The sequence below is a fragment of the Ceratosolen solmsi genome, unplaced genomic scaffold, assembly GCF_000503995.2.
Source record: "Ceratosolen solmsi marchali unplaced genomic scaffold, CerSol_1.0 scaffold29, whole genome shotgun sequence".
NCBI classification, from domain to species: domain Eukaryota; kingdom Metazoa; phylum Arthropoda; class Insecta; order Hymenoptera; family Agaonidae; genus Ceratosolen; species Ceratosolen solmsi.
In genome coordinates this window covers 2,033,899-2,101,536 of record NW_011948417.1, presented here as the reverse complement: position 1 = coordinate 2,101,536, position 67,638 = coordinate 2,033,899, and the positions used below count along the sequence as shown (strand labels likewise).

General features: G+C 22.6%; 5 protein-coding genes across 5 annotated transcripts; 3 read left to right on the top strand and 2 right to left on the bottom strand.

Moving 5' to 3' along the window:
- The first annotated feature begins 2,437 nt into the window (after positions 1 to 2,437).
- On the top strand, positions 2,438 to 3,930 carry LOC105359616 (uncharacterized). Its single transcript, XM_011496243.1, has 2 exons — positions 2,438 to 2,711; positions 3,361 to 3,930. The coding sequence occupies exons 1-2, from the start codon at positions 2,505 to 2,507 to the stop codon at positions 3,892 to 3,894; spliced, it is 741 nt and encodes a 246-aa protein (XP_011494545.1). The 5' UTR covers positions 2,438 to 2,504; the 3' UTR covers positions 3,895 to 3,930.
- A 3,535-nt stretch (positions 3,931 to 7,465) lies between these two features.
- On the bottom strand, positions 7,466 to 35,939 carry LOC105359615 (1-phosphatidylinositol 4,5-bisphosphate phosphodiesterase). Its single transcript, XM_011496242.1, has 19 exons — positions 35,885 to 35,939; positions 21,052 to 21,277; positions 18,638 to 18,697; positions 17,692 to 17,829; positions 17,015 to 17,094; positions 15,900 to 16,035; positions 14,975 to 15,075; positions 14,707 to 14,873; positions 12,973 to 13,183; positions 12,396 to 12,654; positions 11,907 to 12,107; positions 11,438 to 11,627; positions 10,946 to 11,103; positions 10,653 to 10,859; positions 10,155 to 10,527; positions 9,561 to 9,713; positions 9,242 to 9,419; positions 8,255 to 8,705; positions 7,466 to 7,749 (listed from the first exon to the last, which is right to left on the bottom strand). Exons 2-19 carry the CDS (start codon positions 21,220 to 21,222, stop codon positions 7,681 to 7,683), a joined length of 3,303 nt encoding a protein of 1,100 aa, XP_011494544.1. The 5' UTR covers positions 21,223 to 21,277; positions 35,885 to 35,939; the 3' UTR covers positions 7,466 to 7,680.
- Positions 35,940 to 40,033: 4,094 nt separating this feature from the next.
- Positions 40,034 to 54,219, bottom strand: LOC105359956 (chymotrypsin-2-like). The gene is made up of 4 exons (XM_011496727.1): positions 54,180 to 54,219; positions 43,035 to 43,390; positions 40,389 to 40,640; positions 40,034 to 40,177 (listed from the first exon to the last, which is right to left on the bottom strand). The coding sequence occupies exons 1-4, from the start codon at positions 54,217 to 54,219 to the stop codon at positions 40,034 to 40,036; spliced, it is 792 nt and encodes a 263-aa protein (XP_011495029.1).
- Positions 54,220 to 54,284: 65 nt separating this feature from the next.
- Positions 54,285 to 62,356, top strand: LOC105359955 (uncharacterized). The gene is made up of 8 exons (XM_011496726.1): positions 54,285 to 54,375; positions 55,097 to 55,451; positions 57,084 to 57,269; positions 58,277 to 58,578; positions 59,616 to 59,770; positions 60,828 to 61,132; positions 61,987 to 62,070; positions 62,265 to 62,356. The coding sequence occupies exons 1-8, from the start codon at positions 54,364 to 54,366 to the stop codon at positions 62,354 to 62,356; spliced, it is 1,491 nt and encodes a 496-aa protein (XP_011495028.1). The 5' UTR covers positions 54,285 to 54,363.
- A 283-nt stretch (positions 62,357 to 62,639) lies between these two features.
- On the top strand, positions 62,640 to 63,829 carry LOC105359614 (uncharacterized). Its single transcript, XM_011496240.1, has 4 exons — positions 62,640 to 62,722; positions 62,806 to 62,877; positions 63,297 to 63,430; positions 63,643 to 63,829. Exons 1-4 carry the CDS (start codon positions 62,647 to 62,649, stop codon positions 63,667 to 63,669), a joined length of 309 nt encoding a protein of 102 aa, XP_011494542.1. The 5' UTR covers positions 62,640 to 62,646; the 3' UTR covers positions 63,670 to 63,829.
- Positions 63,830 to 67,638: the final 3,809 nt, after the last annotated feature.

Below are 67,638 nucleotides of genomic sequence, written 5' to 3'. Positions count from 1 at the left end.
TATAGGTTATGTTAAATTTCGTTAAATCGAATATTATTAATATAATTAATTAAGGTATATTAATTAATTCAATAAAAATAAAACAGGACTGAAATATTGTAAAAATTAATATATTATTTACTTAATTATAATTATAATAATTATTTAATTTCTGAAAATTAAAATAATAATATTTCATAGTCTGAATTTCGTTATCGCAATAAGGTAAATTTGGTTTATAATTTTTATACTAATAGCATATTAAAAATTATAATTTTCAGTAACACTTGAAGAATACTTCAAGTTTTGAGTAAGTTACAAAGTATAATTTTCAATAAATCTTGAAGAATATTACAAGTTTTTAGTATAGAGTTAGGTCAAACAAAATAATAATTGTAAGAAAGTTTTCGTAAATAAATCAGATAGAAGATTATTTTAGAACATTTTTTGCTATGCCATTCTCCATGAGAATGAAGAGAATTCAATCAATTTCATTGAATTATATTTACATATTTTAACAATATTTTAAAATAACGATATGAACTTTTACATGTGTTAAAATAAGTTTTCGTTTCTATTAGAAATTGAGATATAAATTATCTCTTAGCTCATATATTACACGATATGTAATTAGTATAAATTCTCTGGATTACTACATTTTGCTATATTGCAAAGAGCGACATTTTTTAGCATATAAGAGTGATTTTTAGAAATAAAAGTTCGTTTTAGTTTTATAAACAAAATGTATTTATACATAAAACATAGAAAAACACAGTTGTAATGATGTTTATTCGAAGTTAAGATTTTAGTCTTTTAGTCTTTTTTTGTAATGAAATGAATACATTAGTAAAATAATTATTTTCAATAAATTATTGATAAAAAACTTTATATGATATAATTTTCACGAATTTTTTTCTGTAGGAATTTTAGATAGCTATGTTCATAAAAACTTCATATTTTATGTTATCTATTAGACTTTTTTAGACTTTCTATTTACATCTAAAGCTTTTATATGACTATTTTACTGTAATTTTTTCAATTAATTTTTGTAACATTTTATCATATTAATATTTATTGATAACAATTATGAACTGGAGATAATCAATTATTAAGCTGTAATGATATTTCTTAATTTTTTTTTTTTTTTTAGAGAAAGTTAAACTTTTGTATAGATAAACGATAAACATAGTTTTTGAAAATACTGTTTATTATTTAAAATTATCAAAATTATTATATATTATTAGACTTTTAATTAGAAAAAATATTTGCTATATTATAAAATAAGTCATTATATATGCTAAAAATCATTATCAATATAGAATTTATGAATTAATAAATTATAATGTTTTAATAATTGCGAAACCATAGCAAAGTACTTGTATTTGCAAGTAAACGTAGTAACGCCTCTAAGCAGTTGCAAGTAGAATAATCATGATATTCATGTCCCTTTTTTACTAAAACTCATGCTATGCCAACTACTTCTACTGACATGCATTTATTTAAGATATATCGGGGCAAAACTGAGAAATTGCATCAATACTCGCGCTACCTCGCAATACTAACAGTTGCCGATTAAGGGAATCTCATGCGTTCGTATATTTGTAGAATTTTCTTTTATCTCTTTTCAGTACCGCAGGCTGCTTAATTAAGAAAAAACTTGCTCTCGTAGTCTGTAACTGGGGCAAAAGTTTATAAAACCGACTAACGTAATCGAATCATTCTTAGTTTTCGTCTGTTTTGTCAACTTAACTAAACCTATCGTCTGGCCGATGTATTTTTCCTCCACTTCACATCTCAAATATAAGTAGTTCCTTTAAAGTTAATCTATATAATACGAAAGGAAATATAAAATCATGGCGAAGTTATTCGTAAGTGTATTATAATATTTGCTATATTTTTAAATTATGAATGTTATTTTAGTGGAATAAATTTATATTAATAATAATCGATATGAGTATCGATATCAATAACACATCGATCGTATATTTTTAAATTGTAATAAAAATTATGTTGTATTAAGCTATCTAATATAAAATAATAGATTTATTTAATTTTTTAATAATCAATTATGCATTTCCTGTAAAATATTTGTATACTTTGGAAGTACATGTCCTATAATATAATCGAAGAACTATACAATTTTATGTTACAAGATTAACAAAATTTTGTAAAATTTTTATATAAAATGTAGATGTTTACAATAAAATAAATACATTTATCACCATTTAATACTAATTTATACCAATGAATGCAATCAAACTATCCTATAATTGATAGAATTTATGGATTCCAAAAGAGTACCTATTAAAATGAACGATAATGTATTAAAACGAAATAAAGAAAAATTTCAAAATGCTTATTACGTAATTATTATAAATAATAATATAAAATTATATTTCCCTTTAACTCGTGAAAATATTAATAGTATAATGCTGTAGTATTGTTATTCTATAATAACATGCTTCCAGGTATTATTATTTCTGTATTTCGGAAGCGTTTACGCAGAATCGCAAATAGAAACAAACATGTCAAAAGACATGATACCGAAAAATATGGACAGTATTTCGATGATAGAATCGCCATTGTCAAAAATCAAGAGACATTCCTGGCCCACACAAACGACTCCGTGTCCACCGTATTGGCCTCAAAATAAAATTTGGCAAATAACGCAAAAACCCAAAGTCCAGTTTATTCAACAACCGACTTACCCTGTCAAGCCTGTTTATCAATCGGTAAGACTTGTAAATAAATAAATTGTGAATATTAGTAACATATATTAAATAAAAAATACTATCAAATAAAATTTTCAAATGTAACATGTAAATTTTAAATATTATAAAATATATCGTATGTGAAAATTCAAAATGCTCATGTTATAAATATAAAATATGAATAAATTTATTTTATATAGCTTCGTTATTTTATGCAAGTGCGTGTATTTTCAATATAAACACGCAATAAAATATCTTGTATTATTATTATTTGATTTTATTATTCACCGAATAAATACGAATTTTAATTAAATACATTATATTATTAAATGATGAATAATTATTTGACTTTAGTATTTAATTAATTTACTTCCAAATAAAGAATATTGAATTCTTTTATAACAATCTCAGAGCTTACAATCATAAATAGGCATAGTCAAATATAAATATAACTTTTAATAAAATTAATAATTAAGTTGTTCTTATCGTACGACATTATTTAATTTGATTCTATTTAATTCGTATACAAAATTATTAGGAAAATAATAATTGAATACGTACTTATATAAAGTATACGTTACAAAAAAGTATCGATTTATTTAATCATTAGTCATAAATGATTATGTTGCTTATTAATAGGTATTATTATAAAAAAAAATTGGCTTTTTAGAGTTGGCAGTCATCGAATCCCTGGCAACAAAGTTCTGCTTCAAAGAATAACGACTGGCCTATGTTGTCTAACCCTTGGGCCATATCATCTACTGGATGGTCGAAGCCTGTTACTAATCAATGGCCCGCAGCATCTATTGGATGGTCCAAGTCAGCACATGGATGGCAGGCCTCGAATTGGCAACTTTCCGACTGGCAACCAAAAGTCACTCTTCAAAAACCAGCACAAACTTACTTACCTCAATACCAAAAGACCACTTACAATCACGTGCCTAAATATCAAAATAATCTCATCAAACCCGTGTCAGCACCAATTGACTGTCCACCATATCAACACGAGCATTCACCAAAAATAGGAGTGGTTTATGCTCCTGAGCATAAATATCCAATCCAATCGTTTAATAAATATTATCACAACGAGCCACAATATGTGAAGCTCTCAAAGCCGATTTATCATGCACCACCATCAACTTATCTCCCACCACCCTCATACAATCGACCAAAAATTCCACAAATTGATGTATGTGATAAATAATAAATAGAAAAAGAGATATAAATTTATTATGTACAATATACACTAAAATGAAATTGACATATTTAATTTAAGGCTTGATTTTATTAAATCAGTATTTATATTTTTACGGAATCTTTTTTTTATTTATATTATGTAAATAAAGTTTTAATAATTTTTAATTGTTATCATTTCCACATGCTTATCTATAATATTAACCTATATTAATTTTAAAGATAACATATAATGTTTGTAAAATAAATCTAAAATAAAGTCTTAACAAAATTATATATATATATATATATATATATATATATATATATATATATATACACATTATATAAATTTTACAATAGTTTTTTATTTAATAGAAAAATTTTTATTTTTATTTAATAAAAACAAATATTATATTTAAAAATTATTTTAATTACATGATGAAACTATAAGGAACTATTAATTATATGAAAATATCAAAATAATGAAAGATAAGCCCAACCTATTTGACAATTGAAAGGTTTTTATATGTTTTGGCTGGAGAGCTAATTAATACTCAATAGTGACTTAAATTATGGAATTAGTTCATTTTGATTGAGAGAGACAGTCACAGGATTAATATTTTAGAGAAGTAGATAATTAATTAATGCTGAGTACCAACTTCGATTATTTAATTAATTCCTTCCGCAATTAATTATTACTTGCTTGAATTATACATAATGTAATAAAATGGATTGATGTATGTTTTTGATACTGTAAGAATTATAAAAATAAAATATCTTGCTATATTTTTCATTTCTACTTTCCAATTCTTATCTGAACAGGAGTACGAGAATTTATAAAATATAGTTATTTATAAAAACATAATTTTACCTTTCTTTCGCATTATATGAGTGCACTGTGTATTTACGTTTTATAATACTAATATTTAATTTACGAACCAACAAATTAGTATATTCAGAAACTATTAAGTAATATATGTATTATTTATATCTATTCTAACCAAACATTTTATTTAATACTTTAAATGTTTTTAGTAGAATTAATTACTTAATTACGTTATTAGATGAGACCGACACATGAACGAGTCCCACATGAACTTGGCACTGTTCAACGCATTTAGTGATCTATTTCTAGAAATTTATTTCGAGTAATGAGTACCAGAGTACTGAATATTACATATTTCATATGCAAAATTTCCATTACATTTGCAGATAGAAACCAATAGTGTTGATAGGGTACTATTTTCGTTCGACGTTAATTACTTTTATATTGAATAAGAAAAGCAAACATTTTTACTAATAAGATTATTTTAAGTAATCAAAATTTTAAACAAGATAGTACAATTAAATCAATTTTTTGTAACGTATAAACTCGTTACTAATTGTATTTACTAAATATTCAACTGTTGTTTTTTTTAAATTTAGAATGCTTTTTTCTTGAACATTTCCTCTCCTTTATACTTATCTTATTATATTAATACACAATATTTATTTTCTTCTCGAAAACTTGTTACTGTTATTCAGTATTTTATAAAAATCACTTAATTGAATAAAAATTTTAATGACAATTATGAAAATAGCAACAAATATATGGAACATTTCTTTCTTTTATACGGAATATACTATTAATTAACAATACATGATAACTATTACTTTTTATTGAATTATTTTTGCATTTATTTAATATTAATAGGAGACACAATAAGTACATTTATATAAAAATTTACATTACATGTATTATTTATAAGAATAACTTGTATATATATAGAAATAGGAATAGGATAAAAAATAATAACGGATTTAGAACTTTGATTTATTTATTTTTTAATAAAATTTGCTCAGCCCATTTTTATCCCATATAAATACACTCCATTAGTCGTAAAATATTTAATAATTTCTATGATTTTTCTTTATTCAGAATAAATATATGCTAATAATTTATGATTTATTATTTGGAAGTAATATACTTTCCAAATACGTATTATTTTTGTAATTGACTATTCAATAATATATTCTTTCTATATAAAAACTGCTTTTGTCCATTATAAATATTAAAGCATATCGCGAAAAGAATATTCATTAAAGAGCAGAAATTTATATAAATAGTTAATTTTTATATTATAGTAAAAAGAGTGTCAGATTAATATTTTTTTTTCAATCAAGAATAATTAAATTACATAGAAAATTCTTTGACACATTTCGAATTAGAAATCTTAAGTACCCAAAAATTGGTGACTAAAAGATAACAATTTTTGACAATCTTTGATCACTTTACCGTGATTATGTATATAAACTGATTACAATACCATAACTTAACATAAATACAATGTTTTTGCTAAAGCTGAAACGAATGAAATAAAATTCTACGTTACATTTCTTCAATAAATAATTATAATAGTATTGAAAATAAATAAAGACAGTATAATGTTTATAAATATACTCTACAACAGTAATTTTCTTAATGTGTATAGTACTATTTAATTAACAATATTTTAATGTCTGTATGTGATATCAACAACGTCAAAAAATCTACACGAATAACATTGTACAATATCACAAAAATTACGTTATCAAAGTATTATTTAAAAATATTTTTATAATTCAACTCTAATTTGCCATACAACCTTTTTACAGATTTGACTTATATAAATAATTTATAACTATATAAACATTTTGTCACATTATGAAAGAGTTTTTAAATAATAGAATATAAAATAGGGAATACATATTTATATGCTAATGTAATTCATAGAATATTTTGAATTTTATATTCTACTAATTTTTCTCAATATACCGAGGGATTTGATAACAAACACTACATCGCTACAATACAGTCAAACCTTTTCGCATATTAAATAAAATTAAATATTCTAGAAAATTATAAAATAACTTTTATTAATAATTTGTATGATTTAAATTGATTTTAACGCGATTTGTAAATAATAAATATATCTCCATGTTTATGGAATGAGAATGAAACTAATAATATCTAATTTTGTTATTATGAAATAACAATTAATATATGTTTTATTATTTTATAATTTTCATTATTTAATTTTATCTTAGCAATAAATACTATATCTGAGATCATTAAAAACTATATTAAAATATTTACAATACAAATATATAAAATGAAATTATCTGATAGTCTAAGAAATATTAATTCGAAATAAAATAAAATTAATCAATTTTTTAGATATATGAATAAATCAATCCATTTAAGATAATAGATTATTTTAGAAAATATTGGTTTTAAAGGATGCTAGTATGAGTTTGTATATAGAATACAACAATCGACAATATCATAAAATATTGAGGAAAATATGATTATCATCGATGTGATAACAAATTGCAAATATATATATACGTACGTAAATGCATATACATGTACATAATATATTTCCTTCTAAATTTAATTATCGTTTCATTAAATACTAAAATATGTAATTCGTTTCAGAAAATAACACTTGACTAGATCATCATCGCATGTTCGACTATTACTTGCGCCACCCATAATTTTTTCATAGAAACAACTACGTTTTATTTCTTTTTTTTTGTTTAATTTATTTTATTCCATTTTTTTTTTTTTTTCATTAAATTTCATGAGAGACTTTTTTTATAAAAAAATAGTACGAAATAAAAACATAATGCGTTTCTAGGTACTTTGATTTGTGCAACTTCTCATATTGCACATTCTTAAACTACAATCTATTTTATTTTATTATGTACCCATAAAACTTGATCCCATTATATTATGATCCAATGTTTGTTCTGCCAATATATAATCGATTTATTACTTTAGAAAGACAATGCGTTATGCATAAAACTCTTTCTTTGGTCCTAATTCATATTCCATTTCTTCATTTTTATACATGTCCATTATCTGGAAGAATAAATGATTAAAATTTATATTATTAAAATAGAGTCATTTTTATTTCTTTTCGTATCTACTACTTCCGATTTATATTCAATTAAAAAAAATATAATATATGAATCTTATTACATAGTTTATGAGAATTACATGTTTTACTATTTTTAAAATTTTAAAGAACAAGTTAAGAATGAATAATTGAAAAAACTGATTATTAATATTAGCCTTATCTTAATAGTGCGATTATTAAAGATTATTTAATAATTGCATCGATCAAATAATGTAATTATATAAAATATATGTGTGAAAAAATAATTATGTTAAGGCGAATAAGAAAAGTTTAATAAATGATATGATAGTTAATCACAATATAAAAGAAATATTTGTAAGAATAAATATAGTGTGCGCATAAACAGAAATATATATGAAAGTTGTTTGAAAAGTATATGATGAGAGTGCATATAATTGTTCTTAAGATGAGAAATTTGAAATAAAAATAACAATATTTTCGTCTTACTCCGTTCATTTCCTTCTGCACTTCTTCGAGTTGTTTCTCGTGTATGTGTTTCAATATATCTTTCTCCCTGTTCTGCACCATTTGTGCGACCTTTCTTTCTTCCATAAATTTCTTCGTGTTATTTTGTTGCTTCTCTCTAAGCCTGCCTTCCTTGATTCCTCTTGTCTTCAAAGTCTTATCATTCATAACTTCACGCATGCTCTCTACCGACAGTCTTGCCTGTCTTGCATTCATCTCTTTAATTTCCTTTTCATGTCTTGAAACTAACTGCTTCTGTTGCGTTAATTGAGCCATACTACAGAGCTTTCGTAACTGCGCTTTACGTTCCTCTAAGTGAACTTGAATTAGATCGCGTTCCTCGCGACGTTGACGCTCTGCTAAACGGGACCACTGAGATGTTTGTTCAGAAACAGCTTGGCGTACAATTGGATCGCGTGATAACTCTGTCTGACTGTAAAATTAAGAAGTTCATTTGTCAGTGACTTTCCAAATTACAAATAAAATTATTTACTGCCAAGTGGATACTCAGTCTACGTCTCATTTTAAGAAATACTTTATTAAAGATGCATAACTTATTATTTGCTATCAAATAATATATATATATATATATATATATATATATATATATATATATATTCATTTTACATGACTTTACGAATTTATTTTATATTTAAATTTAAATTTATTTTTTATTCTGTTCATATAACTATTAAATAGATAAAAAAGAACAATTAAGTTAAAAATTTCATTAAGAAAAATTTAGGCATTTAAAAAAAAAAAAAAAAAAAAAAAAAATATAATGAAATCTATGGCATATTATTATGAATTATATTGAAAACCATTTTGTTAACGAATAGAACATAATTTGGAATGATGTTCATTCATGATATCCTAAGTGATCGTTAAATCGTACATTAATTATGAATAATTTATCAATATATAAATAGAACACGAAAAGTACATTACAATGATTTTTAATAGACTTACTTTTTTCCTTTAATTAGTTTTTCTATTGCACTACATTGTTGCTTTTGTATAGAAAATCTTTCTTTTTGTTGTCTTCTTTTTAAAGATTCTAAATCCTTATGTTGCTTTCTCGTTATTTTAATATAGCCTTTTTCATGACGTAGTATTTCAATTGTTATTGGCTCAAAATTTATCTCTTCTATATAATCATTATTAATTTAATATATATATATATATATATATATATATATATATATATATATATAGATATATATTAATATTTATAAAATATTATATAAATATTTATAAAATATTTAAGAAAACAAGAAGAGAAAAATACCTCTAGGCTTTGCCACTTCAGAGAAACGAGATGGAATTGATTCCATATTATTTTTGTTCTCATTTTCTTCTATTCCAAGTCCACGTATTTTTGTTTGCTGAGGTGCTTCTGCTTTTCTTAAAGTTCTTGGAGCTGATAATGCATCCATTAATTCTGTAATCAATTTTTAACACTTTTCTAATAAATATTATATAAATATTTCGACTTCAGATTTCAAATATCATTAACATAATTTAATTTAATTAACTTACTATGCATATATCTAGCTAAATAATCAAATAAATAAATAAATATAATTTATTGAAAGAATAAAAACAAAAGTCCAAAATTACATCATCATAATATGTTAGATAGCCTAAGAAATATAATGTTTGTCGATTTATTATAAAGAGGTGCTTGAAAAGAAACTATAAAAACAATTAACTGTATTTATATACAAAATTAAGTTAATATCAGAGTTATGAATTGACACTGCAATTGTTTTGACAATTTCAAAAGATTTTCACTATGCATATAATAATCAAATTTACCGGATCTATAATTATTTTTTTTTTTATTGTTAAAGCATATAATTTGTTAAAGAAATTAAATTACCTTCAAAGCCATCTGGAACATAAATCTTTATGTCAATATTACAAAAGAGCATAGGCAAAGACATTGGAAAATTTGCCTCCGTTCTGAGCGCTATGTGCCGATAACCTGACTGAAGTCCATCAAGAGGAACTATTCTTTGCCCAAGTAATCTACCATTCGATTCGTCATAAACAGCAAAACGCAATGCTGCAAGATCCGGTAATACAACCTTTCGGAACAAAAATGGCTCTTCATTATAAACAGGATTTAAACCATTGGCTGGTATTGTTCTAGTTCGAAATTCTTTTCGAATTGTGTCTGTAGGAAGACCGTACATCTCAACTTCAACGTATGTTCCAACTTTTTTATCGGATAAGAATTGTCCAGCTATTACCTATACAATGATGTTTGCATTGACTCGACATATTGTATGTAATAGACAATTTACTATATTACCTCTTATTAGTCACTATGATAATAATAAATCTATCTGATGTATTAATTTTAAAATCCACTCACTTGAACACTACATTGTGTAGCAATGACACCGTCAACGGGACTTTCAGCGAACGGGTCAAAGCTTCGATCGGATCGTCGCATAAAATCGGGCTTCAATAGATAACCCGATGAACCATTATATTCAAATTTTCCTTGATTTAGTTGCATCGGCAAGTCAGAAGTTTGAAAATTTAAGGAAACCATTTGACAGCCTGCATTCCAAAATACCTAAAAAGAACATATTCAGCAATATTTTATATTATTATATTCTTAAAAGTATTAATAAAATTATATAAACAAATATTCGTGCGAACCTGTGGCATATAATTTGACGAGTCAGCTCGAGTACCTTTCGGGTAAATCCGGCTCATTTGTCGTTTATTGTAATTCACGAATTCGATAGCCGACGTTTTTAAATGATTTAAACCAGTTGCCTCCGAGAAAGAAGACATATTATGATGGAAATTCTTTTCTAAAAATATTTTGATTGTCTTATTGCAGTATTTTTATAAATTTGTATTATGAATTAAATCAAAATATTTATAGCTCGACAATTTGTAAATAAAATCAATATGCATGCAATTCTTATAAACAGTATAAACAATTCTATTAATTAGCATGAATTTCATCACTAATAAATAAACTGAATGAAAATCTGAGCGATAATATTAAAACAAGTGGAAGAAAATTTCTTACAATTTATATGAAGAACCTGCGTTACCCTGATATTTATAAAAGCTACATCATCCATAATAACACTATAAAATAATGAATACATTATTGTAATTAAATTGACGTGGACATACGTTCTGCAACGTCGAAGCCTTGGAATTTTATGGGCTGCGCATAATTTACCATTGATGACAGCCAGGGATGTACGTTGGTTGTACTACCAGTGTATGGTTGTACAACTGCTAATTCTAAGCTTTCGCTTTGCTGTGATAGTTTCAGTTGTCCTGTCGCTACTGCCGCCACTGGATCATTAGTTAGTTCATCCTAAAAATTAAAATTACCATTTCTTAAAAGAAAGCTTTAAGATTAATCACAAAATTTTTTAATAGTTTTCACTTAAAGATGTGTCGATTATTTTGCTGTTTTTTGGTTTTTGTTTTGTTTTAGTATCATGAAGCTATATTCTTTAAGATAATTTCACGTACGTTGGTTTATGTATGTATACGTATGTGATTAATAGTTCATATTTATAAATATGTATGCAAATGCAAACTTATATTTATGAAAATAAATGCATCATGGTGGATGAGCTTCAGCAGTTACCTTTACCGATTGTTGTTCGACAATTGGTGCTACAGTTGGTGGCGCGCTTGCATCTTCTTTAAAGTCATCTTCTATTATAAATTGACCTTGTTTGAATAGTTCAAGTTCCTGCTTCTCGACTTCAGACTTTAATCTTTTGTTTTTTATTAAAATTTTTCGTTTTAATGCGCTTGGTGGTGGAAGTGCTGCCCCTGGTTCTAACTAAAATTATATTGCAAATTTATATATTAATTGATTTAATTTAGAGAAAGAAATTAATTTGATTATCAAATGATGAAAAATCACCAAGTAAAGAGTGTTATAATTTAGCGTAAAATATACTTAAAAAAAATTATACATAAATTATTTGTACGTCTAACTAAATTATAATTCATATATGTAAAATGTATTAAATTTATAATTTATTAATATTTTTATATAATGAACTAATCTAGATATTTGCAAGCAAGGGAAATACTATATTTTGTTACAAAAATAATATTAAGTTACCGGGTAATCTTTCAAGGATTCCTTCAAAAGCAAATCGCCAAGTATTTCGTCACAATATTTAGCCAATTTATATTGCTGTGCCTTACTACAATGATTTTCAAAACTAAGAATCAATGGGAAATCCGTAGTTACAAAAGCGGTATCTCTTATAGCATATATGACGTCTTTGAAAAGAATGACGGTGCACATTGCCTTGCCGTGAGTTATTATAGGCTCTTCGTCTTCCCCTTTGCCATCCCAACAATCTAATTCAATGCACCTAAAATCAAATCTATCCTTACAAATATGACATAAGCCATTAATATATTTCATGTATTTTTATATGACAATTGAATTATTTTTCGTTATTTCTATGAAATATCCGACATATATACAGTGCTCGTGAAAAATACCTTAACTCTTTTTATAACGACACGAATGAATGTATAGTAATTAATTAATGCAAAACTACGTAGGCAAATTTATTGATTGCAATTTTTTTTAAATATATGTATATTTTTAAAAACATTTCTATGCAATCATGTGGATTAAATTTTAAACTGAATTGATATTCATTTATATACTTTTCGTAGTATACCTGCAACCTGCTAATAAAACTTGTCGATACATTTCTACGCTGCTTTTACCACCAAACTGTCGTCCACTTAAATACGTATTGTGACTGGAATTAATGTAGTAATGTGACAAAGGTTGGTCCATATCCATATAAACATCCAAACGATCCAGAAAAACTGGTGCATTTTCGTCAGACATTAGGTAGCGAATGAAGCCATCTTTACTCATACATTCTGTAAGCATTTTGTTCTTGTTTCAAAATGAAAAGTTTTGATATACTGACGGTAAATTGATATACATAGATTTGAGAATTAAATTTAAATTATTTCAATGAACTGAATAAATTGTATATTTTTATATATTCTTACAATAAAAATCAGAATAAATGTCAAATAATTTAGACCTATTCACAATTATAAATATAGAGTTTGTAGTTGCTGAGCTATGAGTATCATAATTAATACATTAATATTTAAATAACAATAATTAAGTACAAAATTTTTACATTGTAATAGTATTATAATAATATTAAATTGTATATGCTATTTTATATAAAACTAAACTATTAATATTATCATATTGAAATAAAGTCTGTAATGTTAGCAAATATTTTTTTTTGTATAAGATTATTATTTTTAGAGCACTTATTTTGAAATTGAGTTTAATTTTCGGCTAATAATCACATAAATAGAATATTTTTTGTTTATTTACTTTATCTTTATAACTTATCAACGTATGTTATCCGATATGTATATCATATTGGATAATTTTTATTTATATCATAAAGTTTAAAAAAATGTTTTATGGCGAATTATAATAATTATAATTTTCACTTATCAAGTATTTTAAGAGAGACTGAAATACTGAAAAAGAGTTATCCAAACACTGTGTAAAATACAAGATTGTAATGCGAAAATTTCGATCAATTGATGTTAAAAAAATATCGCGTACTATTATAATATTATAAACTATCTTGAATACATACAAAAGGAAACCATTATTTTAAATTAAGAATGTTAATAGAAAGTAAATGTGTACTAATAAAAATTAATTAACACACTTCATTAATACAACTGAAACATAATAACTGTGTTAAATACACACACAGTTAATATTAATTATAAAATTTCTACAGAACTATTAACGGTCTAATCATATCTGATAAGTTCTGATTTAATCTAACATATTCCGTATAATTGATAGAACATATTTATAACTTAAAATATAAGAATACAAAATTATCCTTTTTAATATAGGCAAATTCAATTAATCCACTATGTACTCAATACTTTTACATATTTTAGTATATAGTTAGTAAAGTTAGTAAATTCATTAATTATAAAATATTAAAATAAAAAAATACTTTATATTTATGTATTTATAATTTTCATTATTTATTTATCATTTCTATTATTAATTTAACAAGGTCATAACAGCTCAGTACCACAAGATAATATCAACTATTTATTTGATTTTCTCTGCATATAACTTCACTAACGAGCATATTCTAATTAACAAAAGATGAAATTATACAATCAAATTTTTTTATAATTGATATTTATTTTATTTTAAATGATCCTTTTCATAATGTATCATTAAAATATAACTTAAATGACGCTTTTGTATTTTTCTTTGTTATTTTATCTTGATTAAATTTCTTTAATCAAACGTTTTATGAATAAAATAATTTCAAGAAGTGAATTTTATAATTACTAAATACGTTAAATGAATATTAATTAGAACAAGCATTACTTACTTTGTGTTCGAGTAATTTCATTTTGTTCGTAATCGTTAATTATTTCTGTAGCGCGCTTTTCATCATACAAAGGATATAGAATTTCATTTAATGTTGGATCACGTTGTTTTTCATTTAGAAACATTATTAATTGCTCCAAATTAATGGTATCACCTTTTCCTTGTATTCTGTACAGTAGCATTTATGTAAAATTTATTAAAATAAATATCGTCACTTGTATATCTTTATTAAAAATTATCTTAATTTATTTTATTTTAATATTACATACATCGATTGAAAAAGTTCTTCGATATCGTTTCTTGGACATATCTTATGATAAAGTGCATAAAATGCGTCAAAAGTAAAATCATCCGGTTCTATTACGTCATTCTAAAAATATATTGAAAATTTAGTTGCTTCATTATAATGAAATATACTTTTTTATGGAATAGTAGTTTTTAATAAAAGATAGAACAAATTTTAGCAATGATATAATTGTAATTTGTAATTCTACATAATTATACAATGTAGATAAAATAAATTTTTTTCAATTATTTAAAATTTTTCAATTTAAAAATAATAAAGTAAATATATATATATATATATATATATATATATATATATATATATATATATAATTGTAGTCAAATTAATACAACTTGGTTTAAAATATATTTATAGTTATAACTATTAAGATAGGAAAATACAGTATTTCAAGTACCGACTATTTGAATAGCTTAAATATAATAATAAATGCATCGGAACAAATTCCAAATTTTAAACGAAATTGTCATAGAGATGATATTGCATAATTCGTTACTATTTGTGAGTTAACTACTATTAATTGGACTATTAATTAGAACATTATAAAATAATATCTAATATAAATTGCTTAAATTTTTTATTTGCAGTTTTCACACTAATGTTAACTACTTTTATTAATTTTCTTTATACTAATTTTAATTCTTTAATATATTCCATACTCAGATCAATATAATTAATTCATAATATTACTACAAATATAATAATAATATATTGCCTTATGCGGTACTAAAATTATTTTTCATTACTTTGTTTTGCTTTAGTATAACATGAAGATATTTAATATTAGTTTTTCTCGGAATTGATTCTATTACGAATTTCTATCTTAACTTACTATAAATTTTCATTACATTTTTTTCATTTAATATGTTTATATGCTGGACAAAATTTACCTTGCCACTTGGTAAACCTAAATCAGAAAGGCACTGATAAACCAATTTTTCTGTTTTACCAGAAGCAAATGTTCTGGCCACCACCTTCACAGGGACTTTTCCATTTGGATCCACAAGCATTCGAAGTCTCATCCAACTATAGAAATTATTTATATTATAACTACTTCGTACCTTTTCAATAATATTAGTTTATTAGTAAGCATTAAATATTATTTTTATAGTCACTTATTGCAAATAATCTATATATGCAAAAATATTTATATATATTATCCATACATAATCAAAAATAATTTTGGGTTCTATTTTTAAATAATACCATTAAAATATTGATTTATTTCTATGATTATATAAAATCAAATTGATATGCAAGTTTCTCGTATTTTAAATATTTTTTTATGATATTGTTTATCGAATGAGAATAAGCTTAATTTTTATCATGATATAATGAAAAAAATTTTCAAAGATAATAAGGTTTACATTGAAAATAGTTCATCTATAATGATTATTTTTATAATTATAATAAAATATATAATTGCTGCAATAACAGTATGTACAAGTTAAAACATTTGGAAAATATAATTGGTTTGTATGTTATAAACAACTAAGATTTTAAAAGGAATTTTTGATATATTGAATAATCTGAAAGTGGCGATAATATTTTTATCAGAAATTTATCAAATATAAGTATTAAGTCATAATTAATATTATATTAGTTTAATTTATTTTCAACATTTTTTAATATAACAAAAATAATATAAATGGATAAATCGAATTTTATGTACCTTGTGGTTTAATTCTAAAATAATATTAGTGTAAAAGTATATAAATATTAATTATAAGATACATTATAATTTAAATATTGTATGTACATTTTGTAGCTACACATACTTATAAAATTGTATTTGTATTTTTCTTCGCCCTACGAAAATGGAAGATAGAACAAGTAATTAAAAGTACAAAATGATGAATAGGTGAAGTACATATAGTTGTTTACATAAATGAAGTCATAGTATATGAGTCAGAAGGGACAAAAGAGAAAAGACTAAAGTTAAAAAGAAATATGATAATAGTTTTGCCCATGTAGGCAGTTAAACGCATATCAAATATCAACTTACTGTTTTTTTAGGCACGTCAATGGACAAACATTGTTGGCTTTAACGTTATGGGTAATAGATCGTATTCCATCCAACCAGATCTATAATAACATAATTATATAACTAAAAATTTTAGGTAAAAAACTATATGTCTAAGATATTTTTCATATATTGTTATAAATTCATTATTAAACAAAATAATTTACAAAATTGACAAAAGAATAGCAATAATATTTATTTATGTTAGAATATATAAAATTAATTGATATTATATCAAATTTATATAGTATGTTTTATATTTATATTTATATTATATTCAAATGTATTGCACGCTTGATTATTGATAGCTTTTGATAACAATTTACTAATGTTTATCATCAAATGTTGTGCTTACTTTACCTATTGCATTTTTATTATGGATGTGTGTAATATAAAAACGAGATACATAATATTATGATAAATATTAATGTAAAGAATACATGAATTTTGAATTGCTATTTTATCATATAATACAGATATACCATATAAGGAAATATAAATAATTGGGACTATTCATTCAAATACAAAAACAAACTGATTAAAATTAATGCAGCCCCTGATTAGATTCGATTGAAAATAAAATCTCTAAAAAATATTAAAATAATATCAAGTAAAATGTAAAACTGAATTTTTTAATTATATCAATTTATTACACATACTTTGGTCGTATGTGTATCGGGACAAACGACGTGTTGATAATTGATATTGGTATAGTCAACTCCAGAGCAGATGGTTAGGCTTCTATCTTCCAGTTGCTCTCCATGTTTTCCATAAAGTTTATCGTATAATTTTAGGTCCTAGCAAATAGATAGAGAAATATAGTCATTATAGGTACTATACTGAGCTCACTCAAGTAATGATTTATGCTACATTTATTACATTTCTTAATATTTGCTATTTTTATGAATAATGACTTTTTTTAAAATTATATATATAAACTAAAATAATCAAATCCAAAGTTTTATTTTTATTTTATAGCATAAATAATTAATATCATTTAAATATTAATAATTATATATATATATATATATATTGTAAAATTTATCTGACAGTATAAATTATTGTTAATAATGCAATATATTACAAACAGTTATATTATTTTTTACAATTGTATTATAAATAAAATAAATTATTTGTTCGAATATTTTATTCCTTATTAATAGACGTTTTAAATATTTATTATACAAGTCTTAAATATTTATTCTATTTTGCTAATTTATACTTAATAAGTAAAGTATACTTAAATAATATAATTTTTACTTAAGTAAATTAATATATTTAACAAAATTTCAGAAATTATTAAACATATAGCGATGGCGACTATGCTGCATGCGTTTTTAATCATAAAATAAAAATGAGAAAACATTTTTTTGTCAAAAAGTTGATTTACCTTGGTAAATATTAAAACACTCATTATCTAATTAATTAACGCTAATTTGCTAATTTTATTCTTTAATTAATATTTATTAATAAGTCTTAAATAAATATCTTATAAACATTATTTATGATAATTTAAAATTGCTTTATTTCATATTATGCATTTATTTATATAAATTCGAAGTATTCATATTATGTCTTAAAAGAGGGTAGAAATAAATTATTTACCTTTGGTACTCCGCCAGCGCGTATGTCACTCACTTGACACAATTCGATGACGTCGCCGTCCTGCATAGGATAATCTCATCAATAAATATTTTATATATGAAATAGATTGATAAAAATGTTTTTATTTATATTTACGATCAAGTAATGAAATTTTTATGTAATTTTTTCGATAGTGTGTAATTTTTCAAATATTGTTAATATTAGAAATATCTAAATTATTTAACAATAAATGAATTTATAAAGAGCAAAAAATATAATTATAGATTTTTTATTTTTAAGTAAATTTAGAAATTTTCTTGTGATTTATCAGAATTTATTTAACATCAATATTTATCCCAAATTATATGGTCGACAGTTAATTTCGAAATCTACAAAGCCAAACAAATATAGATTAAAAATCAATAAAGTTTATGCGATTATAGTTTAACTTAAAATGAATACCATATCTACGCATCCATATTAAGAATGTTTTATTGTCAACAAATGCAATCTAAACAAATAAAAAAGACAAATTATATTAATAACTAATTTAAACTGAATTTCATGGATCTTATAAACTCGTTATTTATACAATATTAAATTAAAAATAGTATTAAAATTTAAATTACTTTTATCAAATAATACATAAAATTGAAAAACTTGCGTTCTAAACTACTCCGTGTTGGTCTATACAGTAAAAAAAGTTTGTTATTTATTATTAGTCAAAATACCTAAATAAATGTTACGATTTAAGAAACTGTAATATTAATAGGTGAATCGTAATAAAGTATAATGTAAATATTTCAATTTATTTGAATAGTATTATTGTATAAAAAAAAAAAAATTAAAAAAATCCATTCTTTATATTGATACATCTAAGGATGTAGAAAATATATGAGTTTATTCATCAAAATCTGTTTTCATTCTACACTTTAAAAATTAATAAATTAAAGGACAAATGAAAATACAAAATCGTTTTTATACTTTGTGTAGTAATTTAGTATTTTTAAATAATATACATATACAAACGTGTACATGTTGTATTTGAATTTTGCACATGTAATGAAAATAGATGAGGTAATGAACTTGCTACAATCATTAATGTCTTATGAATTCTTGTATCATAAACTATCGATCTTTATACATTTTTAATAATATTATTACTCATATTTTGAAACAGTTATTATTTACATAAATCGTATTCTACAGTTATATAGATGCTTTTAACTGTACTTGTATTTTTTGTTCAAACTCACATTATTTAATAATTAATCAAAAAATATGGTGCCTATACCTGTGACTCTAAGTAGATCAATAGTCCTCAGTAACATTAAATCTCGAGAGAATTTTTAGAATTCACCTAGGACTCTAAATCTCTCAAAATTTTGTACGAAATAAATTTTAATTAACGAGAGATACAAAAACATTAAATTAAAAGATAAGCAATCGTATGTATATAAAAATAAACCAAACAAGATTTTATTATTCACCGAATCACAAGATGAATTGTTATATATAATAGATGTAAATGAAAATCGAAATAAATTAGCTGGTCATGTTAACATTAATTTGCTGATATTTTAAAAATTTAACTCCATTGTGTAATTGAAATTAACCTGCAAAATTTTTTAAACTTTTCTTTTCAATAAAAATAATTACTATAATTGTAATGTATCGACTAAAAAATAATAAGGTTTACTTTATAAATATGTAGTGACATACAGATTTAGAATAAAAAGTATCATAAAAATAAATACTGAAAATTCCATTATAATTTTTTATACAATGATTCTTATTTTAATCATGATAATATAAAGGATAATCATTATATATAGATATATTATTTATTAATCATAAATTATATACGTAATGGATTTCAAACAAATAATCTAACAGATTTAATATTCTATGTAATATTTAGGTTTAAATACCGACGTTAAAAAAGTTTTTTACTAATATCGTGTTCCATGAATTGGTATCATGAATTTAAGTTTAATTTATTTCAATGTGCAAATATAAATATTTTTCATTTATGGACAATATTTTTCCATCGAATTCAAATAAATAAAAGTACATCGTAAAGTACAATTATCATAAATGTCTTATATTTGTTAATTTTATATTAAAAAATTAGTTATTATATATTAATAAAATCAATAATAATACTATATGCTTAGAAATATATTAAAATCTTTTTACAAATATTTTAGTCTATATATATATCATGGATATAAAATTAATTTCCTTTTTATAGAAAATGTCAAATGTTTAAAAAATAATAAAACTTTACTCTGTTAATTAAATCAAGATGAGTTGGCGTTTAGATAAAACCATTAATAATTTGGTTAAAAAAAATAAAATTATTAAATACACATTATTGGTTAATTTCAAATTTGTTCGATATGATTAATTAATAGAAAAAGTTTTCTTAATACCTTCCCCTCGCTCTGCCAGTAGATGAAGAAGCCATACTCATCGACCTTGAACATACAATTCAGTTCAATTTCCGTGTTATCTTTTTCCTCAGTCCATCGATCGAAAACACATCCATCTAGAAGTGCCTCTGGTACATCAATCTGCCAATTAAACTCAAACCTCTTCGTCATATTCTGCTGTTATCGTTGACGAAATTTAATTTTTTTTTAGTAGAATTACCGTTAGCTGCAAATAAAAATTATATAATCGAATAATATATATAATTTTTTTTTTTTTAATATTCATTATTTATTATTTATAATATATACAACATATAACATTTATAAATAAAGTATTAATGAAAATAAATATATTAGCTTCTTTAAGAAATAATATTGTCTTTATTATGTCTCTATATCGAATTATATATACTTCTTCAAGAAATACATGTTTTGTTGATATTAAAACACCGTAGAAACACCATACAAATATTCACGTTTGTCACACTCATGTTTTCAGAATTTTTGATTTGAGTAATTTTATATACAATAACAGATGTTATTATTCGAATCATCAAAGATATTTTTATTTCATCCTAATAATTTTTTTCCTTTCTATGTCACAAAGATGCTTAAAATAGACTTATGCTTAGTATGTTTATTAGTTTATTATATGTATATGATAATTTTATATGATAAAATTTATATGATAAAAATATTAATAATAATTAAATCTATATGAAGAAAAACTCTGTATATTATAAAGATGAATAGGAAAACAATATATAAAGGTAATGTAATGAGAATAGAGTAGAAATAGATAGATCAATGCACAGTTAATCTAGCAGAAATGTCGATGTTTAGAATAATATTGTCTGGTGGCATTTACAAATCATAACGAAAGACGTATGGATGTAAAAGATATTTTAATTTCTGTTACATTGCTTTCTCTCATTTTCTCCTAATGTTTATATAAATATATATTCTCTCTTTTTCTCCTTATGTATATATATATATATATATATATATATATATATATATATATATATATATATATATATAATTGTAATCGCCATTTAAGATAATAAAAAGTATATAAAATATTATGAGATTATTTGCATTTAATTACAGAAACTGATTTAAAAAATATTTTTCAAATAATGATAAAATATTTTGTATATTTAATGGAAGTTTAAATATACACTTTTATTTGTTGATTGTAGAAAAAATGGGTGTAAAATTTATTCTGTCCACTGTATACAAAAATATAGTTATATTTTTAATTATATATGAGAAGTATATTAGATGAAACAGGAGGAAATTTTTTGTTTTATTTAATCATTTGAATTGAAAGACTTTATTTGATACTAAATAATATAAATTTATATACTGTATATATTACATAATTTACTAAAAAACTAATGATATACTTAATTATAAATTATAGTTTCTATCAAAATTTACTACAATTTCATATTATAAAGAATTATAATTATAATTTTATAATTACTACACATTAAATTCAGACAAAAGGTCCATCGATTAATTAAATGAAAGAGCTTATAACTAGTATAAGTAGGTAAAAAGGGTAAATGAGAGATAAAGAATGTTATAATGGAATTGGAATAAGGACAACAAGCAGAAAAAGAGGATTGACAATAATTAAATAGGTAGATAGATAACTAGAGGCAGTGTTTGTGGGAGGGTAAACACGTAGAAGGGGAAGAGACAGCAGCACAGAGGCATAAAGCCGAGATATAAGTAAGAAAGTCGTTGTCCCCAATATATGGTCACTAACATAACAATATTGTAGTTTCCAATAAATTTGAAATACTATATATTTATAAGCATTATATTTGAGTTTGTTGCATAAAGTTATACATAAGAGTTTTTATGTATATTAGTATCGTATTAACGCAAATGTATTTATTATGCCTCCAAGTTTCAAATAAGAGTTTTGTTTTCAGAATTATTATATAGGCACATAATAATCAATATTTAATTCTCTATAAACAAAAATAAATGTTGATCTTAATTCTATTAACAATAGATAAATATTATTGCGATAACACAAAAAATTTGTAAGTGATAAAATATAGCTCAACATATAGATAAAGCATAAATTAAAATATAGAAAATATATTACATTATTATTTTAAATGAACGTATTTTGGATTATATGTTATTAATTTTCGTATACATTTGTTACGATTAAGTTAATATTTTACACTATACTTACTACAACGATTCAAATAACCAATACGTTTTATGATTATATAATTATACAGTTTGCAATAAAATATTTTAAATAATCAAAATTGTACTGCAAATTATATTAATAGTAAAATGGAATATAAATTTGAAATACCATTATTATGTCAGAACCTTTTTATTTATTTTTATGAAAAATAATATAAATAAAGTTGGCAGTTAATATTCATAGGGGAATATAAATTATAATTATTTGTTAACAATAACTATTAATTGTAATAACTCGTAAGCAATAATTAAATTAGTACATGAATCATTAGGAAAGACCAGAAAAAGCAAAAAAAAGAAATAAATAGTATTTGTAATATATAATATACATATATATATATATATATATATATATATATTGATAACAATTTAAGATAATTATATGAAGAGTGTTTCGACTTCTAAATTAATCAATAATCGAATAGACATTATAGTTATACAAAAATGCATATATTTCTACGGAAGCTTATATATAAAAGATAATAAGATATACGCTCATTTTCTTTTTTATTATTACACAATTATTGATTACTTAATTATTATTAAGAAAAAATTACTACAAAAACTTATAAATATTGGCAAATTATAAATAAGTTTCTTATAAGTAATTTTCCATCTATATATTTCAAATAGAAAGCTTACTTTTTTCGTAAGCTAATGAAAATTTGAACTAAATTGTATTTATACTATAATCGGTTAAAAGATAAAATAACCCGTATATTCGCTTTTCATATAAAACGTAGAAACTGTTGTTCGAATTTTAATATATTGCATCATGGATATTAAAATCTTACTATGACTACTATATTTTCACAGTTTTTAAATGCTAATAAGTTATACGACTTTCTTCGGATTTTGGTATTTCGATTATTACATTAAATTAAACTTATACTTCTGTTCGTAACATTAATATAAGTTTAAAAAATGTTTTATAGTAATAAGATAAATATATGTGTTATTTGACAACTAATAATTCTAACACGTTATTGTTAAACTATTCAAATAATTACGATTTATTTATTAATAATTAATAATATTTATTAACTGGGGATTGATAAAATAATAATTATTATCATTTTCATTACTATAGATTATTATATACTCGATACTATAGATACTATAGATTCGATACCTTAGATTATTATATATTGATTAATAAAAAAAAAAAAACATACATAATCAATCAAGAAAAATTGCATAATAATGTGTACATATACAAGAATTTCTTTTTTCATTTTATATACTGGTTGATAAGTATAAAATTTTATATGAGCACATTTGTGACAATAAGAAGAACGAATTCAAAAGATATATGGATAAGAGTAATGCTACAATGTCATTAATAACGTGTTCTTTTTATTAAAAGTATCTCAATTTTACTACTATCAATATATGGCATATAAAAAAATAGGAAATAAATAATAATGCATGTATAAATTTAATTAATAAAACAACATTAAAACATGTAATATATATATATATATATATATATTATATAACCACGTGCAATTAAAATAATGTATAGAATACGTGTATAATATACATTATATATAAAATATAAATTATACCATATATAAATAAATATAGTAAAATCTTTTATTTTATGGAATGATATATTTTCTGATTATGTAAATGTTAGCTGATTACAAATATATAATTAAATATAAATACATGTCATCATTATTATATATACGTCCTATTAAAATAGTACGTTCAAAAATTTGCTGAAATTTGAAATTATACTAATTACTTTGCATATTCAATGATGACGTATAATGTGTGTCTTTATATATTTCCACTCTATTATTTCGTATTTATAAAAATTATACAAAAAATGTTTAACTCTGTATTATGAATGGTGCTAAAAAGAAATAATGGATACTTCAAATATTTGATACTCCAATAGCTAAATGTTGCACAGACATTACAAGAAATGTGAAATATTATTGGATTTTCTATAATGTTTATTAAATATTTTCAATTTAAGCGTATCATTAAAATATCAAAATAAATATAAAATATTGGTAAACGATTGAGAGTGATCAATGATGTATAAATTTTAAACCATGTGATTTATATTATTAATTTTCCAAAGTATTAAAAATTTCAGTAAAGTTCTTCAATAAAAACATTCAATAACGTTATATTATTCATTTATATATATTTTTTAAGTAATCAATCTATATTATTGATATGTACTAATCCTGATATGTAATTTTTTAAAAATTCAAAATTCATATTTAATTATCTACACGTGTAATAGAAGTATGTCTTTAAATAAAAAAAATCTAAATTATGATTATATATATATATTTTTATATCATATTAATAAAAATATTTTTTAATTATTTTCTTGTGCTGTTAAGCAAATTGTATACTTGATAAAATATATTTAATAAAATTAATAGGCAACTAGCATATATGTAATCATTGGATTACGTGTAGTTTAAATAATAATTTGTTTATTTTTATCTTAAACGATAGCATCTTTTAGAAATTTAAATTTATAACTCTTTTTATTATAAGTACAGTGAAAATTTATTTACTTTCCCATAAAATACCTATAACATATTTAAATATAAGTTTTTTCGCTTATAGAAACACGTATTTCCATACGAAAAATTAAGTACTATAGCTTAACCTATAAGAATATTCTGAAATATTTTTCTAATAAAATTGGTAAGGAATGTAACTACTTTCATCTAAAATACAACCATAAAATAAAACAAAACCAAATGAAAATAATATAATGTATCAGTAAAAATGATAGAAATAGCAATAATGCGGCACTTACGTTGATAGGCATTTTATAATATAACCTTTACATATTAATAAAATTCAGCTTGTAACTTATATGTGTGTAGTCATGAGGGTGAATATTATCCTATTTATAACTTTTATTATTTGTACACATAAAGAATTAAATTTTTATGAAGGTTACTTAATGCGTTAATTACTATATTAAAAAATTGCTATTACATTTATGTACACTCCAATACTGTCGAATTCTGTATTTCCTAGTATACATTAATATATATTATTGACAAAAGTACCTTTATAAATTTATGGAAGTATGGAAATTAATATTAAGAAGCAAAATCTACTTAAAGCAATTAAATTTGAAAACATTTATTAAGACAATCATCTTTATTTTTACATTCGTGTATTGACGCATTAATTTTACAGATCATTGAAAATTCCTATTTTATATTTTATTAAAAAATTTGATTTTGAAAATTATACATTAATTCTAGAATCTCTGATACTTTTAAAAATTATACTACCAACAATATTAATAATAATCATAATATAACTAATAAGTTTAATTAAAATTATTAAATTTTTTAAAATTATTTTCTACCTTATCAAATAGAATATGTTAGCCTTATTGTTATAATATCAATGGAGCATTGATTATTTATATAATTGATTAGAATGGAATGATTTTCAAATTTTATGATATATTTTATTTTTATATATTTATTCATATTTATAATTCATCATTTCACGCGTAAATTTATATACAAACATGTTAGATTGGATAATTTCATACTAAATACATTTAAATTGAAAAATATTTGTTTAATTTGAGCATTAACCTACATATAAAATTACCTGAACATTTTAATAAAATTAATTTGTTTTCTACATAAATATAGTATGTTATTATAGGCAATTATTTTAGCGTTGCTCTGTTCTCTTTAGTTAATGGTAATTTAAGTGCAGTTAGATATTCTTATTTCTAGAAAAATTACATTAAAGAAACTTTATCTTTATAGCTTTGACAAATCTGTTCATTTTTAAATATCTATTCTAGTATATTATTTACATTAGTAGGATTTTAAAAGAAAATAATGAAATACAATATTAATAATAATACTTTTAAAACTACTAACGCATTCCATTACATGTATCCAACATGGGTACTAAAATGTGTAATAGTAAATACTTTTTTTTTTTTTATTGGAACAACATTTAACACTCATATAAAACAAACGTGATCCTTTATAAATATTTTAAATGTTTGCTATAAAATAGTTTGTAATTTAATGAGACATTATTATGTATTAAGAATAGATTAGTTAGATATATATATAAATATTATAAATAGATTAATAATTGGTTCTATTGCTTTAAAATAAAAGTTTCAATTACATCTAAATAATCTAAATAATCTAAATATTAATAAATACCTTTAAATCAAATTTATACTAATATACAAGCATGTAAATACCATTTTACAAAAAACTAAAGAAATAAATTTAAAGCCATAAAAGTATGTATTGAAGATATCTGAGAGACCTTATTAGGAAATTTCCTTCAATATAAAATATATCCAATATATCCAATACATCATGGAAACACTATTGTTGATTTACAAGTTAAAAAAATAAATCTTCAATATAAATTAATATCATTTTTTCTGTATGAAGAATAAAAAATTTTGATATCATTTGAATTTAGATAATAAATAACGTTCTAAATACATCAGTTTTAAAAAATAATTCCTTGTAACAATTATTTTAAATGGCCGATAAATATAAAATTTAATATTTAGAAATTTTTAAAACATAATTTCCATACAGTTGATTGCAAAATTACTATTTGTACAATCAATTTAAAATTCTACGTTTAGATTGTGTGTGATAAACGAAAAGTAAATTTTTCTTTAAGCGCTGAATACATTTTGACCGTAGCAGTACGAGTAACTAGCTAGGTAAACTGATAAAATGAAACGAAAAAACCTTTAGTTTATTTGGTACATAATTGCAAACAACATATTGTAGTGGAATATATTATTTAAATGGAACAATGAACGTTTAGAGGAAGATATATTCTATTTAATATTTAAATTTTCATTTAGGCATAAACAAGGAGATTGAACATTGATATAATATATATAAAATACTGTATTATTGAATTTAACAACAGATTATTGAGAAGAACAACAGAATAATTGATCAAAGTTTATTAATTCAATAATTATGAAAGTTGTATACGATTTATAATTGATAACTGAGAACAATTAATCAATGTAATAGAAAATATTGAATATCAATTCATATATAATGGAACATTTGAAACGAATTGAAAGGGATTTTCAACAGGGAAGGGACTTAATTTTACATAATCATATATATCTCAATCCAGCCTTGAAGTATTAGAAGTTAAATGTTATCACTTAACAGAATAACGATGCTAATGATGGCGTAGATTTTCCATTGAGCTGTCAAAAGGCTGTCAAGAATATATTTATGTTTGCTAAAGAACTTATGGAGAAAAAATTCGATCGATATAATACTCGACTGAATGTTTACTATAGTTAATTATATGAAAGTTTATATTTGTTTGAAAAAATTAGTCATTTTTTAAATTTACAAGATGTCTATTATGTAAATATAAGAAAATATTAAGTAGCATTATGGTCATATTATTTGTTTACAATCTATATGTGTCGGTTTCTAATCTTTAAAATTACAGCAATAATTTTTAATAATTTGATCTACCGATATAAAAATAGTAGTACTTTCCTTTTCCAACGTAATTACGTGTAATGAAAAACTGATTATAAGATTCACATATTTTTTAAAAATTTAATTAATGCAAGCTTAAAATTTAACAAATTTAATTTCTTCAAAAAACAATATAAATAATTAAATATTAAAGATCGAAAAGCATGATATATATTCATGTTAGACTAAAGATAATGTTACTAATAATATCCGTGTACGTTTATTACATATATGAAAGTAGAATAGTATACTAGTAAAATTGAATAGTAAAATATAGTCGTTTACAAGATCGTGAAGTAAGTCAAGATGATTGATTTTTAGTGTTTGCAAAGGCCGTGAAACTTTCTACGTGTAGTGTCAGGTTTAATAGTTTTTTTTATTATCATAAGTCAGATAACTACTTAAGTGGATGCATCAACACATGGTAGTGTTAAATGACTAAACAATTCATAAAGTATTTTCTCCAGATAACAAAAGGTCTTTTAGAAAATGTAGCAATAAATATAGATCGCTAACATTTTATATCGGGATTAATTCGAAGAAGCTCATTTATTATAATTTCCGATTATACGATTAATTTTCAATTACTAGAAATATATAGTTTTATTTATATATTATATTGTTTTATTTTCTTTTATAATATAAAGAATTAGATCAATGATAATTTGCGTAATTCAATAAACATAAACATTGCTCTATTTCCATATATTATAATGTTACAACTGACATTTTGCTTATACTTAAGATACAACTGTTGCAGTGAATTTTATTTCCAGATGCATAATTCAAAAAAAAAAATTATAAGAAAAATCAAATATTTTTCATGAAATATGAATAGACGCACAACACTTTTTCATTAGCACGCATAACTTTTAAGTGTACAAAGATGAATGTTTGAAGAGTGAAAAACGAAGAATAAGATAAATTTATATTCAATTTTTTTACTATGTTTTGATGTTACTGTTGTTTTCCAAAGATTTACTTATAATAGAAGATATGAATATAAAAGATTTTCGTATATTACACAAATATTTAATTAAAGATTATGTTTATTACATTCTACAGCTAAATTATTAGAAGGAATTTTTAAAAATTTATAAATAATGTTTATTTTGATTATAATATGAAAGGTTAATATAATATAAATATTTATTTTTGTTTTTTATATAACTGTAATAATTTCAAATTAATTAAAAATATAATCAACGTTTAAATAATTGGAAATTAGATAATTTAAATTATATTCAAAAACGAATTATTTATCATTATTTTTACATAAAGGTTCTCACACTGTCATTTCTATAGTATGTATGTAATTGTTAAGAAATCAATTTATATTATTATTATTATAAACTACTTCAGAAAAAAATTTATAAATAAATTTCGTTATTTACAATAATAATTTAATTATTATAACAAAAAAATAAATATAGTTAGCAGAGTTCAATATTCTGGCCAAGTATTCACTATTTCAAAGTTTATAAACTATATTCATTACATTTCTAATGTAAGTTTTCCTTTATTATAAAATTTTGTATACTATACTTACGTACTATACTGTACTAAAATTACTATAGAAATATTTCAAAACTTTAATTATGAATATGAATTAAAAATTTGTAAAAGTACCTATTCTTATTATTTACTCGAAATTACTTTTGTTTTAAGGTGATACATTTTTTTTTTTAAGGAATCATAAAATACCTTGAGCTGAAATTTCTTTATTTTTATAAATTAATCATATGAACAAATAATTTTAAATATAATGTGTTATTATAATATTTATAATTGTTTTTTAAAAATTTCTTTCAACTAATCAACCTCTTCGTTGAAAATGATAATATACCAGAGATGCGAAAACTTGCTAAATCCATATCTAGGATACTTCCATAATAAATCAATAATCCTCTATTTGTTTCTACGCAATAAGATTATGCATCCATAAAAAGCCCTGCTTTATTCATGATCGTAAATAAGCAAGAAAAAGCTTCAATAACAGTCACAACTGGCATTGACTCGCAATTCCCGCCAGTTAAGTAACTACGTATGCTCGAGAACATTTTGATCCATTATTATCATTGTTCGTTCACATTCAATTTAGCCTTACATGTCTGTACTTTCAGTCTTTTATATTCTTACTATTCTGATAAAGAGAAATATTGTTGCTTGAGCGAGAAATTCTCACATACAGGTATCTTTTCCTCCCCCCCCCCCTCTTGCTACATATATATATATATATATATATATATAGAGAGAGAGAGAGAGAGAGAGAGAGAGCTTGTATATGTATAGATGGATAGATAGAATAAGAACCATAATTTCACTTATTAGAATGCAAACACATACACATCTGTCTTTCTGTCAATCTGTCTGTCATTGTATTTCTGTCTATTTTTCGCCTTCCCCCCATTCTGTTCCCCTCATTGTTACTATCTAGCTCTCATATCTGTTTACAACATAGTTCAGAATATTCTAATACAAATAAAATACGATGGAGTCTTAAATTAATATACAAATTTTAAAATTCAATTAATAATATTAAACAAAAATAATATTTCAAAACTTATTTTCAATCAATTATATATTATTTCGAAACCATACATACACTCATATTAATAATATGAAATATAATTAATAACTCATAAGTATATTGAATATTGAATTAACTCAAAGCTTATAATTATAATTAATATGAGTATTAATGTTTATTTGATATTTATGTCTTATAAATTTATAGAATTTTTACTGTAGGAAGTCCAAGATTAAAATTAATTTCTTTTTATTTACGATGAACTATTGTTATGTCTTATTTATGTAAATTTGTATTTTTAAATAAGTAATTATATTTATATAATATTTAAGTTATAGCAGATTTATATTCATCAACCTATGCTTCAAATTTTAATTGACAAGTCGATGATTGGGTAACATGATTAGTCTTATCAGTCGGTGTACATAACAAAATGTGGGAAGTTTAATATAATGATAATATTCTATTTTTGTATAAAATTTAAATAGTTATTCAATGTACCCGAGTATTAATTGTACTTATAATGAGTTAGAGATTGTACTTATAATATAACAAAGTTTTATATTAATTACAATATTATTTTTATATGTATATAATAATATAATTATATTCTGGTAACGCAATTTTCATTTCCTAATTATTACCAAGTAACTAAAAAATAAATAAAAAAAGTATAAAATTTAATGTATTTAACATGTATATGAATTAGTAAATTATAATCCCGAATTATGAAAAGAGATATTCACATCAAATACATGTGAATAAAATCAATTTTATGAAATGTATTTACTAGTTAATAATTTTTTATAACTAATAGTTTTTTATGTAACAATGATTAAATAACCTTTAATGTAACAATTTTATTAAGCAATAATTTTTTATATTTACATCTATTATGATTTGTTTTCGTTAATTATTCAAAGTAAAATCAGAAGTTTATTTCTAAATGTAAAATATTAATAAAAATGAAACTTATTTGTTCCATAATTTTTTAATATGTTATCTCGTATTTTCATGCTTTTTTTGTTATTCCCACAGTTTATGTAATCTTGTTCGGCACGGTTAATATTAACATATACACGTGTTAAATTCTGAATGTTGAGCAATATAATTTATTCAAAAAGTGCTATTTTATTAACATTTATAATAGAATTTTATATAGACTTGTATATAAATAAATATAAATCTGCTACTATATTTAAAAAAAAAATTACATATACAGTGTATCTAACACTATGAATATTAAATTTTTTGCGTAATAACATTTAAAGAATGTCAGGAAATGCATTGTAATATCCAGATTTATTAATTTAATTCACCAACAGCGTTTAGTCGGGAATCAATACCAATGTGGAGTTTATAATTGAATCTCTTGATAAGCAAAAATTATTACAAATACTTTTATTTATATATTACAAAAAATACATGTTTGAATCAATTGATTATTATCGTTTTTGTATTATCTAATAAATAATAAGAAAATTTTTTTATAAGTAGTTAAAATGTATGTAATCATGAATTTTAAATAATTTATAAATTCTATATATATTCTATTTAGAAAATAATGATTATTCTGTTATTTTAAGTTACAAAAAATATTATTTAAATTTTTATATTATTAATTCTTAATTTTCTACATAAAGTATATAATTATAATTATTATAAATTGCTAAATAATTGTTTTCCACTTCAGATACTAGATAAATAATTTTTCATAAAATAATTTCCTGAAAATATATAATTTATAGCATTTGAAATGAAAGGTTTATAATTAAATAAATAATGACATTTTCGTATAAAAATCATATTTTGTACAATGCACATTAAATTAAAAGCCCATATTTTACATTATATATATTTTTGTCTATTAATTGTTTTATAATAATTGCATCTATAAACTACTATCAATCTTTATGTTTTATTTTTTCGTCTCGAATTTCTATTATAATATTACTCTATAAAGTATAATTGCTAATCGATATTTGAAACAAAAGTTCATTCTGAAAAATGAAGAGAATGGAGAAAATTGGAGACAGTGAAATAGAAATGAAGAGAAAGGAAGAGTGAAATGTTAATAGAGAGAAAGAAATATATATATATATATATATACCTGTGTATCAGTGTATCTATTTTGTATTTAACTATATATTTATCTATCTGCCATTCCCTTTCTATGTACTTCACTCATTCTTTCTTTCTCTTATATATATATATATATATATAGAGAGAGAGAGAGAGAGAGAGAGAGATGGACAGACAGACAGATAGATAGACAGACGGACAGACAAATAGCTATATAGAGACAGAAAATAGAAAAGAGAGGAAAGCGAAAAGAAAGGAACGCTTAACACAATTCGCGATTCACTGACCCTCGCATCATGAATGTTCAGTCGTACAGTGTGTTGATAGGAGCCTAAAAATAATTTTGACCGAGTTTTTAGCATCGCGCGGGAGAACTTCTGAAGAATCGACGTACTAGTGTAATTTGGAGGAAGACAAATGAAATTATGATGCGATCATCACATACTTATCCTTGAAATTTCATCAATAAGATATAAAGTTATTATTATTAGCACATTTAAGCAAAAAATTTAGTACTATTTTAAAAAAGAACTATAATTAAATTCAGATTGAATTACTATTAATATTCGATTTATCTTTAAGTTTAGTTATTGTTTTATTAATGAATTCATTAATTATTCTATTACTTTGTTGAATATTAATCTATTTTTGTTTTAAATTTATAATCTTAAGATAATTAATATATGTGAATGCTGAATCATGCAATTAATAAAATCATACATAATTGTTCACACTGTAATAATATATAAATAAAAGATATTTTATATAAATACTTTGTTATTTAATGAAACCAAAACGTTTACTAAGTGTTAATTACTTTAAAATAATGACCAATAAATTTACTTATCAATTCAAATATATTTATACGACATAAACAATACGAAATAAAAAATAGGAACATAATATCTTGAATATGCTACATAATTATCCTTCTTTATAGAAATATCTAAAATGGAAAATACAATTTTAATTAATAATATCATAAGAAATAATATATTATATACAGAGACTCGCTAAAAATAAACAAACAATTGAAACTATGAAAATTGTGAATAGCTCTGTTACACTATTATTATAAACATAAAAGTACTTGTTCGTAATTGTATTATTTATTACTACTGAATAAATTAAATTTTTTTTTAATTTAATACGTATTTTCATTGAATTTATAACGAACATTATTAAAAATGATATAAATATTTCAGTTATAGATTAAAACGATAAGTAAATAATTACTTCACAAGTTCTGTATAGTTAAAATTTATTTGCCAGATAGAATATGATATACTGATAAATAAGTTCTTATATTCTAAACATTTATAGCTATAGTAGATATTATAATAAAAGAATATATTAAACAAAACTGTACTTTCAATGACAATATAATATAATTATTTATTACTTGTGATTTGACAATTGTAATCGTGGTAAATTATATTATTAATAATGCTTCAAATATTTATATTATTAATTAAAAATAGAGTTAATAAACCAATTTAATATAAGTCTGATAGCAACCAGAATATGTATTAGTGTTTTAAAAATTACTTTTAATAATTAGAGTATTTCTAGATATAACTAATTAAAAATGAAAAAAATTTTATATCTATGACAGTATATTTCAATTTCAAAAATTAAATTCGTAAATTATTTTAAAAAATTTTTCTAGAAAACTGTAACATATATACTTTTAATATGAGATTCTAATAGTTTTTTTTGTATCATAAACATTTATAATTTGTAAACTATCAAGTTTCCGGCTGACTAATTTATGAATGTTTTTTTTTGAATCTGAGACAATTTGCCTATAATTATATTAGGATTAAAATAATGTTTTTGATACTAATTAATCTATTTAATACGTAAATTAAACAAGAGCTATTTAGTATATAATGTAAAAAAATTAAGTCATTGGAAGAAACTACACATGTGACTTGGTTTTAAAAAAATTATAGGTATAAATTGCAGTTGCATTTACATAGAATATTGCAGGAAAAATATGCTCAATGATATTTGTACACTCATTATCACAATTGCATAAGATAAAATGTTTGCCTTTAACACTTAGTATTTAAAAATTAGTAGTCAAATTATACAAATGGATATATATATATATATATATATATATATATATATATATATATATAGATTTATGTATTCAAATACAATTGGATGTTTAATTTTTTAATTTAAATAAACGTCCGAATTATTTATTTAATTTCCGTTTTTATAAATTTAAGTAAACAACATTTTATTACACATATTGAACATGTTTTCCATTTAATAAATACAAAAGATGATGTCAATTGTACATACACGAACATCACTTATAATCATTTAATTATGAGCGTTTGTCGGAGTGACTTGACTTCGTTTTGCTCCCACATAATATGATTGAGTCTGATATCACTTTATTAATTAACTTATTATTCATCAAACGGCACTTAGGCTTGCATTTAAGAAAACTTACCGGCCCAGCCGCTGCTTTCACCCTTTCGTTACTGCATTTTCTCCAATGTCCTGTGTACTTTGACGCCTCAAACTTAACCTCCGCAGATGAATGATCCTATTGAGTAGGACCTACGGGTGGTGGTTGCGTTTTTTCTCTCTTCTTCTTCTTCTTCTTCTTCTTCTTCTTCTATTATTTAACGTGCCCGAGAGGCAAAACTGTTGGACTTGTCCGTGTGTCGAACGAGGCTCGACTGACGCATGACGTCAAATCAAAAACACAGGCAGGACTCAGCTGCGAAGCTATCAGTTGCGTTGTTGCACGATTTAATGCGAATAGACCCGGTGGACGGCCAGCTGAGTCTGGCTCGATATCGTCCGCATCTACTTTCGCGGCGCATGCGCAGTGACAATGCTACTACGTCATCGGTTTGATCAAGAGAGCAATGATTGAGTTGGAAATTGTGCATATCGCCGCGAGCCGCGTGTTAAAGAAAATCATTCTTTGCAATGTGCGATAACTAATTCGGTCGTTCCTACCTCGATTGCGTAAGTATCGACTGGGAAATATAAATTATCTACTTTATCGACCCACGTATTCCAGATAGGTAGGTAAAGATGCTGTGGATTGGGCTCTCGTTTGGATGCGCAACGATGAAACATTAGTCATTACTCGATGAAATGCTTTGAATGTATTTCCTTTGGGAGAATATAATAGAATTTACATTTAATAGATAATGTGATATTATTTCAATAAGCAAAGTTATTTTTCATATAAGTAAAATATGTACTCTGTAATCGTGTTTATCAGTATTTAAACAAATTGCTTTAGCAATAGATATATAATTTAAGCTACATTATCACATACGCTTATACGATATATGTACGTTTAAAAAATATACAGATCATTAAATTCGAATAACAAAGGACTATGAATACGTTCTATGCATTATTTATAATAAAATATTCGTATATAGAAGAGAAATGTATTTCAACCTTCAAAACATTTAATATAAAAATTAATTAATAATGAATAGATGAATCTAAGAAATAAGAAAAGTAAATGAAAAAAGTCGGGAAGTTTCCTTAAGAAAATGAAATTTTAATTATTAAACGTAAAATTACAAATTTTATTAGTAATTAATATTTCATAATAAATATTTGATATTTTATTTAAAAATAACTTAATACATACATATATATATATATATATATATAATATATATGTACATTTAGGACGAATTAATGTGAAAATGACATTTCCTTTTATAATAATCTTCAAAAGGTAATAATAATTGTCACATTAATGATATAATAATTATTAAATGATATAAGTCTTATTAAATTAATTCGTCTTCTTTTCTGGAAACAAAAACCATAATTTTTTTATGATTGTGACATCTGATAATTTAGTATAAGACTATGATACTTCTTTTACGAAAATACTTAGACTTATTTAATTACATTGATTCATGTAAGTCTTTTAAAACTTTTTCGGTAGTCTCAAAATTTCTTTTACAATAAATCTACAAATAATCAATGTTAAATTAAATGTTAACTAGTATGAACACTCTATATATCCTAAGAGTATTTTTCGAGTGCATAATAGAATTTGAAAGTTGCTGTTCCTTTATTATTTAATTTTAATTACGAATTATTTTATATGAGTAATTTTAATGAAGAAAATTTTAATAAAAAAGGACTATAATTAATTTCACATTTTATTAATTTATTAATTTTTACACATCGGAATTGGTTTTCAATAATGTGAAAGAAAGAAATTATCATTTAAAAATTGAAATCCTTTTTTTTTTAATACATACAATATTACAGATATATTGAAAAATTTGAAGGTATATTAGTAGACAATTTTATTTAAGAAAACAAATACATTAAAGTGTGTTTTTATATTCTATTGCTTAAATATTGTTAATATATGTTTTGCAAATTGTTTACTATTTCATATTGGAAAAATGACATATTATTCCGTATTAACAAATTATAGAAGTATTGTAATAATAAACTGTAATATAATAACGTATGCATGTTATTATATGTATATTGTAATAAAAATAATCTTTTACGCATGATTATAATTATTACACTAATTTATTTTTTTTAAGCAAAATCAGTATTTTTTTATAGATATAAAATTTATGAAATTTCTAAACATAAGCTGTTTACAGCGATTTCAACAATAAGTATAATGAGATGGATACATATTTTAAACAATGTTTAAATAATATGTTGTAATAATATTATTTTATATACTTATTTTTATAAAATTACGGAAATGATTTTATTTATCCACTATTAATGAATTTTAATTTATTTGCTATCGATTACTATTAATAAGTAGAAATTATAACTCTTGTCTATTTTATAGAAAAAACAAACAAATTTAATATAATATAAATGATTGGTTAGATCTATAAATAAAATATCGAGTTTCTACAAATAATTCTGCGAATAACAAGTTCAAATTATAACAAAAACTATACCAGTAAAAAAAATTGAGTATTATATATAGCAAAAAGAGGGTATTGGTGAATTAATTACGACGTTAATCAAAAGCTAATGAACATTAAACTCAACATGGTTTATTTCAGGAAAAATTTAATTTTACTACAACTTGATCAAATGTTTCTCAACATAGTATCTATATCGATAAAATGAACCAATATAAATAAATATTCTACAATATACATATATATTATAAATGTTTATATTTTTCTTTAATTTATGCACCATATATTATTGACTTAAAAATAATTATATATATATATATATATATATATATATATATATCATTATCTTATTAATAATATGATACATTTGCTTTTTTTAAATAGTTAAAATTAATTAATATACTATCATTTGCAAATAACTTGTTTATAAAATATCGTTGAGTTTCTATTTGCTGGTTTACTTAGTAGTTTTATCAACTAAATATTCATATCGTTTAGTTTGTTGTTATTGTATCAAATTTGAACGCTTTTTTACAATCAATCAAATTTCTTATTTGGAAAAACAATTAAAAAATTGTAAATGAAAATACGTATGGATCTTGTCAGTGCAAAGTACATTTTAAATGTATCATAATTCATTAAGAATAATTAATATATTGCATGAGATTTCTTGCATTAATTCATATTTGCTCATTTATTATTTAAATTTTTATTAATTTCAAAAATTGAAGAAAAAATGAAAAATTTGAATTTTAAGATATATAAATTATAGTTATACATATACATGAGATTCATTATTAAATTAAAATAAATACTTGGGAATTTGATTATTCTTATAGAAGTAATGAAGATTCCTTTAATGTATAATGATTATATATATATTGTGTATTTATGAAAAAATTATTATTTAATTAAAATTAATCGAAAACTTTACTCTGATTATATTTCACAACTTTATTGCATGCATATCTACATATATGGATATGTCACGTATCTAGATACGTGTGCTAGTATAATTGCGGTATATGCACGGTAAAGGAAATGTATATATATATATTTATATATATACTTAATAACTATATGGTTGTATTCATGTATTGATAATGTTAATTTAATAGATATATATCTATATATGTTAAAATATATGTATTGATGTGTGAAATGCTTAAGGATGTTTTGATATAAGGCAAATGTGAGTTTGACCCTTGTTTATAAGTCTAATTAAAAAAAATTTAGGTAGGTAAGGACTTCCAGTATCTAGTATGGAAAAATGAAAAATAATAACAATAAATTTTTTCGATATATTCGAATATGTTAATAATTAAATTAAAATACAAATTAAATCAAGCTCATATAATACAATTGTTTAAAAATGTTTTGTCTCAAGATTTACAAAGAAAAAAAATAAATAGTTAAATAATAATACAATATATGAAAGAATACATATTTTTAACATATTATTTTCAATGTTGATTAATTGATTATTTAATACAATTTTAATTTATCTATTAATACTAAAATAATCTTTTATATTAAAATTAAATTTATAATCGAATGATATTTATGCACTAATTATATATTTAAACACTATGCGTCTATTTCAATACAATATATATATATATATATATATATTTCTATATATTTTTTGAGTTATATATTTTTTGTGGGTTAGGTAACCACACACTACACATAAATACTTTGTATTACATTTTAGTAGCAGATTCTATAAAGTTTAAATAATTCTTGACTTTTATAAATACATCTGGGTAACCTCTTGCACATGGAGTACTAAATGAATAAATACCAATAATTTTGTCTTTAAAAATTAATGGACCTCCACTGTCGCCCTGTTTGATATTAAAAAAGTATTTTAATTAAATGTAAAAATAAATCGAGTAATAAATCTAAAAATGTTTACTTTCTATTATCATTAATATATGTTTTCATTAATTTTATCATTAACATATGAATAATTTCATATAATTTACTTCCAAAAGATTATAAATATTACCCGAAAAGTTAAAAAAAAAAATTAATTGAAATTTCAGAAAAACTTACGATACATCCGCCAACTCCTATTTTTGTAAAGGTACAAATGTATTGAGATAAAATTTGAATCTTTGTACGCGACACACAGGCATCGGGGGTCATTATTTTTGTGGAAACTTTTTGAAGCTGCTCTATATGGAATGTGGATGGATACTCTACAAGTCCCCAACCAATCATTATAACTTCATCTCCTGGTTTATTCTCTTCTTTCGCAAGAATTCCCTTTTTTTGAAATTCGTTGAAACGTATCCTATTTATAACCTATTAAATTAATATAGAATTTTTATTAACTTTATTCAGTTGTAACATATATAAATATATCGTTAAATTTTATTAAAATAACATTTTAATTTAAAGCTGTTAACATTTTTAGATATATTTCTTTATGTGGGAGAATATAAAATAAAATTGCATAAAGCGTGATTGCTGAAAAAAAGAAAAATAAGCAAACTGATAAATATTCATTAAATTTTCACTTTTACCTTCTTAGTTCTATAGACGTATTAAATGAAATACTTTAATTCCAAGATCGAAATTATTATAATTATTGTTATACGATATATGGCAAAGACTAGAAAAATGAATATGAAATTAATAATGATGTATTAAATTAATCTAATATACCATAAACATCGGCATTTTCAACTAAAATCTATTGCTTAATTGCTCTATTCAACAATAACGAAAATTTTCATCAATTATTGAATATAGGGAGCCACTCTGTAGATGAAGAAGTCAAAATATTCTTAAAATCTAGATTTTCAACGAATAGTCAATAGGTATTTGTTATCCTGTATGTTTATTTTTTTGAATTTTTTTATCCAATTAACAATTATAACATAAAAGTTCATCCCTAAATTTAAAATGATAGAATGAATAATATTTGCGGAGGTTTTGAAAATATAATATCAAACTTTTATATATATATATATATATATATTTATTTATTGATAATAATATATTTAAAAACTTGAAATTTGGGTCTATTTAACTGGATATTTAATTGTTAATTAATTGATATATATATATATATATATATATATATATATTATATGTAATTAAATTAATATATTTAATTGGGTCTATTTGGATAAATTACAATTAGTTTTATATGAAAATCTTTTTATAATAATGTTAAGAATTGAAATACATTTAAGTTGACTACTTTCGAGTTAGATATTTAAATTTTTGCAATTATGGATGATTTTAATTATAATTTAAAAATTTTGTAATTATTTTAGAAATAGATGTTGGTGGATTGGCATAGAAATTGGTGTGTGTGTGTGTGTGTGTGGTTTATTCATTTCATAATTATTTTACATTATGTAATGTTGTTTTTTTTTTAAAGGTTCCATTTATTAATTACAAAAAAATTATTAAAAGTTTTAAAAAGTCTCAAAAAATAGATATTACTGTGTTATCAAGATAAATGAAGAAACTAAAAACACCTGAATCAACAATCTATTAAAAATACAAACTAATATTTATTCAATCAATGGCAAAACGCTTGAATTATTTAGGGTTTACCAGAAAATAAAACGAAAGAAATCTACAATTGTAATTCTGTTCTATAATACCTCGAAAAAATAAAAAGAAGGAGAAGCACAGATCCAGTTACTTATTCTTTGTATAGTGATTAGTGATAACATTAGAACATTTTAAATTTTTTGCTTTCGTCAAGTTGCCATCCGGCACTTTTTACAAATTATAGGAAAAAGATTATATACTATAATTTATTTCAAAGTATCGGTAAAAGCCGAGATCGGTCAACTCGACGTTCATGGCACAGCGAATGTCGGAGGATTGGAACCAGCCAAATGCCGTTAGCGCTGTCAAATCGGCGTGGTAAATTACGCCATGAATGTAAGCAGCGATCGTCAATTGCTCAATTGGGCTTCCTAAGTCCTTTCGAACTACCTAATCCACTGCCGCTACCATTGCTGTTTAACGCGTCATGCTCAAACAGAAACTGCTTCGTCCGTCATCTCCACCGGTACTTCACTTGCTTTGTTATTATGGCTATTCGACGAGAACTCTAAGCGAATACATAGGCGTGTTGTGGAGGCGACAACGCCATTTGGCGTCACTCCTCTATCGTTCCGGCACGGCTTCCCTCGGTCATCCTTTCTCCTATAATCCTCCTCGTTTTGCCATATCGTCAGTCTATATCACGTGAGTAGTCAAATCAAATCTCGATACCATCTTTCCTATGCACCCGCGTATTACATGTCTCATGTAGCGCATCATGTCATCAAGTGTAAAGAGCAAACGCATTATGTAACATCACAATTATTATATTATAAAATTATTCATCATTATTTACTGATTATTCTTATTTTGGTTGTATTATATTTGTAATTGGTAAAAAATGGTGGTAATTGTTCCTAATCACTACTGATAGTAGCAAATGATTGAAGATGTATTCAAATTTTTGTATTATATTATGACATATTTATTATACTTAGAAGCACACTTCTATTTCCATTTATATATAAATATATATAAATACATAAATATATAATTACATATATATATATATATATATATATATATAAATAGAAATATATATAAAAATTTTTTTATAATATATAATAATTTGAATACTTTTATTATTAAAATCAATTTAAAATTGAAATATATTATTCACTTAATAAGTAATTTAATAATTAAAAAACAATGTTTATATACCTTTACCACGGCAAGATCGTTGCGAGAGCCATTTTTTGTACTTGAAATTTGGAAATCTGGATGAAGAGTAACATTACTAATCTCGTTATAGGACTCAGTTGTTCTCCAAGCACTGGTAGATCCCATATGAATTTTTATAACCAAATAATAATCTGTTCTGTCATATAAACAATGAGCCGCTGTCAAAATATGCCAATGTGTAATGATAGCACCACCACAAAAATGTTGATTTCCTTTTGGCATTCTAAACGAGACCATAAATGGAAAATCCTTAATATTTGCATCTTCGCCGTTAATAATTTTTACTGTTTTACCGAGGATATCTAAAACAATTGAAGCAATTTGTATCCCTTACAACAGAAAATATTATTAATATTTTATTTTGCTGTTATTCTCTAATTTTTTAAATTCTCTTATTTTTCATTCTTCCAGAAGGAAACTGTATCATATCCTTGACAATTACTTAATATAATATACGTAACAAAAACTTAACAAAACATTATAATATACTACATTAAACAAATTCGATGTTTAAATAGTTTTTGTTTCAAATTTAGTGCCAATTAATATAATATACTTTAATATTATATATTCGAAAACAGTGGTATTGGTTCATTTTTCATATAGAATATATTCAATGTATGTAAATAAATTTTTTATCAGTGCAATATTAGTTTTTTACAATTTCTTTAAATTCATTCCAATGAATTTTCAGATAAATTAATTAAATACGAACAGTTAGATAAATTTCCACTTATAATTCCGAATAATGTATACAATTATTAATGTAAATATCATTTTAGTTATTAAACAAATAAATAAGAAATTAATAAATAATACATTTAAAATTTTGTGAGAAACTATTATAAAATTGGAAAATCGTGAAATATAAAATTAGAAAATTAATTTTGAAAACTTTATTATTATGCATTTAAATAAATTTCAATTACATAAATCAATTATAGTCTTGTAAAAAAAATTGGCTGAATATGTGAATATGAAAATCTTTAATATTTGATAATGTAATCATATGTATTAATAAATTTTATTGACAATGAATATATTAATGTATATATTTATACAAAAAAAATATTTATATGTATTATACATGTTTTCACTGTCACAACTGTTTTATTAATTTAAATTTCAAATTTACATATTAATTTAAAAGTATGTAAAGAATTAAAAATCTAAAAATGTATGAAATTCTAAAATTATGATATTTTTTACAATTAAATAATAATTGTATTAATTAAAATTACGTAAAATTTAATCCTTCAATAAATTTTTTTTAATTTCTGATATTTTATTGAAACATATTGAAATTTACTAAATCACTGTTAAAAGATAAATATATTAATACTAGAGCATTAAAATATAATATGGTGCAGTAACTAGAATATCATTATATATTAAAGGAAAATTTCTGAACTATACTTACTTAAAATTAATAGCAGACAGAAGAATATTATGATGATAAATTTCATGTCCTTCGATTAAAATTAAAGGAACTTTCTATTATTAATTGTGTCGATAAATTAAGGAAATATCATGAATTGACGACCTAGTACTTAACACTATGAATTATTAAACATTATTGTATGCTGTTTTCTATATCGAATTAAGAGAATTTCTATTAATATTTACGTAGAGACAATATTTTAATCGATACAAATAATAAAAACCATTTTCAAAAATACATGTTATATGACTAAATGTATTCATATTTAAATACAAAACTTCGTGACAAATAATCAGTAATGATAAAGAACAGAAGTTTCTTTTATTATTGATTCTTTTATTATAAATAAATTATAATTTTATATATTTGAAGTAGCTAAAAGAATTTGCACTACTCTTATATAAAATATTTAATTTTATTATTTACATGAGTCATAATAGAGTTGTAAAATTGTTGAGAAAGAAAATTTCATTTTAAAAATTATTTGAATATATTAAATTCGTGAAAGAGATATTATTTGTATATGAAATAACTATAATTGTGTACTAAAAGAATTGATTATTGCGAACATACTAGATTTCAGAAAATTCAACGTATATGAAAATGATTTTATAAAATTATTTATGCCAAACAGATTTTCAAATATTTCTACAAGTTCATATTAAATTCTCTGTGAAATATATGATTATACTAAATTAGTTTACTTATTTAAATAACTTAATTAAATAACTGCTTTGTAATTTCATCCATTCAAATGTTCAAAAATTAATTTTATAAATAATGTATTAAATGTATTCTTAATGAATCTAATAAGATTGAATAAATAAATATTGTGCACAATATATATTTTTAATTATAAACTAAATTAATTTGAAACACATAAATTATATGATTGTTGAATACAAAAAGAAGTTGAGTAGACTAGTTAATATGATTTAAATTAATCTATTTAACCTTACTTTATATTAGTAACCAATGATAAATATCTGTAATATATAATCATAATATTTCATTAAATATTAAACATTAATGTCTAACTGTTATCTGCATAAGTGTAAACAACTTATTCATTATATATATATAGTCTATAAATTTATTATTATTTTATATTGTGAATAATTTATACGAATGAAAGTTTTAAATACACATCCATATAATACATAAAAGAAATTACAAAGAAAAATAATAAAAAAATTCAACCGCCTCTAGAAAATTATTTTAAGAATATTTTTTCATTTCCTAACCTTCTTTCTTTTGCTGTAGATTCATACAGGTGACTATAACTAGAAAATAAACTTTTGAAACAAATATGAAATGATTTAAAAATTAAAAATCAATTTTTTCTATTGAACTCATTTTTTATGGAATGAATTTTTCATATTTTTACCTACTGACTAATCATTAATTATTCAGATGTTCCTCAATGTTTTTTTAAACAAAATTTTATTATCTGTTATCATAAATAAGCGAAGTTTGTTTTCTTTTCTTGTAATATTATTTTAATGAACTTAGTAAATATAAGTCACACTTTTTTATTAAATTGTTAACCTTGCCAGGATATAGAGTCTAAATAATATATATTCCAGATATACTAACCCATATGAAAAAGTAAAATAAAAATTGGTAATTACAAAATTATTTATTAATATTTATTATTTTTTTAATTTCGTGAAAGTTTATCAAGCAGTAAAAATGATATTACAATATTATATTAAGAAAATTAATAATTAATATGGTTCAGTAGTGGTAGCTACTTCGGTGCAGTCAAGGATTCTTTGTATCATTAGAATAATATTCATAATTATTCCTACTATTCTATCAGAGAATGGGTTTGAAAATTGTTTAGATAAAAGGCTATTCTATATTTCTTAAAATATAATTTTCATGATTCATTATTATATAATTAAATTCGTCAATATTATATTTATAGACGTGTTCATCAGCTTCAATATTTTACTAATATTTGTTATAAATAAGGAATTACAGTTTTTTAATATAATAAGTTTTTCAAATATAATACCATGAACAATAATTGTTTATTTAGAGTTACAAAGCTAAGTTAAACATGAAAATAAAATAATAATGTATATTATAAATATAATTTGAGTTTTGCTCCAACTGAAATTTTTTCATCTAAAATAATATTAATGAACATTTTATTTGGCTAACAAAATTGATTTAAATACCACTGTTATTAGTTTCCAATATTAATATTAAAAGAATTCTATATTAATTCTTTAAAAATGAATTAGATTCTTGTTTCTATTAATTATAAATTAATTAATACCTAATAAATTAAACTATAAATTAATTAATAAATTTTGTAAATAGTCGCAAAAAATTTTCGTAAATAATTCTTATAACATATTAAATAATTAATTAATAATTTTGCAATTAAGAATAAATCATATTTGCAGCTGTCATAATATTTCTAGCATTTGTTATTTTCCTCGTTTACATATTTGTAATATATTATGTATATTATTAGAATTATTTATCATTCACGCATCATTATTCAAATTTTCAGTTATAACTTGTATTTCTAAATTTACTAATGTACATTACTTCCTTCTTAATAACTATAATAGATATTATTAATACATCTTACTGTGTATGTGTATGCATGCGCCTTTTCTACAAATTCGAAAGAATTTTCGTTACTGAAAAGTACACATTACTCGTTCAATCTTATTTTAACCAATACATAACATAAAAAAAACGTTATTTACGTCTTTAGTGTTTCAGATATTCCATCATCATGGAATTTAGTCATATTTTATTATCATAATTAGTGCCATATCAAATCTTTTACCATTCTACAGTAAATACTTAGATAATAATCTATTTAAATTTAGATAATAATCTATATGTATATAATCTGTGCTTTATAAAAAGATATAAATTTATATAGCAATTTATATTCATAGCAATATGTTATAATATTTATTTTAGCAAAATTCCTTAAACTTCTCATAATTATCATGGCAACTTCGATAAATATATTATTGATTACCTATTTTTCATTAGTTTTCATTTAGTTCTTAATAGATTGCCCAGAAGTAAGCATTGAATTAGTTTATGAAAAATAATTCTATATGTTGGAATTATTGTATAAAGCATTATAATTTTTTTGCATTTTTGTTTTTTATTCTTTTAAATTTTTCAAAAATAACAAATTATAAATTCTTTGATTATCGAATAAAAGTACATCATATACTAGATGCAACCTTCAATGAAAATTAATAATAAATATTTATTTATATATACATATACTGTTCAATTTATATGCTCATTTACAGAAAGAAATCAACAAAAAATAACTAAAATATATATTTACTTGTATATATATATATAATGCGTAATTATTTATAAATTATTATGTTATTGACGTATTTGATGGTTGAATAAAGAATTATATATACTTTTTATTAGTAGTATTTACTTACATTTTAGAAAAATAAATATTATTAGTATGGTGTTAAATATTAAGTTCCTCAAATAATCAATATAATGTAATCGATTAGTACAAATATTTATTAAATACTTGAAACTATTAAAATTATATCTTAATGTAAATCGTTTTTTATTGAATTTTTTATGAAATTTTCGTAATTGAGGGGAAATAAAGTTCGAAAAAATAACAATTATGACACTACATTGTGAAATCAATAATAATTTTCTGTAAAAATAATGTAACAATGCCATTGAAAAAATATGAGCAATCAATTTTTTATATTATAACAAATTTCTTGTATTGTGTAGTTATTTTTTTTTTTTTTTTTTTTTTTTTTTTTGATTTTGATGGTACATAATTTTCGGAGATCCAGCTCAAATAAAAAAATTGTATCTTTAGTTCCTGGATAAGTGAAGACGTGCATCTTTTTTTGCACTATGCTAATATACATAATATTATTATATAACTACAACTACAACATATATCACTAAATATTTTTAAAATTTAATCTGTCAAATTGACGGGATGAAAAAATTCGTAAATTAATATTCATTTTACACTGAAATTCCTGTTTTAATCCGTTTTATGCGTTTAATCCATAATTATTAAAATTTGAAATTTATGTTTACAATTACATAACCCATTACCTAATATATAATTAAAAATAATACAATACTTCATGATATGAATATTAATAATTCTTGAGGATAGAAGTTAAAAATATATATATATATATATATATATATATATATATTCAGAAACAATTATTATTGGCATTATCTTCTATTCTTAATAAAAGCAACTTTTATTCAATATATAGGAAATATTATTTTAATGAATTGTATGTTTAGTAAAGAAATGTAATATACAAAAATATTGTACTAATCAATATTTTATTATTTTTGTTAACAAACATTTTTATCTTAATATGCTAAATATAATGATTATTTAATTGAATTCTATCATATATAATTACTTATAAACATTCGTTTTGCTTTCGTTTAATCAGAAATTCCATTGATTTTATATGAAAGTAAATAAACTTGATCTTGAATTTATTTCCCTTTAATGAATAAGTTCTCTTTTAATGAATAAAAACTCGCTCAATAGCATGACAAATGTACGAAAAAAATAAAGCCTGTTATTCCACTTGGATGTTTCCTCTTCATTCACTTTTTAAATAAAGCATACTGCTGAACTTAAGTGAAAATACTTGTATGTCTAGTATGTAATGTAAGCTTAGAGAAAAGGTCTTTAAACTCTTTGGTGTCTGGTAAATTGTGAAACTACTATAAAATTCAAAAGAAAAAGATTGTAAATGTAAACTATGTTTTAATTATATATTTTAAACTGATAATCAGAATATTTTAATCATAATCAAAAGATGAATATTGAATTAATTATTTGCTTATAAAGTTTATCTATTTAAAATATATGTTTATAAGGTTATTAAGCATAAATATAAATATAAAAATTAAACATAAAATTATTAAATATCATTAAAGTTTTCTAAAAACTAAAAATTATTCTTATTGCATCATATTTTTGAATCGGAGACTATAATATATAATATACTACAATTTATCATCAAAAGTACATAATTTTTTTGGAAAATCCTTTTAACGTACGTAAACTACAATTAAATTAACTTACAAATGTTTAAATCATTTATTCGAGAGTATTTGATATTTGTATTACTAGTAATAATTTTAAAATTACAAAAATGCTCTCTTCATTATACAAATATTGGTAAATAGAAAGTATAGTTAAATGGAATAAACCTTTAATTTAAATATCATGTTATAAATAAATAGTATAATTACTATTCTGATTACATTAATTAGTTTTTTTTTCTTTAAATCTTTAAGAAATATTTTTTTTTTCCCAATACAATTATAAATAATTAATAACATTCTTAATATTATTATTAAATTGAACATAATTAAATTTAAAAAAGTAAATATAATAAGATTATAAGTAACTTTAGATTTTTCAGATTAAGTTGTATCTACTTAATCATTTATATTTAATATCATCCGTATCCATTGAATAAAGGAAATTTGGATTTACCAATTAATTAATAACATAGTGTACAGTAAAAATGTATTACAAAACTGATAAATATATTTATAACGAATATTTATATATATATGTATATGCATGTGTGTGTGTGTGTGTGTGTGTGTGTGTGCGTGTATGGGCATATAGCACCAATGCAGTAAATACAAATATTAAAATTTATAATAAAATATCTTCTTATACAGTCAATGCTTTCGAAGCTATTTATATTTTATTTTTAAGCAAATTCGATTTTAATATAAACTTAACTGTCGTCGATTTCAACGTTAAATATGAATGGAAATTATATTTTAATTCCGGTTAAAAAATTGTTCAATCTAATAATATTTCAGAAAGTATATAACGTAGTATAACGTATGTACTTTTTAATTTATTTTTAAATAATATCACACAGATGTATTAATGAAAATGGAAAATAAAAATAATAAATTTAATTTTAATAAGCGAATGGCTGATAGCCGGTGGCAAAACTCAGTACAAACACAACGCGTAACGATATATTTAATATTAAAGGCGAAGTACAGAGAGCACGATAATGATAAATGGGGTGAATGGAAATATTGGGAATGTTGTAATTGTGTCGGTAATTGGCAAAAAATAAAATAAAAGAAATATATAATAAAATAACTTTATTTAATTTTCCAGAAAAACGGTTACTGAAAAATGGTTGGCCTTGACGTGCAGGATAACACGTTAAGGTCTTGCAATGTGAATAAAAATGAACAGATACATAAAGAAGGAAGTTGAAAAGAGATTGGAATTAATTAATGGAAAAGATAAAATGAGATAAAGTCACGGCTAATTTAACGCATATTAGAGTTAAAAGGCTGTTTCAAACTTAAATAGCAATGAGAAAACGTAACGCTTGAAATTTTAATTCTTGAAATTTTAATGCTTCTTAAGTACTATGCATAAATTATAATCTAAACATGAATATATCGAAGAGATTAGCAATCTGATATGTAAGTCTGATAATAATCACACTTGTCGCGCTGGTGGTACTAGCGAGTAGTTAAAGTTGGAAACAACCGATTCGACAAGCAAACATTTGGAATTTCTGATATTATGACTAAATGGGCCAAAAATATGGCCAAACATGGTCTATATCATTCTAATTTAATTGGCATACAGTGTATCAATGTGAGGAGATATCAAATTTTCTGAATACAAATTGCCTTCTATTCTGATGTTACATGAAAACTATCGGAAAATTCTACTACTTTGAAATTGCAAATAAATGTAGAAGAGTAGTAGAGAAACAGTAATGTAAGGTAAAAACATACGGAGTTCATATTGTGTTATATGATATACGTAAATAAATTTATAGAATAAAAAATTCGCATACGAATACACATGTAACCTAATCGTTTTCACATTATTAATTTGTAATCATCCAACGTCATTGAATCTGTGAAATCTTTAAAAATTTAGTAATGATTTTGAATTATCTTCAAATGATCTTGATAAATATAGATAAGTTACGTGATAAATTAAATCTAAAATTGTGAGTCATTCTTTCGAAGTATAATAATATATATATTGAAGTATCGAAATTATTACTATATTGATATATTTTTCTAGGAACAATTAAAAAGTACGTCGAGTAAATTATTACGTAGAATAAAAAAAGTTTTTATTAACATTTATATTAAACTATATATAGTTGATATTTCTAATTGATATTATACTAATTTCATTTAGCATTTTCAAAGATATTTCTAAACAGTTTGCAATTATTAATGGAGTAGTTTTATTCATAACAAATAAATTAAAATAATAAACTGTACATTCATAATACGAATGTTACTTTAATTAGATTATTTCTAACTAAATATTTAACGTAACAAATCATTTTTAATATTTATTCGTATATTATTTTTAATATTGAAAATAATCATTATTTCCTTTTTTATACGTTTTTCCCCATGTTTACATATAAATAAAAAGACTTTTGATTAACTGTTGTTAATGTTATTATTTAAGCTATGCTGCCAATGTTAAAGTGCGTTTTGTTTTATAATTCATTGCATAATTAAGTGAGAGAATCTGCAATAACACATTCCTTTTAGCATGTTTTCACTTGGTCCAAAGAAAACTATTTCTCATTTGAAGGACTAAGTTTGAATGTAACTCTTTTGAATGAAGAATAAACTTTCCACGCGAAGAAATTCGAATAAAATTTTCGCATTCTTTGAATAGAATTCTGATCTGTCTATCTATTTCGGCCTGCAGAGGCACTTTAAATTCTTCTCAACTTGGCTTTTCTATATCTTTTGCGCATGCTCGGTTAAGGGGGTCGCGTTATATATTGGAAATAAATTTGAAGGAGATAAAGAACGTTTGATTTTTAAGTTGCGGAAAATGAAAACGTGGTAGGACTTGCTATGATGTGAAGTTGCGTTTCGAATTTATAATTCTATCAGAATTATATATATAGAATATCTGTCATAACGTAATTTTTGTAAATGTTATGTTATTATTTCTGCAGTTGAGATTATAATTAATAAATATTATTACATTCCTATAACTAGAACAATTATTTTATTGTTAAAAACTGCTGTGAAAACGACAAAATTTCAATAAATATATAAATTTTATATGAAAATATATACACAAATGTTATGAAAAAACTTGCAATAAAATTATTTTAATAATTATAAAATGATGTTATGAAAGATTATAATTGGATGAGGTAGTAAGTTAATGATAAATTTTTTTATGTTTTTAATTCTTTTAGAGTAATAATTAATTATACAAGAAATTGAATATATGATGATAATACTTCCAAATTTCAAACATTTACTATAAATTTTTTTTAATTTTATAAACTTTTACTAAATTTTCTACTAAAAACTATATTTATAATTCAATTAATATTTTAATAATAAGTCAGTTTCAAGAATTTTAATAAAAAATTACCAGTAAATATTATTATATTTATATAACAATTATTTAAAATTTAAAATTTTAAATTTATTTAAATCAATATATTGGATAGCCATTATTTGTTTTATTAATTTATACTTGATATCGCGATTAATTAAAAAATTCATAAAAAATATCGAAACTTTTACTAAATTGATAATTATTCACTGATTCTGTGTTTCATACAAAATAAATAAATTTTTTATAAAAATAGTATATTTTTTTTTAATTGAGCATGAAAGCGAAAGGATACTATGACTATATATTTAGTCTAAGTTTTCAATGAATGTGTGAAAACCGGGAAGGTAAGTACATTGACATTACAAATATATAGAGAATGAAAAACTACTTGTTTAAGCCGTAAACATGTTATTCAAAAGACAAAGATGGAAGCGAGCAGAATAGGTCTTCTTTTTTCTAGCTGAATATATGGTAGTGGTAACCATTTATAGACGACAGAAGAAAAACATTATTTAAACAAACTCTCTATATTTCAATTATAGAAAATAATAAAGCTATACATATTCCCATCATAACTATAAAAGTAGATGAAAAATAGAACAAAATAAATGAACAGAATTTTTTGTTAATCAAAACTAATATTCAATTTAATCTTATTTCAAATACGCCTTGAATCAACTTTAACAATACACATTTGACAAATGTATTAACTCAATATATTCACTGTTGAAGTGAAATTATAAAAACGATTTTATTAATTATTATCATTGTATTTCATAAAATTTTAACTTACAACCATTATTATCTATAATGTATTTAAAACATAAATCATTGTAATGTGATATTATATAAGTCAGTAAGTAACAATAGAAAAATTAAGAATATTGGGATAATTAAATTTTTAATTTATTTTTATTTCTCAAGTATTGACAAGAGAGTTATATTTTTCAATACATCATTTTTATCGACGTATTTTTTATTTCATGCTTCAATATGAAACAATTTTGAGAAATAAAATGTTTTTAATTATATTTTGAAAGTTTATTTAAAATTGACGAAACATTTGAAAAACAATGATTTTTAATATTTTATAATTTAAAATTTAAATAATTGTGCTTGCTCCAAATTTAGAATAAATGTTCCATTCTTTAATTTAATTTAATACACAATTCTTGATGGATAACTATACTCTCTCAAGAGAAAGGCACGATCGACAATTTTATCAATCTACAATCAAACATAAGCTGGCTTGAGTTGAAGTGGAGGCACATGATCGACTGACTGTCTATAAAAGCACTGGACGCAAACGATTCAACTACATAAGTGCAAAGAGTATCTTAGCCTCGTGTGCCAGAGAAATTTTGATAAAAGTGCTTTTAGTGCTTAAAAAATTATAACCAATAAAAGGCCGGTGAATGAAGTTTCCGGTGAGTCGAGAAAAAATTAATTTCATTATACATATACGCTTGTTTGAATTATCGTGAGAGCGCGAAATTTGGAAGAATTTCATGTGCATTCAGAATGCAGGATGTAGTTATTCATTCTTCAGTTCTTAGTATTTCAAGAAAATTCTTAGTTATTACATTACTTGCCCTTATGTGAACGATAATGCAGATTTATATAGTTTCCCCCCCCCCACGTAATTATCGATACATTTTCTTAATATAATGAAAATTCACATGTGATCAACAAAATTATTTTAAAATTAATTCATACATTTAACATACATATAAAATAGACTCATGCTATTTAAGATTAAGAAGCACAATCTAAATATTTTATAATAATTTTATTAGAATATTTGAATATTTGAAACAAGTATCGATATTCATTTTAAAATGCACTGAATTTAAGAGAATCATGATTTTTAATCAATTGAGTGAAAATAAGAAAATTTTTACAAGAACTACTTGTCATTTTAACATCAATTCGATACTATTAATTATACGAGGATAATTGTAATTAATGAAACGATTTTTTTCTTATATTCAAATTTAGAATTTCTACTGTACAATACTATATAATAAGCTATCTATTATGAACTTTTTTTTCAAATTCAGAATCTAAATATTAAATTATGTAGATACAATGCAAAATTCATTAAATTTTGAGATTCTGTGGAAAATATGTGCATATATATGACTTCAGGTGATCCTCATTGCAGCCGCAATGGCCGTTGGCGCCTCGCGGCCGCCACAAATGTTAAATCCGCGATATTACGATTCATCACCTTATGTTGAAACACCTCCATCATCTATACGATCGTCCTTACGTAGTCCTTCGTACTTAAGCCACGAGCCTTTTCTGAGAAATTCTGAGTCTATAAGTATCAAAGATGATATCCCAAGCGATGGCCCACCTTATGACTATCGGGAGGAACGGAACTTCTTTGACTTCCCACCACCCGCGTCCTCGTACTTATCATCCCATAAACCGCCTTCATTTTATCAAGATAGATTATCGAGTTTCCGAGAGGACAAATTCAACGCTCAAGATTACAAAGGTTATTTTCTTTCTTAGTTTCTCACAATTAAGACGTATAGAGAGCATTATCCTTAAAAATTGAAATGAAATTTATTTTTTCAAATATGAGTTACCAGTAGTAAATGGTTTATTATTGCTTTTAAATGTACGCACGATCATTTCTACAGATGCTATGTCAATTATATATTATTCATTTATAATAATTAAAGAACCAATTAATTTATTATTATCTCTAGGTACAAATAAGCTCTTTGAAATTATAAATAAATCAATCACTTTTAAAGCTTTATATAAATATAATCTATATGACTATCTTATGAATCTTAATGAATAAATTACTTATAAATCAGTAATAAAATTTAATTTCAAATTAGTTTTTTTTTTTTTTTTTTTTTTTTTTTTTTTTTAATATAATAATATCAATATATATGTATGCTTGTCCATAATTAAATTTAATTATATATAGTAATACATTATTATAATATTGAGTGAACTTTTCCTACACGATCGAATAACTTTTACGTATAATTAATTATTAGACTCGTAATGAATTTTGTTAAAGATATTAGCATCTTAAATTATATTAATGGTAATGTTATTACGATGTTACGATGTTATTAAAATGATCTAAATATAGATAAATTTTACAAAATTTAGATATTAGTATTATATTTTTTTTTAATAAATATTTGATTTCACATCTGTCTCCTTTACTAAGGTTGTATTAATTTTTTTCTTCAAATTAAAAGAATGTCTATGTATTATTATACAGATATAATTTATAATACAATATTTATTATTTTTCAAAATATTATAATTTTTATTAATTAAAATGAAAGAATAATGTATAAGTAGTATACGAGGACTGAATGTGAAATTCTAATCATACAAAAATTTAGTCACTACACTTAGTAGATGACTAACCATCGCGATTTACTCATTTAGTCCGACAGCAATTACTTGAAATATGACTAATTAATTATATTCTACTATTTACTTATATATTCAACACACTTGTATAACTCATTATGAAAAATACAGAAAATATTCATCTTGTGTACAATATTTATTTTTCAATTTAATCCAAAGTGCATATTGAAATTTGGAAGTTCACAAACAATTTTTACACTTCACCATGACATTTTTAAATATTATTTAAGTATATATTATAATATAGTTTATTTATTTTTACTATTGCTGTTAAAAACAGAATGCATTGATAAAGAAATTTATAAAATGCTCTAAGAACTTATTGGTACGTATAATATTTTTCGATTTTCATTTACTATTTATATAAAAATAATTAAATTTTTGGGTAAAGAGATTAAAAAAAATTTATATCGTAGTGTAAATCATATATTGTACAATATTAAATATTATAGTATGTATAAGATTTTATCACTACTATATCTTAATTTACCATATGATTTAAAAGTTTTTAACTAATTAAATTAGACTCTTAAATCATTGAAAAAATTAACTTTTGAATGCTGTACAATAGTAAATATTATAATATGCTTAATTAAATTACATTTTTTCCATATTATTATTAAATGATTGTAGTTATAAATATAAATTGTAATGTTATTAATATATTCAGATTATTGTATTCATTTTATTAAGCGATTGAATAATAATTTTGTATTTTTAGGTCCTCCACCGCCAGTACCTAAACAAGAAATTCTAAAACAAATGCACTATATGCAAAATGACCGATTAAACAATTCTTCTAAAATGCAGGTAATGAAATTTCAAAAGGAGCAGGCTAGTTCACAGTCCACAACGACAGAACATAATCAGCCACTCTTATCAAATCAACGTGCAAATATTAATCATGGTAAGTTACCGAGTCACTAATACACCATAAATCTGCGCATCTACAGAAAAAGGATAAAATATATATTATTATGAATGCATTAACATAATGTCAAGAACACTATATAATAAACGGTTTTATGAGTACAGGGATTTTATTTAACAATATTTTGAATAATTCAATTTACTGAAATTATAAGAATGAATAATGTTTTTAAACGATTTAGATAGTTTCTTTTTTATAACATTTAGAATATCATTTAATAACCATTTTGTTAATATTTATTCATTTAATGAACTATCAAATATAATGTATATTAAACACGTCACAAACTATATTAAAAATATATATATTATAAAAATGCATGTAAGCGAAAATTTTTATATTAATTAATATATTTGAAACATATGTGTGCAATATTGATCATCACTTTTCTTATCAATACAATGAACAATAACGCACCAAAAAAAAATTTTTTTTAAAGAAATTTCACTTCTTTTCTTAATTATTTAATTTCAACTGAAATAATTTAGATAGTTAATGAAATAAAGAATTTACTCAAAAAAATCTTGATAATTCTCTGGTCTTACAGTCAATAATTCAAAATAATAGCTGAATTATGTAAAAATACTGAATAAAATAATATTTCTTATTTTGATAATAATTTATAATGCAGTTATCCAATATTAAGATATACATATATAACAATAATTTTTGCATTTTATATTATGTTCTTTTAAATTCCTTCGAATAAGCCAATATATCAGCCTATTTCTTATAATTTATTTACATCCAATGTTCTTACGAATGAAGTGAAAAGAAGTTATTTTACTTTCTGACAATTATACAAATATAATTGTTTATTGTAACAATGTTATAACAATTTACCATGTTACATATTTTTTGAAAATAAACATTAGCATTGAAAATATTCTGGTTATTGTGTAAATTAATTTTATATTATTATTCCATAATTAACAAATAAAAATAAGAAATTTTCAGTATCGGAGATTAATTATTTTTTAAAGGAACTCGTGGGTTAGGTTTCGCTTCAGTCATTGGTGTTACCTCGTCGGATATTAATCCAGTGGCTCTGGCAGATAGCTCGTCTACGACAAAAGCAGCCACAGCAATGCACTCGACACTGTCATTGCATTCACCTTCAACGAATGAAGTTCACGTCTCACTGCAGGATCATGAGGAAAAGCATCATGCGGTAACGAATGCATTGAGTACAGAAATTTTAACGGCAGGTGCAGCATCCACGCCGTTGCCAAAGAATCCTATTGAGTCTCCATACACGCAGACATCGACAAATATAGGAGTGACAGTAAGTCTTGATTAAATCATGCAGCTATGTGAATGCCAAATGAAGGTTTTATGTAAAAATAAGGGTGACATCGGAATAATTTTTAGATACCAATAAATTTTAATCATTTGAGAACTAAAGTAGTGCAATTTTTTGCTTTATGCATGAATATTTTATTAAATTTATTTATTTGTTAGATAGTGTGATATAATTCTATACTAGTTATAGAGTTTTCATTTGAGCACAAGTATATATTAACACACATTTATGGTAAAAAAGATTTTATAAATGATTTATAAATTATATTTTTAAATAATTTATACACTAATTAACAGTCTACGTATTTTACATCTTATCTGTTATTATTAGAAGTAATAGAAAAAAAAAAACTTTTTTTTCATATTTAATTTGATAGAATTGCAAATTATTTTCTATGATCTCTTATATTAAATATTCTTGTTTGAATTATTATAATAATAATTAGAATAATAATAGCTAATATAATGAACAGCTTGTCAGTTTGAAATATTAAAAGTAATTTTTTACTTAATGTTTTATTAAATGATATATTTTTACAATATTTTATATCTCGTTAAATTATTTCAATTAATAAATATTATATTTAATATTTTAGTCAGTATTACTTAATATTATACTATTCTGAAATTAATGAGAAATGTAATAAAAATTGAATTTATTTTATTCGATTAGAGGGCATTTTATAATGCATATGTGTATGTGTAGCTAGTTAATTTATTGATTTATATTTTTGCATCTTTATATGTATATATTTAAGTTTGCGTAGTTGCTACAGACTAAATTATAATTCCATTTAATATTGAATAAGCTTAAGCGAGTGATCCATGAAATGACCGAAGATTGTAGCCATTATATAATAGAGCTACTGCTTACTGTATACTAAGAGTAAATTTATGGTTAACTATATTGATTTCCTTTAATGGCATTATATTAAGGGAACTAACAAATAATAATAAAAAAAAAAAAAAAAAAAAAAAAAAAAAAAAAAAAAAAAAAAAGTAATGGTAATTTTTATTTAGTTGAACGATATAGCATCGACGACTCCAGCAGCAATTACGAAAATGACATCACTAAAACCTGACTCGAATCTGGATCCTTTTCAAAATCCATCTAGTCAACCACTCGATAGTACTATGATCTTTCACGAACCTCCAAAAGTATCTTCTGATTTTAGGTAATAAATTTTTAAATAATCACTGTGTCGTTATTCCATAAACGAATAAAACGAAAAGTGATATGCTCAATTTTATTTCGTATTTTTCTAATACATATATTTATACTTCTAATATGCATAATTATATATATGAGACATTATATTGAATTTAAATTGAACAAGCTATATTATTTTTCAATAATATTTGCATCGCCTTTGTTTTTTTGAATGTCAATACATATGGTAGAAATCTAAGTATGACATTGCAAATATCAATTGCAAATAACAATTTTTATAGCAGATCTTTTTTATGAATGTATTTGTATTTATTTATATAATTAATCTATGTTATGAAATTCATATAAAATATTATGTAAAATTATCAGAAGTAAATATATGATATGTATCTGCATTTATGAAAAATCATATTTATAGAATGATAATATTTTTTATAAAACGTAGTTATCAAAAACGAAAAAAAAAATACAATTGCAAAGATTAATTTATATTCTATGAAAAATTCTGTCACCTTGACATTTAATATAAAATAAAAGTATAAAAATAAGTAAGACGATTAGTTACTAGAAATTTTCATTTTACTATAAAAATATCCTTAAAAATATTGCTTTCCAAATATACGTAATAATACATTAATATAATATGTATGATAAAATAACGTAATATTTTTAATTTATTTTTTGTTCATTTTGTGTACCTTTAGTAAATTTTTTCATCATAATATACATATCAAAAATGTATTTTAATTTCTATAAGTACAGCATTTTTTAAAGCTATGATTATAATTTGTATAGCAATATCATGAAATTTTATAATTTTTAATTAATAAACAGACTGAAGTTATAATATTGTTACGATAATTAACTAATAATAATTCGATTTTAGTATCGCCAATTTGCATAAGTATTTTTTAATTTCATTCATACGTTTTAAAATTTTAAATAGAACGTCATAAATATAAGTATCCCATTACAAAATAATATTGTTATCATATGATTAATGTATAGTAATCAGCATCATATAAGTAAGAGAGAAGCATAATACATTTTAATGTTAACAGGACAGCGTCGCAAGAATTCCCGATGGCAACCCACGAAAAACAATCAATCGAGTCTCCAAGACAAAATATACACGTACCTCATGTCAAACAAAATTTCTTTCTATCCGAGACAAAGAGTAATATTCCCTTTCAGCCATCTCATCTTCAGATTCACGAGAAACATCATAACAACGACTATGTCGCGCCGCTGAGATTTAGCATACCAACCGCTTCTACACCCACATCTCTGTCAATCTCTACCACACCCATGAAGCTCGTATATCAAAGTCTAGACTTCTCGCGCTCGGCAATTCCGCTCATAGCAGGTGAGACACCGAGGACGAATTACGAGCTTTCGCTCGAGTGATTCGTGAAATCGGTCAAGTCGCGACTAAAAGGTGATGATGAGTGGCGAAATTCAGGCAAATGTTGAGATTAAAGACCAAAGACGTATTACAATATACTTTACAGTATATATCATTTCAAGGCATTTTCTCCTTCATACTGACACATAAATGAAAACTATATTAAATTTCGATGAAAAAATTAGAATTTTAAAAAACTTTATACAAAAATACGATAATAATAATAATAATAATAATAATAATAATAATAATAATAATAATAATAATTTAAAAATTTTATATATTTTTCATTGATATGTTATGAATATGAAATTTTTTATCTGACAATTTAATACCGGTAATTGTCATAAAAAATTCAACGAAGGAATGTTATCTTCAATACGTGTTAATACTAAAATTGTTTAGAACATACTTTTCTGTTTATTCATAATCTACATATTAATTCAACTATCTATCTATCTAGCTTTTATTAAATAATACAAATTTTAAAATTGTATTCATCTATTTGATCATGATCGGATAATTTTTTATCAGTTATATAAATGATTCCTTTACACAAAGGAAATATATCAAAATGTTATTTAATCAAAAAATTCATTTATGTTGTTGGGTATATTGTATTTTTAGAATCAAATATAATTCTTAAAAGTATTTTTCACAAAAAGTACAATACTGAATATTGCTTAGGAACAATTTAATTATAAAAAAATAATCTTGTGGTAAAAAGTGAGTAAGATTAGAATATTATTTATATTATTTCATATAAATATTTCATTTACATATATTTTTTAATATTTTTATGCTATCTATTGTAGGTTCTCATTCGCAAGCTTATACTCCTCAGCAAAATCAAGTAGATGTAACGCAATTCGAAAAATTAAATTCCGCCAATAATTTAGGTAAATAATTATTACATAAAAAGTTCCATGTGACTGTAAGTTATGGTTTATACAATAATTATACAAAATATATTACGATTTCTCTCTAATTATATAATGTTTATAATATTGGTTTAATAGGTATTTTTATTATATGCTAATATTTTCTATGATTTTTTTTTTTTTTTTTTTTTTTTTTTTTTTTTTTGTTGTAGATTCGAATGCAAATACGTACGCTCCCCAACATAGTCAATTAGATTTAACAAACTTTGGAAAATTGAAGCCTGGAAATAATTTAGGTAGATAATTATTATACAATAAATGTGCCATCATCGTTAACTATACAGCCTATTGTATAATTATGAAGATAGAAAAAATATATTATTTCCCGTAAAATATATTCTAATTTTAAATTAATATTTAATTTGTAGGACCTAATTTATATACATTGATTCCCCAACAAAATCAAATAGATTTAATGAATTTTGAAAAATTAAACTCCATACAAAGTTTAGGTAATTAAATGTGTCGAAACGTCAATATAATTGTTTTCTATAATTAATGAATAATGAAATGTACTCTTTTTTAGGAAATAGAATGCCATCGTATTATCTTTTACAAAATAATGAACACCATAAACCATCAGCACATGCTCCTTCAGAAATTCCACTAGGTAAAACTTTCAACTATTAATAAAATATAATTTATAAGCACAATATGCTTTTACAAATTTGTCATGTTATGAATAATTTTTAGGATCGTTTGCATTCTTGCAAAGTAATGGATATCCGAAACAAAATACAGAATCTAATTTTGAAATTTCTTTAAGTGAGTATGACTTTGAAGCCTATGTATATATATATATATATATATATATATATATATATATTATTTAATATCAACATCTGTTTAAAATATATAGTTAATAAACTGAAATTATTTCCGTTTAAATATTGTATAATAAGATATTACTTATGTTATCAAAAATTTATAAACTATAATATTTTTATAATCCAAAAAAAGGATATTTAACAGAATTTGTACATTTTTTAATGTGTTTGACTTTCATATATATATATATATATATATATATATATATATATATTGGTTCCATTTTATCATATACGTTTTTAATTCATTCTATAACAAATTTGTATTGAATTAAGCTATGTATACGATACTGTTTGTCATGCTGATCCTTGTTTAATATAATTAATATAATTTAATAATATAATTGCAATTAACAGGTAATTTAGATGAAAAAGAATATCTACAATCACCAAGTAATTTTGCACCTTCAAGGTCAGCAATAATTGGACTTGAGAAACACAATCCAAGTCTATACGAACCATTTAGATTAACTGATTCTATGTTTGCTAATGTAAGTAAATATTTTAATTTTGCTATTATAATAAATGTTTTATATATCATTATATTACATATAGAATATGTAGTAAACTACATAAATTCATTTATATTGTATTATGAATGATAATTAATCATAACGACTATAAAAATTGATAATTGTAAAAATATAATACAAATGTAAATATGTCCTCGAGTCTGATATATTAAAATACTGATTATTTTCAGATTGAATTGGATCATAACTCATGGTAGCATATACATTATTCCGAAAGCTAAAAAGTAATATATTATTGTTTTTGGTTACAAAATAAATCATGTAACGAAGTATCAGAAGCGTACGAGTAGATAATGCATTCTATTAAATTCTTTAAAATGTAAATATGTAAAATCATTATTAGAAGATTCGCTACATATTGTGATAAATATCATTGTTTTTGTTTTTTTGTAGTGTGATATATTGTATTAATAATGTAAAACTGGTTAAAAATTCATATTTAATTTAGTTTACAATATTTTTTGTATTATTTGAACATTAACATTCAAATAATTGTTATGATAATTTTGTTATTAAAATGAATTATCGATGTTTTAGTTGTGAGCATTATTTTTAATTGCGTTACTCATCAATATTATAAATAATGACGAATCATTTTTCAAATATATAATATAGAATAATTGATATTTTTAAAATTTTAACTGTAATACAGTCATATTTAATATCAAGCTATGTGATGATTATATACGAGCTTGATCAATATTTCTTTGCCTTTGTTAATAATATTAATATTAGGAGTCGAATATACATTATATGTCTACCTAATATTTCGATTTGAAATATTCCTTTTTCGGTTTAAATTTCAAACTGTACATTTTGATATTAAAAACTCCTAACTAAAAATAATTAGAATTATCATTAATATCATTAGTTAAGAAGAATCATTAACCTTTCTTAGTTTACATAATTTTAAACAACGTTAACAAGATATATAGAAAAAAATTAAAGTAATTATTCGGAATAGAATATTATATCAATTCCGATCATTTTAGTATCAATAAATGACGTAAATTGAATGTCTTTAAGTGAATGGAGTTGTGAAAGTTTCAATGATATAATCTGATATTTAAATGGAAAATATACTAGTAAAAATCCATTATAATAGAATTTTATTGGCGATACAATTAAATTAATTGAAAAAACAAGTATTTTTAAGTTTGAAAATAATATTATGGAACTAAAATTTTAAACCGAGTTGTATAATAAGCTTGTTATAATTAATATTAAAATTAAAAATGATGATTTTATATTGCGAAATAAAGTTCTATTCTAAATTTGAATATTGTTTAAATATGAAATATTTGATAAAAGAATTGAATTCAGTAACTACTTAAAGTTTTACAATTATAATTATATATGTATATATGAATATATAATATTATGTTAATTAATATGATATTACTTAATTAAATAGATACAAATGTATCATAAAATAAAATATAAAACAAATGAATAATACACGACATTTAATGTTCCGATTATATATTCTCTGTCGAATTCACTTATTAACATATATATCACTTTTTTTAAACATGCATATCATAATGCGATTCTTTTTATATAAAATATAATTTTTACACGTAATCGTCACATATATAGCATAGTACAATATAACAAAAGTTAAATATTATTGTAAATTTTTATAATCAATAAAAATATAGTGTTTCATCTAACTGTTCAAAAGAACAGTAGTTAGCATAAAATATCAAGAACATAAAGTAGCAAGACAATGTTTATAATCGCTGGTAAAACCTATATTTTATATACCTTCATTTGAATTATTATATATTAGTTGAAGTTGAAATGTCATACAATAACGTTTAAACAAAGCAATAGGAAAATACGGCCTTTGGGTAAAATTAAATTAAATATTAGTGATGGATTAATATTTATTGTTTGTATATTAAAATAATACATATTATTGTCATCGCAGTTCAGTCAAATGTATTATTTCGTTTTTCATATTATTTCTCGAATTTATGGAAATATTATTTAAATTTTAAAGTCTTTTTCAATCATTATTCCAATATAATTCCATTATGAATATTTAGATGAAAGTAGTATAAAACCAATTAAGCCACCAATGAAAGTTTCTTAGAAATTTATTTGATTATGTGCTGTAATTCGGCCTTTTCTTATTATATTAATTTGATTATTCTAATATTCTTAAACTATAAAAATTGTAATGAATTGATATTATGGATAAATTAAAATCTTATAGAATGACATATAGAAAATATGATTATAAAATAAAAATATATATATTTAATAAGGATATTAGTATGAAATAATTTATACCAATTTATATAACAAATTATAAATTACAAATATAAGTTATAATTTTATAAATACAATTAGAGTATTTATTTGAATATATTGAAAATATAATAAAACAATGTAATGTCTGAAATATGTGTTCTATAAAATATATTAAAAAGCCAATACCATGTGATTAGTGGAGAAGCTCGAGTAAATGTGGAAAAAAAAAATACTAATTTGATTTTCGAAATATGTAGTTGTATATCAAAAATAAGAAAATGTATCGAAAATTAATAAAAATCAATAAATATACGATTAAATGAAAACTTAGGACCAAATTAGGAGCAAATAAAGAAAATTACAAAAACGCGAAAATACATTTGTAAAGGACAAAAAATTAGAATGGTAGCTTCTTATATCTGTGAAATAAAGTATCACAGTGTCCAATTGTTTAATCATGACCGGATGTGAACTGATTTATGCAATATCGACTATGAACAATGAATGTAAACCATTTTTCTGTGTAAAAAATTAGTTAAACAAATTGGTGTATATTTGTTACTCACTTGATTGTTGATTGGTTTTTCTGATCAATTAATCCACCATAGGTTATGTTGTTCCATTTCTGTGAATATTGCCATTGTGAAAATAAAACAGAATAATCTCTTTCTAATGTGCTGTTCTGATCAGCAGGCCAGAACACCATACTTCAAAAAGTCTAGCTCAAAATTCAAATGAATGAATATGCAAAAAATTGGAATATACTCTCGTTTATAGAGCGAAAGGGTATGCGAGGATGTAAGAAATCGCAGAAGTTTTATTACAAATTTATATATATTATATATTGTTATATATATATATATATAACAAAATTCATTTTTTACTTATAATTCATTAAAAAAAAAAACAACAAAAAATTTCAATCGAATCTTTACAAACATAATATAATCTTATTTTGGTACAATTATTAAAATGCCTATTATATGATTATTGAATAAAAACTATAAATTGTAAAAAATGAAATTATAAATTATCGCATGGAATTTATTATGCTATTATTTTCATAACCTGGATATAGAATTTTATAAGGAATATTAATAAAATAGATGAAATAATGAAAATAACAAAAAAATAGCAAAACAAATAAATACAAATAATTATCATTTTAAATGAAATGGCTTATTTATTATTAAATAATTAGATACTTATTAAAGAAGTATTTTGTATCATTTTAATAAATATTACTTTACAAATAAAAACACATTTTTTCAATATTTGAAATATTAATAAAAGAAGTTGATATATATATTACGACTTTATTTATGAATCGTTTTATTTCAAGTTCATAATAATATAATGAAAATTTCAAAGGAAATATTAACTTATTCTAGAATTTATTAATTTTAACAAATGTGTATATATGCGTATTTTTACACTTGTCGTTGAACAATATTTGCTTGTCCGTTATGCTGCCAATGACATTTCAAATCTTATCTCTACGGTTATAACATTCTGTAGCTTCCGTCCATATATTTTTAACGAATCCTTACTACATTATATATTTTGTTTATTTCAACTGTATTATTATACGTAGTTGCAAAATAAGAGAAATAATACACCTTACAAGCTATGCCCTGTATATACCAGTAGTAAAACAATAAATGAGAGGATGCGTAGTAAAATCAAAGCGCATACGCTTCGCCACTGCATTTATACAAGTTCATAAAGCTGTTTAATTTCATTCGATTTTTTTATCAACTATATACCATATGCTTATAATATCATTTCATTGTATTGAAGAAAGTACGGAAAGTAAGATATATCATTTGTTTTGAAAACAATTAATGACATTTTCTAATATATTACATTTCTAATATGTATTTTGATTACTCAATGTTATGCAAGGA

What these genes read in the sequence shown, in the direction of transcription:
- LOC105359616 (XM_011496243.1), top strand. Translation starts at nt 2,505, where the DNA reads ATGTCAAAAGACATGATACCGAAAAATATGGACAGTATTTCGATGATA. An exon ending in TCAAGCCTGTTTATCAATCG is followed by an intron (nt 2,712 to 3,360) that starts GTAAGACTTGTA and finishes TTGGCTTTTTAG; the next exon opens with AGTTGGCAGTCATCGAATCC.
- LOC105359615 (XM_011496242.1), bottom strand. Translation starts at nt 21,222, where the DNA reads ATGACGAAGAGGTTTGAGTTTAATTGGCAGATTGATGTACCAGAGGCA. An exon ending in CTACACAATGTAGTGTTCAA is followed by an intron (nt 10,528 to 10,652) that starts GTGAGTGGATTT and finishes ATCATTGTATAG; the next exon opens with GTAATAGCTGGACAATTCTT. An exon ending in AAACTAATTAAAGGAAAAAA is followed by an intron (nt 8,706 to 9,241) that starts GTAAGTCTATTA and finishes TTAATTTTACAG; the next exon opens with TCAGACAGAGTTATCACGCG.
- LOC105359956 (XM_011496727.1), bottom strand. Translation starts at nt 54,219, where the DNA reads ATGTGCCTCCACTTCAACTCAAGCCAGCTTATGTTTGATT. An exon ending in AAGCCAGCTTATGTTTGATT is followed by an intron (nt 43,391 to 54,179) that starts GTAGATTGATAA and finishes CAATTGTTTTAG; the next exon opens with ATATCCTCGGTAAAACAGTA. An exon ending in GTTTTTTAATTATTAAATTA is followed by an intron (nt 40,641 to 43,034) that starts CTTATTAAGTGA and finishes TTAATTTAATAG; the next exon opens with GTTATAAATAGGATACGTTT.
- LOC105359955 (XM_011496726.1), top strand. An exon ending in CAACGCTCAAGATTACAAAG is followed by an intron (nt 55,452 to 57,083) that starts GTTATTTTCTTT and finishes TTGTATTTTTAG; the next exon opens with GTCCTCCACCGCCAGTACCT. An exon ending in CGACAAATATAGGAGTGACA is followed by an intron (nt 58,579 to 59,615) that starts GTAAGTCTTGAT and finishes ATTTTTATTTAG; the next exon opens with TTGAACGATATAGCATCGAC.
- LOC105359614 (XM_011496240.1), top strand. Translation starts at nt 62,647, where the DNA reads ATGCCATCGTATTATCTTTTACAAAATAATGAACACCATAAACCATCA. An exon ending in TCCTTCAGAAATTCCACTAG is followed by an intron (nt 62,723 to 62,805) that starts GTAAAACTTTCA and finishes AATAATTTTTAG; the next exon opens with GATCGTTTGCATTCTTGCAA. An exon ending in TAATTTTGAAATTTCTTTAA is followed by an intron (nt 62,878 to 63,296) that starts GTGAGTATGACT and finishes TGCAATTAACAG; the next exon opens with GTAATTTAGATGAAAAAGAA.